Genomic DNA, 72,089 nt, shown 5'->3' with positions numbered 1-72,089 from the left:
CCATGAGAGCCTGGAGCTCTTGCCGCACCTTGCCAACCTCGGCCTCATACTTCTCCCGCTTGGTGCGCTCCATGGCCGCCCTCTTCTCGGCCTCGACCAGCGCTTGCTTAAGGGTCGCCACCTCAGACATGGCCCTACAATAGCCACGATGATCCTGTCATTTTTTGCAATTGCACTTATATATATATATATATATTTAAAACAAGGTATTTATTACCTTCCTTCTCCTCGAGCTGCTTCTTGGCACGTCCGAGCTCTTGCTCGGACTGCTCGAGGTTCTGCTTTAGCGTGTCCACTTCTGCAGTCAGTACGGCGGACGCCAGCAGAGAAGCCTGCATACGCATATTGACTCCTTTTTGTTAGACTCCTGCGAATTTCATTTTGATCCTCTGTTCGACTTTTCTTCCCGAACGCCAAACAGAGCATCAGGGGCTATTGTCTATGCAATAATATTATTTACACATTTTTTACTTACCTCAAAGCCTGTTAAAAGGCTAGTACAAGCTTCATTCAGTCCGCTCTTGGCGGACTGAACCCTCTGGACCACCGCACTCATAATGGTGCGGTGCTCCTTGTCGATGGAGGCGCCTTGGAGCGCCTCCAATAGATTGTCCGGCGCCTCCGGTTGGACGGGGGTCACCGGCACGGTGGGCTTGCTCCTCTTGGAAGGAGGTCCCCCGCCGGACTCTGGAACCTTTGAAGGTTCCGGAGCGGTGTCTGGCCTAGGTCCGGACTTGGAACCCTAGGGGGTTTCATCCCCTTTACTCCTGGATCCGGGAGGTCGCCTTGCGGCGCCTCCAGGACCACCTCCTCCCGGCTTGGAACCTATTGGGACAACACTTCGGTGTCGTCCGTAGGGCGGGGGGAGGAAGCCGTCGGAAGCGAGTTCACATCCGACGAGTCTAGTGAGCCGCTCGACGACGCGTCGAGCCGGTCTCCGGGTGGGCTGCATAAACATATTCGACATAAGGGAAAGTTGTGCAATAAACGAATACTATGAATTACTCTGGCATCCGGATACTTACGATTTAGCCAGGGGCTTGGCCCTGGGCGGCCACTCCTCTCCGCCGTCGTCGGCGTCGGTGGAGTAGTCCGGAGGAAGGGTTTTCCCCTTCTTGGACCCTTCGGCCTCCCCAGCTGGGGCGGCCTTCCTTTTCTTCTCTCCTCCTGCTGGAGGGGGAGAGGTCTCTTCTTCTTCCTCCTCGTCTTCACGGGAGGAATGCGCCTCGGAACCATCGGATGATGGATCCGACACCTCCTGGCGCCGGGCACTCTTTCGAGTCCCCGTGGCCTTTTTCGCGGCCTTCTTCTCCGGCACCACATAGGGTGCCGGAACCAGCAGCTTCGCCAAGCGGGCATCGGCTGGGTCTTCGGGCAAGGGAGCCGGACAGTCGATATGTCCGGACTTCGCCTTCCAACTCTGTCAAAGGTAAGGGAGCTTACATCCCACATTAAGTTAAACTATGGAAAACTAATACCCTGTAAAAGGTACAAACAACTTACCGCGCTAGTGTGACGCTGCGCGCTGAATCCGCGATCCTCGGTGGCGGATGCGGGAGCCTCGGCGCCCTTGAAAAGCACCTTCCAGGCATCTTCGTACGTCGTGTCGAAGAGCCTGCTCAGAGTTCGGTGCTGCGCTGGGTTGAACTCCCACGGATTGAAGGCCCGTTGTTGACATGGGAGGATCAGGCGGATGAGCATAACCTGGACTACATTGACAAGCTTGAGTTGCTTGTCCACCAGGGTTTGGATGCATGTTTGCAGTCCAGTCACCTCTCCTTTGTTGCCCCACGACAGGCCCGTCTCTTTCCAGGACGTGAGCCGCGTTGGGGGTCCGGACCGGAACTCGGGGGCTGCGACCCACTCAGGGTCGCATGGCTCGGTGATGTAAAACCACCCCGATTGCCACCCCTTCAGGGTCTCCACAAAGGAGCCCTCGAGCCATAAGACGTTGGGCATCTTGCCCACCATGGCGCCTCCGCACTCTGCCTGGTTGCCGCGCACCACTTTCGGCTTGACATTGAAAGTCTTGAGCCAAAGGCCGAAATGGGGGCGGATGCAGAGGAAAGCCTCGCACACGACGATAAACACCGAGATGTTGAGGATGAAGTTTGGGGCCAGATCATGGAAATCCAGGCCGTAGTAGAACATGAGTCCCCGGACGAATGGGTGGGTCAGAAAGCCCAGTCCGCGGAGGAAGTGGGGAAGGAACACTACCCTATCATGGGGCCTTGGGGTGGGGAGGAGCTGCCCCTTTTCGGGAAGCCGGTACGCGATGTCGTTAGACAAGTATCCGGCCTTCCTCAATTTTTTGATGTGTCCCTCCGTGACGGAGGAGACCATCCACTTGCCTCCCGCTCCGGACATGACTGGAGAAGGTTGAGGAGGGGAGTGTGGACTTGGGCGCTGGAGCTCGAGTGTGCGATAATGGATAAGCAAGGGAGGAAGAAGGCGTAGGTGAAAAGGTGGGTCCTTATCCCCTTATATGGGTGGACGCAACTACGTGTCCCCACCAGCCTGGTAAAACTCGCTTATCTCCAAGCGCCATAATCAATGGCGCGATTGGGTTACCCACGCCCGTATTGATGAGAATCCCGGAATAAGGGGACACGATCTCTGCTTTAACAAGACGTGCCAAGGAAACCGCCTCGCATGACGCGCTGAGGTGGGATAATAAAACAACTCGGATAAAGGCTTGGCCATGGTGTGTCGCACTATAGAATACGTCAGCAGATTAGATTTGTGTAAATATTATTCTCTCTATGGCAATATGTGGAAATTTGTTTTGCAGAGCCGGACACTATCTTTGTGTTCAAAATCTTCTATGAAGTACTTGGAGGAGGAACCCGCCTTGCAATGCCGAAGAAAATCTGCGCGCCGGACTCGTCATCATTGAAGCCTGGTTCAGGGGCTACTGAGGGAGTCCTGGATTAGGGGGTGTTCGGATAGCCGAACTATACCTTCAGCCGGACTCCTGGGCTATGAAGATACAAGATTGAAGACTTCGTCCCGTGTCCGGAAGGGACTTTCCTTGGCGTGGAAGGCAAGCTTGGCGATACGGATATGTAGATCTCCTACCATTGTAACCGACTTTGTGTAACCCTAACCCTCTCCGGTGTCTATATAAACCGGAGGGTTTTAGTCCGTAGGACGACATACACAACAACAATCATACCATAGGCTAGCTTCTAGGGTTTAGCCTCCCCGATCTCGTGGTAGATCTACTCTTGTACTACCCATATCATCAATATTAATCAAGCAGGACGTAGGGTTTTACCTCCATCGAGAGGGCCCGAACCTGGGTAAAACTTCGTGTCCCTTGCCTCCTATTACCATCCGGCCTAGACGCACAGTTCGGGACCCCCTACCCGAGATCCGCCGGTTTTGACACCAACAATAGTGAACCCCTTGAACTTGTCGATAACCCTTAGCGACAAGCCGAGCCTTATAGATGGTCACATTACCATCCGCGTCTGTCTTCTTCTTAAAGATCCATTTATTTTCTATGGCTCGCCGATCATCGGGCAAGTCAGTCAAAAGTCCATACTTCATTTTCATACATGGATCCTATCTCGGATTTCGTGGCTTCCAGCCATTTGTCGGTATCCGGGCCCGCCATCGCTTCTTCATAGTTCGAAAGTTCACCATTGTCTAACAACATGATTTCCAGGACAGGGTTGCCGTACCACTCTGGTGCGGAATGTGTCCTTGTGGACCTACGAAGTTCAGTAGCAACTTGATCTAAAGTTTCATGATCATCATCATTAACTTCCTCTCTAGTCGGTGCAGGCACCACAGAAACATTTTCTTGAGCTGCACCACTCTCCGGTTCAAGAGGCAATACTTCATCAAATTCTACTTTCCTCCCACTTACTTCTTTCGAGAGAAACTCTTTCTCTAGAAAGGATCCATTCTTGGCAACAAAGATCTTGCCTTCGGATCTGAGGTAGAAGGTATACCCAATAGTTTCCTTAGGGTATCCTATGAAGACGCATTTTTCCGATTTTGGTTCGAGCTTTTCAGGTTGAAGTTTCTTGACATAAGCATCACATCCCCAAACTTTCAGAAACGATAGCTTGGGTTTCTTACCAAACCACAATTCATACGGTGTCGTCTCAACGGATTTCGACGGAGCCCTATTTAAAGTGAATGCGGCAGTCTCTATAGCATAACCCCAAAATGATAGCGGTAGATCAGTAAGAGACATCATAGGTCGTACCATATCCAATAGAGTGCGATTACAACGTTCGGACACACCATTACGCTGAGGTGTTCCAGGCGGCGTGAGTTGTGAAACAATTCCACATTTCCTTAAGTGCGTGCCAAACTCGTGACTCAAATATTCTCCCCCACGATCTGATCGTAAGAACTTGATTTTCATGTCACATTGATTCTCAACCTCACTCTGAAATTCCTTGAACTTTTCAAAGGTCTCAGACTTGTGTTTCATTAAGTAGACATACCCATATCTACTCAAGTCATCAGTGAGGGTGAGAACATAACGATAGCCACCGCGAGCCTCAACGCTCATTGGACTGCACACATCAGTATGTATGATTTCCAATAAGTTGGTTGCTCGCTCCATTATTCCGGAGAACAGAGTCTTGGTCATTTTGCCCATGAGGCATGGTTCGCACGTGTCAAATGGTTCATAATCAAGAGACTCCAAAAGTCCATCTGCATGGAGTTTCTTCATGCGTTTGACACCAATGTGACCAAGGCGGCAGTGCCACAAGTATGTGGGACTATCATTATAAATCTTACATCTTTTGGCATTCACACTATGAATATGTGTAACATCACGTTCGAGATTAAATAAGAATAAACCATTGACCAGCGGGGCAAGACCATAAAACATGTCTCTCATATAAATAGAACAACCATTATTCTCAGATTTAAATGAGTAGCCATCTCGCATTAAACGAGATCCAGATACAATGTTCATGCTCAAAGCTGGTACTAAATAACAATTATTGAGGTTTAAAACTAATCCCGTAGGTAAATGTAGAGGTAGCTGTTACCTCTTTAGCACTGCGTTGGTTTTCTCCGAAGAGGGAGGGATGATGCAGCAAAGTAGCGTAAGTATTTCCCTCAGTTTTTGAGAGCCAAGGTATCAATCCAGTAGGAGGCTACACGCGAGTCCCTCGTACCTGCACAAAACAAATAAATCCTCGCAACCAACGCAAAATAGGGGTTGTCAATCCCTATAAGGCCACTTACGAGAGTGAGATCTGATAGATATGATAAGATAATATTTTTGGTATTTTTGTGATAAAGATGCAAAGTAAAATAAAGGCAAAGTAAATAGCAAAGGAAATAACTAAGTAGTAGGAGATTAATATGGTGAAGATAGACCCGGGGACCATAGGTTTCACTAGTGGCTTCTCTCGAGAGCATAAGTATTCTACGGTGGGTGAACAAATTACTGTTGAGCAATTGACAAAATTGAGCATAGTTATGAGAATATCTAGGCATGATCATGTATATAGGCATCATGTCCGAGACAAGTAGACCGACTCCTGCCTGCATCTACTACTATTACTCCACTCATCGACCGCTATCCAGCATGCATCTAGAGTATTAAGTTAAAAACAGAGTAACGCCTTAAGCAAGATGACATGATGTAGAGGGATAGACTCATGCAATATGAAGAAAACCCCATCTTGTTATCCTCGATGGCAACAATACAATACGTGCCTTGCTGCCCCTACTGTCACTGGGAAAGGACACCACAAGATTGAACCCAAAGCTAAGCACTTCTCCCATTGCAAGAAAGATCAATCTAGTAGGCCAAACCAAACTGATAATTCGAAGAGACTTGCAAATATAACCAATCATACATAAAAGAATTCAGAGAAGATTCAAATATTGTTCATAGATAGACTTTATCATAAACCCACAATTCATCGGTCTCAACAAACACACCGCAAAAAGAAGATTACATCGAATAGTTCTCCACAAGAGAGGGGGAGAACATTGTATTGAGATCAAAAAAGAGAGAAGAAGCCATCTAGCTACTAACTATGGACCCGTAGGTCTGAGGTAAACTACTCACACTTCATCGGAGGGGCTATGGTGTTGATGTAGAAGCCCTCCGTGATCGATGCCCCCTCCGGTGGAGCTCCGGAACAAGCCCCAAGATGGGATCTCGTGGATACAGAAAGTTGCGGCGGTGGAATTAGGTTTTTTGGCTCCGCCTCTGATCGTTTGGGGGTACGTAGGTATATATAGGAGGAAGGAGTACGTCAGTGGAGCAACATGGGCCCCGCGAGGGTGGAGGGTGCGCCTGGGGTAGTCAGGCGCGCGCCCTACCTCGTGGCCTCCTCTTTTCTTTCTTGACGTAGGGTCCAAGTCTCCCGGGTCTTGTTCGTTGAGAAAATCACGTTCCCGAAGGTTTCATTCCGTTTGGATTCCGTTTGATATTCCTTTTCTTCGAAACCCTAAAACATGCAAAAAAACAGCAATTCTGGGCTGGGCCTCCGGTTAATAGGTTAGTCCCAAAAATAATATAAAAGTGGACAATAAAGCCCAATAATGTCCAAAACAGTAGATAATATAGCATGGAGCAATCAAAAATTATAGATACGCTGGAGACGTATCAGTAGCGTGCCGACGGCGATCACATCGACCTTGGAACCATTCCAGACGCGCATCGTCACCTCGTCCTTCGCCAGTCTCCGTTTATTCCGCAGCTCCTGTTTTGAGTTACAAATATGAGCAACCGCACCGGTATCAAATACCCAGGAGCTAGTATGAGCGCTGGTTAGGTACACATCAATAACATGTATATCACATATACCTTTGACATTGTCGGCCTTCTTATCCGCTAAGTACTTGGGGCAGTTCCGCTTCCAATGACCGTTTCCCTTGCAATAAAAGCACTCAGTCTCAGGCTTGGGTACATTCTTTGGCTTCTTCCCGGCAGCTTGCTTACCGGGCGCGGCAACTCCCTTGCCGTCCTTCTTGAAGTTCTTTTTACCCTTGCCTTTCTTGAACTTCGTGGTTTTATTCACCATCAACACTTGATGTTCCTTTTTGATTTCCACCTCCGCTGATTTCAGCATTGAATATACCTCAGGAATGGTCTTTTCCATCCACTGCATATTGAAGTTCATCACAAAGCTTTTGTAGCTAGGTGGGAGCGACTGAAGGATTCTGTCAATGACCGCATCATCCGGGAGATTAACTCCCAGCTGAGACAAGCGGTTGTGCAACCCAGACATTTTGAGTATGTGCTCGCTGACGGAACTATTCTCCTCCATCTTACAACTATAGAACTTGTCGGAGACTTCATATCTCTCGACCCAGGCATGAGCTTGGAAAACCATTTTCAGCTCTTGGAACATCTCATATGCTCCGTGCTGCTCAAAACGCTTTTGGAGCCCCGGTTCTAATCTGTAAAGCATGCCGCACTGAACCAGGGAGTAATCATCACTACGCGTTTGCTAGGCGTTCATAACGTCTTGATCTGCTGGGAAAACAGGTGCTTCACCTAGCGGTGCATCAAGGACATATGCTTTCTTGGCAGCTATGAGGATAATCCTCAGGTTACGGACCCAGTCCGTGTAGTTGCTGCCATCGTCTTTCAGCTTGGTTTTCTCTAGAAACGCGTTGAAGTTGAAGGCAACATTAGCGTGGGCCATTTGATCTACAAGACATATTGCAAAGATTTTAGACTATGTTCATGATAATTAAGTTCATCTAATCAAATTATTTAATGAACTCCCACTCAGATAGACATCCCTCTAGTCATCTAAGCGATACATGATCCGAGTCAACTAGGTCGTGTCCGATCATCACGTGAGACGGACTAGTCATCATCGGTGAACATCTTCATGTTGATCGTATCTTCTATACGACTCATGTTCGACCTTTCGGTCTTCCGTGTTCCGAGGCCATGTCTGTACATGCTAGGCTCGTCAAGTCAACCTAAGTGTATTGTCTGTGTAAATCTGGCTTACACCCGTTGTATGCGAACGTTAGAACCTATCACACCCGATCATCACGTGGTGCTTCAGAACAACAGACCTTAGAAACGGTGCACAGTTAGGGGGAACACAATTCTTGATATTTTAATGAGGGATCATCTTATTTATGCTACCGTTGTTCTAAGCAAATAAGATGTAAAAACATGATAAACATCACATGCAATCAAATAGTGGCATGATATGGCCAATATCATTTTGCTCCTTTTGATCTCCATCTTCGGGGCGCCATGATCATCATCGTCACCGGCATGACACCATGACCTCCATCATCGTGTCTTCATGAAGTTGTCTCGCCAACCATTACTTCTACTACTATAGCTAACAGTTAGCGATAAAGTAAAGTAATTACATGACGTTTATGTTGACACGCAGGTCATAAATAAATTAAGACAACTCCTATGGCTCCTGCCGGTTGTCATACTCATCGACATGCAAGTCGTGATTCCTATTACAAGAACATGATCAATCTCATACATCACATATATCATTCATCACATCCTTTTGGCCATATCACATCACACGGCATATGCTGCAAGAACAAGTTAGACGTCCTCCAATTGTTATTGCAAGTTTTTACGTGCTGCTATAGGTTTCTAGCAAGAATGTTTCTTACCTATGCCAAAACCACAACATGATATGCCAATTTCTATTTACCCTTCATAAGGACCCTTTTCATCGAATCCGGTCTGACTAAAGTGGGAGAGACAGACACCCGCTAGCCACCTTATGCAACTAGTGCATGTCAGTCGGTGGAACCAGTCTCACGTAAGCATACGTGTAAGGTCGGTCCAGGCCGCTTCATCCCACGATGCCGCCGAATCAAGATAAGACTAGTAACGTCAAGTAAATTGACAAAATCGACGCCCACAACAACTTGTGTTCTACTCGTTCATAGAAACTACGCATAGACCTAGCTCATGATGCCACTGTTGGGGATCGTAGCAGAAATTTAAAATTTTCTACGCATCACCAAGATCAATCTATGGAGTCATCTAGCAACGAGAGAGAGAATAATACATCTACATACCCTTGTAGATCGCGAGCGGAAGCGTTCAAGAGAACGGGGTTGATGGAGTCGTACTCGTCGTGATCCAAATCACCGATGATCCTAGCGCCGAACGGACGGCACCTCCGCGTTCAACACACGTACGGAGCGGAGACGTCTCCTCCTTCTTGATCCAGCAAGGGGGGAAGGAGAAGTTGAAGGAGATCTAGCAGCACGACGGCGTGGTGGTGGAAGCAGCGGGATTCCAGCAGGGCTTCGCCAAGCGCTACTGGAGGAGGAAGAGGTGTCACGGGAGGGAGAGGGAGGCGCCAGGGCTTAGGGTGCGGCTGCCCTCCCTCGCCTCCACTATATGTAGGGGCTAGGGGGGCGCATGCACCTTGGAGATCCTATCTAGAGGGGGGCGGCGGCCCCTCGGGGGGCAACGATCCCCTTAGGGTTTCCAACCAGGGGGGCGCATGCCCCCTCGGGGGGGGGGCAACGGCCCCCTAGGGTTTCCAACCCTAGGCGCCTTGGGCCCTTGGGTGGGGTGCACCAGCCCACCAGGTCTGGTTCCGATGCCACTTCAGCCCATGGGCCCCTCCGGGATAGGTGGCCCCACCCGGTGGACCCCCGGAACCCTTCCGGTGGTCCCGGTACAATACCGGTGACCCCCGAAACTCTCCCGGTGGCCGAAACTGGACTTCATATATATAAATATTTACCTCCGGACCATTCCGGAACTCCTCGTGACGTCCGGGATCTCATCCAGGACTCCGAACAACTTTCGGTTAACCGCATACTAATATCTCTACAACTTAGCGTCACCGAACCTTAAGTGTGTAGACCCTACGGGTTCGGGAGACACGTAGACATGACCGAGACAAGTCTCCGGTCAATAACCAACAGCGGGATCTGGATACCCATGTTGGCTCCCACATGCTCCACGATAATCTCATCGGATGAACCACGATGTCGAGGATTCAATCAATCCCGTATACAATTCCCTTTGTCTATCGGTACGATACTTGCCCGAGATTCGATCGTCGGTATACCGATACCTTGTTCAATCTCGTTATGGCAAGTCTCTTTACTCGTTCCCGTAACACATCATCCCGTGAACAACTCCTTGGTCACATTGAGCTCATTATGATGATGTCCTATCGAGTGGGCCTAGAGATACCTCTCCGTCATACGGAGTGACAAATCCCAATCTCGATTCGTGCCAACCCAACAAATATTTTCAGGGATACCCGTGGTGTACCTTTATAGCCACCCAGTTACGTTGTGATGTTTGGCACACCCAAAGCACTCCTACAGTATCCGGGAGTTGCACAATCTCATGGTCTAAGGAAAAGATACTTGACATTAGAAAAGATTTAGCAGACGAACTACACGATCTTGTGCTATGCTTAGGATTGGGTCTTGTCCATCACATCATTCTCCTAATGATGTGATCCCGTTATCAATGACATCCAATGTCCATGGTCAGGAAACCGTAACCATCTATTGATCAACGAGCTAATCAACTAGAGGCTCACTAGGGACATGTTGTGGTCTATGTATTCACACATGTATTACGATTTTCGGATAACTCAATTATAGCATAAACAATAGACAATTATCATTAACAATGAAATATAATAATAACCATTTTATTATTGCCTCTAGGGTATATTTCCAACAGCTGTCATGTCTACGGACACATGCATTGCATAACAATCACTGGAAGGAGTAGTAGAGAAAGCTAAGGGGATAAATTTAAAACTATAATGAAGCTAGCCAACTCACCTCCACAAGGCTCCTCGATTGGAGCTTCGTCGGCCGTCCGATCTATCTTTCTGGCACGCCTGAGCCGTTGGATCTTTACTTGCGGTTAAATTATTTTCACCCCACGGTTCATTTTTCTTCCCAATGACTGGTGGCCTTGTCTCGTGTCTGTATTGGCTGGCTAAGCAGCGCCCGGGTGAAAGAGAATTTGGGGCTGTTTGGATTGCCACCAACGCCGACCCTACCAAAAAGTTGGCTCGCCCGTGAGAATTGGAAGCTGTTTGGACTATCATCGAAACATTGGCTCGCCCACGCTGCCCGGAACGACTCCATGTTATTTTTGCCAACGCATGGGCGCGCGGAGGACGCCGAAATCGGTCGCCAAAAAATTGGCGAGCGCACCTCTCGCTCGCTTAGTACGTGGATCCCGTGCTTTGTTTGTTAAGTGAATAGTCAACGGATTAATCAGATGCGGAAATGAATGATACGTACGCGTATTTTCTTTTGACGTGAAATTAGGAAGTGATTGTTTGAATCGGTTACTCCCGTCAATCTTTTACTGCTACCGGTTGTCTTCTAAGCAAAATTAATGGTTTCAGTTTCCGTAAAAGCAGCCGTGAGCTTCGTCTAGTTCAAAAGTTATACTACATGTTTTTTTTGTGTATATACGGGACGCCCGTATGTATTTACTCTTACATGAGAATTTTGGTCTTTTCTTGATAATTGCTAATTTCGTTTTTTCGCATGTTATAGTTAGTTATATTTTCATATTAAAAATATAATGTTTTATTTTTATTTTTTATTGCCTCAACATTACTACTAAATTAAAATCAAACCAAGCATCAATCAATCCAAATTGCCAAACCAAATGGAGAACTTGATAAATTTTTGAGAGGTACAATGGCTACAATCCAAACAATAACAACTTGTCAATTTTTTGGTCATGCCCTCACTTTGGTCATGCCAAAATTTTGGTTGGGCAAGTTGGGGCACAAACCAAACAGCCCCTTTGTCCCATCCGCGCGCCGCGCCCGCACCCAACGCAACCCAATCCCCTCGTCCTGCCTGCACGCCGTGCACACTCCGGTCACCTCATCCCGCACGAACTCTAGGAGAGAGAGAGATATGAAGATGAGAGGGAGAGAAAGGGGAGAGGAGAGGAGAGGGAGGTCCGGCAGCGGACGGGAGAGGGTGACCGGCCGGCGTCGGCCTACACCGGCGAGGCGTCGGCCTGCGCCCCGCCTCCTCGCTGCTCCATTTACTCCACCTATTTCTCTTCGGCTGCCGGCCTCCCAGCCGCCCCCACCCCCGCACCTCACAACGGCATTTCCTGAGGAGCAGCCCGAGCGAGGCCAACAGGCGGAAGGAGCGGATCATGGCCTCGCACGCTGGCTCGTCATCTGCTTTGGCACCTTTCGGATCCGCGCTGCTGCGTGCGATGGTTCTAAATCAGTGCAGGTCGTCGCCGCGGGATAGTAGGGCCGGCGGATTCTTCGCATCGGGGGCTGGCTGGCAAGGGAGGGTCAGGAGGCCGGCATGACTTGCTAACGAGTAGAGGTCGGCCGCGCTCTCGCTTTGACCACTTTGCTCTCTTTCTTCTCTTTGTGTTGCGCTCTCTCTCTCTCTCTCTCTCTCTCTCTCTCTCTCTCTCTCTCTCTCTCTTCGATTGGATTGCCTCTCCTTCACCGGTGGTGTGCTCTTGTCGGCTACAATGCCGTCCATACTCTGGACGGGACTGTTGGTTGAGATTCGTTCTCCTTTCCTGATCTTGCCGTGTACCCTTATTTTTGCTATGCCCTGCTGATTTCGTGTTCTTCCTTCTGTCCGCGTCGTGCGCAGGTTGATTATCTTGCCATCCTCTCCTGCGTCCACTGTCGCGCCGTTCTGCCTTCGGCGATTAATTGAGGTGACACCACGCTCCATTTTCTTTTCTGCAAGATGTTTGATGAAATGCATATTTGTTAACCTTGTTTTGCGTTCAGTTCATTTTGCTTGTTGTTCATCCTTGCCTTATCGTCCGTCTTTCCTCCTTTTCTAGCCTACTTCTCCTTTCCAGGTCGGGTAAATGGACTGTTCTTTTGCTTGTATGTGGATGACTATTCTTTTACCTCTGTGCACCGATCCACGTCATGCGTGTGCTTTGACTACTTCATCTCCGTTTATTTAGCTGGTTCTAGGATCTCCTTTGTTGCTGCATCTTGATCTCCTGCTTTGCTGTAACTATGTTCTGCTGCTTGATGTTTGCTTCCTTTCTTTCTAGCTACATGCTTATTCTTTCTAGCCACATGCATGTTTTCCTTTTGCTGTGGGAAATAGTTCAGTTATATTTATCAGTAGCATCTCTATGTTTATAGATACATACTAGGAACGTGCTTCTTTAGTGTGGCCTTCTCTTTTTTATGCAAGAAGTGTGCCTTCTCTAATCTGACAATCATCTTATTTGTTGTTCTAAATAATTACTGCAGGATGGAGCAGCAGGCATAGATGAAATCTACTGCCAATTTCTATTGGTTGCGGCATCTTCCGCTGAGTAACTCTACAAAACAGCCTGCTAGCATTGATTCTTGCAATAAAAAAATAAGTCTGGCATCATTCATGAAAAGCTTATAGACTTAGATAATTTCTTAATCCTGCACTGGTTCTCACCAGTGAGATTGTAGATGTGGTATTTTGAGAATACTAGTGTAATTCACTGGTCCAAAAGCTCCATTTCTTAATGTGTTTTTGCAGAATGCTACCAGTAATGTTTTTCTTTTCCTTAATGTACAAACATATCTATTAGATATGATTTTGGATCTGAACTTTTCCCTGTCTGCAGCTCACATTGTGGTATGGTCATGGTACAGCAAAAGGAAAAGATGTTTAAACTTTTTTTGGGCGTCATACATGAAAAGTACCTTTATTTCCATCGAGCTTAATTACTAAGAAAATGTTACCACTATGTCCTTACTAATAAACCTAAATGTTCTGAAAGTTCGGTCTCTTGCTCTCTTTGCTTATGAATCGGACACTTTCCCTTTCTTTAGTCCTTACACGGTTCCACCTCGCTTTGACTTCATACTTTGATGGTGTTTGTAGGTATGAAGAGTGGTCATAATGTTACTTAAAGGAGGCCTCAACTTGCACCAAATACATGGGCATGTGCAACAGCAACTTATGTAGGTGAGTAGGTATTTATGCTTAGTTTTGACTTGAGTACAAAAAAGAGCTTGCTGACATATACAAGAGAATAGGCTACCCATTCTTGAATTGAATCAGATTGGTAGACTAAACCACGGCGGTGTACTCTTTGCTGCTGAGTTATTACAATCCAACTGAAAATAAGGGGAAAACAAACATGATCTTGCCATTTAAATTATCTCATATTTGTGGAGAAAAGTTGCATAGTTAGCTATTGCAAAATACTGTCGACCCAGTTTTTGTTCAATAGACGTCCCTTCTTTGAATGTAGCTTGAACCTGCGCAAGGGCATGGTAGCATGCTCATTCTATTTTTTTTTACTAAGGTGGTTACACTTTCCTACTTTTTTCTGAAAGAGAGTCAATTTAGTCATGAGCTATAGCGGCGTTTCTGTTTACTGAATTTCGTTTTGCAGTTCCCTTCTCTTGAATGTTTATTCAAATGTGCCTAATGTTTTTTTTAGGTTTCTAAAATCTAATAAATGCTGCTCTCAAATCAGTTAGGAGGCTGAAGGTAGTAGCTTACTGAACTCTCATTTCCGGAAAAATCTGGAGATGTCTTGGTACGGAGTTTCATGATCAACTTGCTCCGGCATAGTTAGTCTTTCTAGACTAATTGTTTGTCAGTATCTATTCTATACATGTGTTTGATTGGTTGTGCAAACATGCATGCATTGTTCTGTGTGGAAATTGCTTTATCCGGTCTGTTCTATAGCAATGTTTCCAGTGGCTGTTTAACACATATATTTAGATAGTTGCATACGCATGCTTGGTTCTGCCAGAAAATTATCTTCCCTGATATGTTTTCAGATGCTATTTGGTATACATGTTTGTCTTTGTCATCTTTATGTTGAGTTGTGGGTTCCAAAGATATTTATGATGATTGTTTGCATGGTGGGTCATGTCAGCGATGTGCGTTGCATATTCATGATTCAAACTCTTTGTTGGGTATATATCTATATGAAGTTGTTTTTGAATGGCCCATGATTCGTTTTTTATTAGTATTTTAGTTTAAGCATTTCTCCAGAGAATCTTGATATCCAGCTGTATATATATCCAGTCATGTTTTTTTACTCTGACCGATTTCTTTTTTTGTTTTGTTTTACAGTTTGTACAATCTCTAAAGATGGTGCTCCATTGTTCTGTTAATCAAGATTTGTTCCCTCCTTTCTTACTAGCTGATACATGATGACCGTTTGCATGGGGGGTTATGTTAACTATATTCTATTCATGATTCAAACTGTCTGTTGGGTAATTTAGTTTAGACATCGTGTCCTGAGAATCTTGATATCTAGCTGTATCGGTATAGTATAGTTTGTGATTTTTCCCTCTGAATTTATATATCCACTCAGGTTGGGATAGGTTATGAGTATTCTTAGTGTGGAAACAGCGGCAGTGCTGCACTTTCATCAGATGATGATATGCCAACCTTGCGCCATTTGGCTCTATGTTACCCGAATAAGATAACAAAATACACATGCTCAAGTATATATTTTTAATACCCCCTGATGATGCCTCATTTCTTCAGAATTTGAGGCTGTTCTTGATATGCCAGGTAGGTCCGGCTATCGAGTCAACAATTATATTTTGTAGTGTGTGATGATACATTAATAGTCACACTTGAATGTGTTACCTAAACCTGTCTTGCTTTTGTATTTCATCCTCCTTTGAACCATCCAATGACTTGTTCACTACAAATGATAAGTGTGAGGTGTACAGAAACCTGCACCTTATATTCTTGTCTTGCTTTTGTATTATATCCCCCTTTGAACCATCCGATGACTTGTGCACTACAAACGAGAAGTGTGAGGTGTACAGAAACCTGCACTTCATATTTCTTACATTCCTGTTTTATTTAATGTCTGAGCCTCTTTATATTGCTTACATATGTGATTTATCTAATCTCTGAGCAAGTGTGACTGTTTATAATTGGGTTAATAAGCCCAGTTGTTTGAAGAAGCAATTTGCATTCCATATTTTAGGATTGTACTAATTCTTCTATCCGTTTTTGATTTGCCCCTGCCATTGTAGAATTATGAGTGGGTTGACTTTTCTTGACGTGTATTTTATACAACGAGCAACTACCTTGTGCCGTCTTCCAGCCACCAACAACCCCATGACCCTGCATCAGGTCAGAAAAATATTCAATAATTATTTCTTATGCACGGTCATTGGATTGTTGGCTTCAGACATACTGTACTGTTGGGCTTCAAGCGTACTTCAGTTCTAAACTTATCCCTTTTCCCTTCATTTTTCTAAGACTGTACTGTTGGGCATTAAGTAGGAGTAGTTACTTATACTAAGGAGCAGATATGTATGACATGTTAATTTCACTTATTTTTGGAACGAAGATCTCACTTCATTTATATTAGTCCTTGACGTCTGTGTTCTTTATTGTGCAAAATTGTTCCTTTCTGGGTAGATGAAAGCCCAGATTCCACCAAAGGAAGATTTAGTAGGCTTTCTGTTACATGTTGTTAAAAGTAAATGAATCGAATTCTTTCTGTTTTGGTTCAGGACAAATTTGATTTTGGGAAGACAAAGGTCTGACAAGGATGATAATGGGATACCAGATTACAACGACGGAGGCTCGGACATGGATCTGCTCATGCTCTCAGCGGGAATACTGGATGTTCTCGAAGCTTTTCCATACACACGTGCTACTTTTGGCACTTGCGTGGGCTCCAGTTTGTGTCAATGCAATTTGCATCTGTCAGCGGATTATGGCGAGCTTGGTTATTGGCCTACAGGAATGTTTGTGTATGGATGTCACAAAATTGTTATGCAGAAAATAAGAGTGTAGTACATTTCAGAGATACAAGTATCTTGTTCAGTTTAGTCAGAGCACATGCAAACAAGTAGTTCCCTAGGGTGGAGGCCTTCCACTTGCTTTTGCTAGCTATATGAAATAGACTGAACCTGAACCTAACTACGATTGGATGTCTAAGCTGAATTGTTGCATCCTTAGACATGGAATTATGGATCAATTTTAGCTCTCAAGAACTGCATACTTATGGTCCTATGTAATCCCAATTTATTCAGGCAAGCATCCCAAAAGTTCACTAATGAACAAAGCAACGTCACACAGAATCTAAGTTTTAGGCCAGGTTACTGTAATGTATTTTTAAGAGAAAATTCCTTATATAACACTATCTTAAATTTCGTTTCCTTATTTGACACTGAATTTTTTTTCTTCCTTATCTAACAACGAATCTAAATTTTATGCCTTTTATGGCACTTTTGTCCATTTTAAGTTGTAATGACACCTGAAAAGACCATTTTACCCCTCATGTGCTATGTGTGTGTGGGACACAAACACACGCACGTACGTGCACACATAGTCAGCAGCACACACACCTTGCAACACAAACGTACGCAACAGCACGCCCACAGCACCACACACAGCGTACACACGCAGTCACAGGAACGCACTAGCTAGCTACATACTCGGCCAGCACCAACGCATGACCCGACCACCACGTCCAGCAACTTAACTCACGCATGCACTAACTAACTTGCAGTCTATCCGTGCACTAACTCACACATGCACCAGCTAATTTCCTAGCCTGCTGCATGCATGTCCAGTTCGCTCCGGCCTCGCGCACAAATACAACCGACTTTCCACGAATCAAGTCAATGATTATCCTAACACAGCAGTAGCACACACGACGCACACAGGAAACATTCCACATGAGGATAAAATAGTCTTTTCAGATGTCATTTAAACTCAAAATAGGCAAAAGTGTTATAAAAGACATAAAATTTAGGCGCATTGTTAGATAGGGAAAAAATTATTTGTCGATGTTAAATAGGGCATAAAATTTAGATACGGTGTTAAATAAGGAATTCTCTCTATTTTTAAAGATGTACATTAGAGAAATTGTTCAGCCAACAATCCAATTAAATTTACATGTCATTAGGCTTCCCCGTAAATTCTAAAATGTCTTAGGCTTCCCTGTAAATTCTGCAAATTTATGGCATGGCATTAAAACCTACAGGGTGCTCCACCGATGATGAAAATACCTCACAGGATGATGTTGGATATTATTCTACAAACTTTGGGCCTACCGGTGGCTGAGTATCGAAGCAAAATGTGACAGTGGCATGATGTGGATGACTATAATTTCCATACACCAACATTATCTTTTGGAGATAAAATAGCCGTATGGCTATTACCTGAGACCATGTCAGAAGATCCTGCTGCTATGGAAGCAAAATGATTCATGAAATCTGCGGTGAAAACAGAGATAAGATACTACAATTACAGCAGCATTGAGAAATCAAGGACGCGAAATGAGTCTGAAAAATGCTATGGGCTAATTCGTTCTAGCTAGGTACATGCATGACTTCTCTTATGTATATGCAATGTAACAATGTGGATAACTAGAACTGTTGTGATGCTGCTCTATTATAAGTAGAAATAACTCGTGGTTATCTTTTCTTTTGTTTACACGCGATGTGTGGTAGAAGCTGTACTCACAGGAAGACTATCGTGTTGTGTATAAACCACGTTCTACGATTCACTTTTGTTATGCATATTTACTTTCCAGTTTTAGGACTGAAATCCATCCATTGTAATGAATTTGGTTGTATGGGCATTACCTATTTGACTTAGGCTTGCTTCATCACATATAGACTGCTTTTCTTTTCCCCACTGCTTGTATGACCTAAAACTATCATGTATATGAGGCAAGTTATTAGCAATGTTTCACATTTTCTTACTTGCAATACCGTGTTTGCCTATTCAGGTGTTCCAAGACCCAAATCATCAGAAAAACAACACATACACCATTTTTTTTCTTTTGAACTTTGGTCACCCTTATACAAGCCCCCGTCCATTTTGCTTATATAGTGGTTAGAATAGTAAACATATGTGCTTGCTCAATACTAATAAATGGAATATTTTCAAAGCACGTATGGTGTGGGTCTGTTCGCAATTTGGCGCAACGGGAGATTACTGAAAAATACACATTTTTTCAACATGACATGGTCTTGAAATGGGACTCTACTACCAAATTAAAATGTGTAGGTATATCTCATTGTAGATGACAAGTCTCTATTTTTTATTAAAGGGGGTTAAATTTGTTATCATATATATTTGCCCGCTAATAAAACAACTAAAACATGGAATTTCTTTTCATGCTGAACATGAATTCAATGGGTCTCTGTGCCATTTGTTACCCAGCCGACGAACCGAGAAAGAAAGGAGAGGGATAGACAGTCTTTGCTCGCTCCTCCCCCTGCCGCTTCTTATTCAGCTCCTCATGGGCCACAGGCATAGCTCTACGTGGGTTGGGCTAAATAACATATGGGCAATCCTAATACCTCCTGATCCCTATATCTCCGTATATGCACAAGAAAGGCATGTTTTTTTTCTTAGGTTTCTTATATTTTCCCCCTCTTTTTTGCAGGAAAACTATGCATGGCCAGGTTTCTCATCATGATAACCATGTTTCCGAACTTGCTAAAAAAATACAACCATGCCAACTTTACTCTCTCATCATAGTGCCCATATTTTCAAACTGAGTATATTCATATTATGCAAAGTTTCCCTTTTCCCAGACTATTATTTAACAACGTAATAAACATGTTTAAAAAATAGCATGCTTTAGTTGAAGGTTCTTGCAGCATGCAACTATTTTCATCGACACCATGTCTTCAGCAGGTCTTTGCGCCATTTGGCGCAACGGGTCAACTAGTAGTTCCTTATAGTCAAGCGGACCCACGCTACTACTTGTTCCAAAGACATGCACACCATCGAAATAGTCCATCTATGGCCCTGTTTGATTCAGCTGTGGATTTCTAAAAGTAGCTGTGAAAAATCTGCTGTGGAAAAACAGTTGTGGAAATCTGATGTGAAAAAGATGTAAGTCATTTGGCAAACCAGTTGATACAACTTTTTCAGATTTTGGTCCGCAGCGGAATCAGATTTTGGAAAGCACGTCCTGGGCTACTTCCGCTTTTAGTTCAGATTTTGGCAGCGGATTTCTGGAATCGGATTCTGCTGGGTTCGCTCTTTGATTCAGATTCTGCTGCGCAGCAGCGGAATCCGTCGATAAAAGCTGAACCAAACAGGGCATATATCAATATACACAGAGAGGGAATAATTTTTTTTACAACAGAGGAAATAGTTTTTTTTTTTGAACAGAGCAGGGTCCCGAAGGACCCAGACTTTCATTAGATAAGCTTCAAAGCATACTTTACATCAGGACCCAAAGAAAAAGAAAGATTACTACGAAGTCCCAGACGTTTACAAGGAGAAACCCTAACTGAAAGATTAAAACACAATCGGGTCCTTGGCAGCCTTCGCTCAGATTGAACCTCGCCGTCGCCGGGGACGAACCACTTGGGGCAACGAGATCGCCATGGGCGTAGCAAGTGCATCCCATAGCCTCTGAACGAAAACTAGAACTGCCTCCCATAAGGCATGCAAGCCAGGAGGAAAGGGGTTGGCCGCCCTTCGACCAGAAGAAGCAGAGGCTCGATGAAGACCGGCAACCGATTGCAGGCGCCGTAGCTCCACCATAGAATCCTCTGCTGATGAGCTCGAACCCGACCATCAATCTTCAGCTCAGTGCTTCCCCACCCCTCTTCATCCACCACCTTGGCGGCATCAAGAGAAGGAAGGTAGCAACGAGGCCTCATGCAAGTGGCAGGCATGTACATCTCCTGCTGCTCTATCTCTCTTCCCACAACCATGATGGCAAGAACAGATCGAGGAAGAAGAGCATCTGGCGCACCATATGATTGAGATTTATTACAGCAAGAAAAGGGGGGATAAGTGGGGACGAAACCAGACGGGCCTAAGCTTCGCCATGGATCTGGCTGAGGGATGCCGCCGAAGGATCCACTGCCAGGGATCATCCTTGCCTTCGCCTTTTCGCCACCAGCGTGGCCCCAAGGGAGAGTTGAACAACCACCTAGACAAGATCCAAAACGCAGCTCCACTTTATTTGTCGGAGAGAGAGACACTCACACACTACTAGACCTAGGATCCAGACCTCCATCCCACCCAGCGCCGGCCACCATGGCCGCCGTCGGCGAGGGGGAGGGAGGCCGGATGGGGAAGCTGGAGGTGGAGCTCTCAAGAGGAAATAGTTTATCCGTCCATAATGCCCTGCTGCTGGTGCAATATCTTCTTCTTTGAAGGAAATATGCCCTAGAGGCAATAATGAAGTTATTATTTATTTCCTTATATCATCATAAAAGTTTATTATTCATGCTAGAATTGTATTAACCGGAAACATAATACATGTGTGAATACATAGACAAACAGAGTGTCACTAGTATGCCTCTACTTGACTAGCTCGTTAATCAAAGATGGTTATGTTTCCTAACCATGGACAAAGAGTTGTTATTTGATTAACGGGATCACATCATTAGGTGAATGATCTGATTGGCATGACCCATTCCATTAGCTTAGCACCCCATCGTTTAGTATGTTGCTATTGCTTTCTTCATGACTTATACATGTTCCTATGACTATGAGATTATGCAACTCCCGTTTACCGGAGGAACACTTTGTGTGCTACCAAATGTCACAACGTAACTGGGTGATTATAAAGGAGCTCTACAGGTGTCTCCAAAGGTACATGTTGGGTTGGCGTATTTCGAGATTAGGATTTGTCACTCCGATTGTCGGAGAGGTATCTCTGGGCCCTCTCGGTAATGCACATCACTTAAGCCTTGCAAGCATTGCAACTAATGAGTTAGTTGCGGGATGATGTATTACGGAACGAGTAAAGAGACTTGCCGGTAACGAGATTGAACTAGGTATTGGATACCGACGATCGAATCTCGGGCAAGTAACATACCAATGACAAAGGGAACAACGTATGTTGTTATGCGGTCTGACCGATAAAGATCTTCGTAGAATATGTAGGAGCCAATATGGGCATCCAGGTCCCGCTATTGGTTATTGACCGGAAACATGTCTCGGTCATGTCTGCATTGTTCTCGAACCCGTAGGGTCCGCACGCTTAAGGTTTCGATGATAGTTATATTATGAGTTTATACGTTTTGATGTACCGAAGGATGTTCGGAGTCCCGGATGAGATCACGGACGTGACGAGGAGTCTCGAAATGGTCGAGACATAAAGATTGATATATTGGAAGCCTATGTGTGGATATTGGAAGTGTTCCGGGTGAAATCGGGATTTTACCGGAGTACCGGGAGGTTACCGGAACCCCCCGGGAGCTATATGGGCCTTAGTGGGCCTTAGTGGAAGAAGAGGAGAGGCGGCCAGGGCTGGGCCGCGCGCCCCTCCCCCCTAGTCCGAATAGGACAAGGAGAGAGGGGGGCGGCGCCCCCTCCTTCTCTCTCTCTCTTTTCCACCTCACGAATCCTATTCCAACTAGGATTGGGGGGGGCCTACTCCCGGAGGGAGTAGGACTCCTCCTGGCGCGCCTCTCCTAGCCGGCCGCACCCCCCCCCCTTTGAGCCTTTATATACGGAGGCAGGGGCACCCCAGAGAAACACAAGTTGATCCACGTGATCATATTCTTAGCCGTGTGCGGCGCCCCCTGCCACCATAGTCCTCGATAATATTGTAGCGGTGCTTAGGCGAAGCCCTGCGACAGTAGTACATCAAGATCGTCACCACGCCGTCATGCCGACGGAACTCTTCCCCAACACTTTGCTGGATCGGAGTCCAGGGATCGTCATCGAGCTGAACGTGTGCTAGAACTCGGAGGTGCCGTAGTTTCGGTGCTTGATCGGTCGGGCCGTGGAGACGTACGACTACATCAACCAAACGCTTCCGTTGTCGATCTACAAGGGTACGTAGATCACACTCTCCCCTCTCGTTGCTATGCATCACCATGATCTTGCGTGTGCATAGGAATTTTTTTGAAATTACTACGTTCCCCAACAGTGGCATCCGAGCCTAGGTTTTATGTGTTGATGTTATATGCACGAGTAGAACACAAGTGAGTTGTGGGAGATATAAGTCATACTGCTTACCAGCATGTCATACTTTGGTTCGGCGGTATTGTTGGACGAAGCGGCCCGGACCGACATTACGCGTACGCTTGCGCGAGACCGGTTCTCCTGACGTGCTTTGCACATAGGTGGCTTGCGGGTGACAGTTTCTCCAACTTTAGTTGAACCAAGTGTGGCTACGCCCGGTCCTTGCGAAGGTTAAAACAGCACCGACTTGACAAACTATCATTGTGATTTTGATGCGTAGGGTAAGATTGGTTCTTGCTTAAGCCCGTAGCAGCCACGTAAAACTTGCAACAACAAAGTAGAGGACGTCTAACTTGTTTTTGCAGGGCATGTTGTGATGTGATATGGTCAAGACATGATGCTGAATTTTATTGTATGAGATGATCATGTTTTGTAACCGAGTTATCGGCAACTGGCAAGAGCCATATGGTTGTCGCTTTATTGTATGCAATGCAATCGCGCTGTAATGCTTTACTTTATCACTAAGCGGTAGCGATAGTCGTGGAAGCATAAGATTGGCGAGACGACAACGATGCTATGATGGAGATCAAGGTGTCGCGCAGGTGACGATGGTGATCATGATGGTGCTTCGGAGATGGAGATCACAGGCACAAGATGATGATGGCCATATCATATCACTTATATTGATTGCATGTGATGTTTATCTTTTATGTATCTTATCTTGCTTTGATTGACGGTAGCATTATAAGATGATCTCTCACTAAAATTATCAAGAAGTGTTCTCCCTGAGTATGCACCATTGCGAAAGTTCTTCGTGCTGAGACACCACGTGATGATCGGGTGTGATAGGCTCTACGTTCAAATACAACGGGTGCAAAACAGTTGCACAGGCGAAATACTCAGGTTATACTTGACGAGCCAAGCATATGCAGATATGGCCTCGGAATACAGAGACCGAAAGGTCGAGCGTGAATCATATAGTAGATATGATCAACATAGTGATGTTCACCAATGAAACTACTCCATCTCACGTGATGATCGGACATGGTTTAGTTGATTTGGATCACGTGATCACTTAGAGGATTAGATGGATGTCTATCTAAGTGGGAGTTCTTAAGTAATTTGATTAATTGAACTTAAACTTATCATGAACTTAGTACCTGATAGTATCTTGCTTGTTTATGTTTGATTGTAGATAGATGGCTCGTGCTGTTGTTCCATTGAATTTTAATGCGTTCCTTGAGAAAGCAAAGTTGAAAGATGATGGTAGCAATTACACGGACTGGGTCCGTAACTTGAGGATTATCCTCATTGCTGCACAGAAGAATTACGTCCTGGAAGCACCGCTGGGTGCCAGGCCTGCTGTTGGAGCAACACCAGATGTTATGAACGTCTGGCAGAGCAAAGCTGATGACTACTCGATAGTTCAGTGTGCCATGCTTTACGGCTTAGAATTGGGACTTCAACGACATTTTGAACGTCATGGAGCATATGAGATGTTCCAGGAGTTGAACTTAATATTTCAAGCAAATGCCCGAATTGAGAGATACGAAGTCTCCAATAAGTTCTATAGCTGCAAGATGGAGGAGAACAGTTCTGTTAGTGAGCATATACTTAGTACCTGATAGTGTTGGGGAACGCAGTAATTTCAAAAAAATTCCTACGCACACGCAAGATCATGGTGATGCATAGCAACGAGAGGGGAGAGTGTAATCTACGTACCCTCGTAGATCGCAACGGAAGCGTTGACACAACGTAGAGGAAGTAGTCGTACGTCTTCTTCCTGATCCGACCGATCCAAGCACCGTTACTCCGGCACCTCCGAGTTCTTAGCACACGTACAGCTCGATCATGCTCCCCGGGCTCCGATCCAGCAAAGCTTCGGGGATGAGTTCCGTCAGCACAACAACGTGGTGACGATGATGATGTTCTACCGACGCAGGGCTTCGCCTAAGCACTACAACGATATGATCGAGGTGGAATATGGTGGCAGGGGGCACCGCACATGGCTAAGGAACGATCACGGGGATCAACTTGTGTGTCTAGAGGTGCCCCCCTGCCCCCGTATATAAAGGATCCAAGGGGGGGGGTGCGGCCGGCCATAGGAGGCGCGCAGGAGGAGTCCTACTCCTACCGGGAGTAGGACTCCCCCCAATCCTTGTCCTACTAGGAGAGGTGGAGGGAGAATAGGAAAGGGGGGGCGCCGCCCCTCCCTCCTTGTCCAATTCGGACTAGGGGGAGAGGGGGCGCGCGGCCTGCCCTGGCAGCCCCTTCCTCTTCTCCACATTAGGCCCATAAGGCCCATTAACCCCCCGGGGGGTTCCGGTAACCCCCCGGTGCTCTGGTTTTATCCGATACTCTTCCAGAACCCTTCCGGTGTCCGAATATAGTCATCCAATATATCAATCTTTATTTCTCGACCATTTCGAGACTCCTCGTCATGTCCGTGATCACATCCAGGACTCCGAACTAACTTCGGTACATCAAAATGCATAAACTCATAATAACTGTCATCGTAACGTTAAGCGTGCGGACCCTATGGTTCGAGAACAATGTAGACATGACCGAGACACGTCTCCGGTCAATAACCAACAGCGGGACCTGGATGCCCATATTGGCTCCTACATATTCTATGAAGATCTTTATCGGTCAGACCGCATAACAACATACGTTGTTCCCTTTGTCATCGGTATGTTACTTGCCCGAGATTCGATCGTCTGTATCCAATACCTAGTTCAATCTCGTTACCGGCAAGTTTCTTTACTCGTTCCGTAATACATCATCTCGCAACTAACTCATTAGTTGCAATGCTTGCAAGGCTTATGTGATGTGCATTACCGAGAGGGCCCAGAGATACCTCTCCGAGAATCGGAGTGACAAATCCTATTCTCGAAATACGCCAACCCAACATCTACCATTGGAGACACCTGTAGAGCTCCTTTATAATCACCCAGTTACGTTGTGACGTTTGGTAGCACACAAAGTGTTCCTCCGGTAAACGGGAGTTGCATAATCTCATAGTCATAGGAACATGTATAAGTCATGAAGAAAGCAATAGCAACATACTAAACGATCGGGTGCTAAGCTAATGGAATGGGTCATGTCAATCAGATCATTTAACTAATGATGTGACCTCGTTAATCAAATAACAACACTTTGTTCATGGTTAGGAAACATAACCATCTTTGATTAATGAGCTAGTCAATTAGAGGCATACTAGTGACACTTAGTTTGTCTATGTATTCACACATGTATTATGTTTCCAGTTAATACAATTCTAGCATGAATAATAAACATTTACCATGATATAAGGAAATAAATAATAACTTTATTATTGCCTCTAGGGCATATTTCCTTCAGATAGTATCTTGCTTATGTATGTTTGATTGTAGATAGATGGCCCGTGCTGTTGTTCCGTTGAATTTTAATGCGTTCCTTGAGAAAGCAAAGTTGAAAGATGATGGTAGCAATTACACGGACTGAGTCCGTAACTTGAGGATTATCCTCATTGCTACACAGAAGAATTACGTCCTGGAAGCACCGCTAGGTGCCAGGCCTGCTGCTGGAGCAACACCAGATGTTATGAACGTCTGGCAGAGCAAAGCTGATGACTACTCGATGGTTCAGTGTGCCATGCTTTACGGCTTAGAATCGGGACTTCAATGACGTTTTGAACGTGATGGAGCATATGAGATGTTCCAGGAGTTGAAGTTAATATTTCAAGCAAATGCCCGGATTGAGAGATATGAAGTCTCCAATAAGTTCTATAGCTGCAAGATGGAGGAGAACAGTTCTGTCAGTGAGCATATACTCAAAATGTCTGGGTATAATAATCACTTGATTCAGATGGGAGTTAATCTTCCAGATGATTGCGTCATTGACAGAATTCTCCAATCACTGCCACCAAGCTACAAGAGCTTCGTGATGAACTATAATATGCCAGGGATGAATAAGACTATTCCCGAGCTCTTCGCAATGCTGAAAGCTGCGGAGGTAGAAATCAAAAAGGAGCATCAAGTGTTGATGGTCAACAAGACCACTAGTTTCAAGAAAAAGAAAAGAAGAAGGGGAACTTCAAGAAGAACAGCAAGCAAGTTGCTGCTCAAGAGAAGAAACCCAAGTCTGGACCTAAGCCTGAAACTGAGTGCTTCTACTGCAAGCAGACTGGTCACTGGAAGCGGAACTGCCCCAAGTATTTGGCGGATAAGAAGGATGGCAAGGTGAACAAAGGTATATGTGATATACATGTTATTGATGTGTACCTTACTAATGCTCGCAGTAGCACCTGGGTATTTGATACTGGTTCTGTTGCTAATATTTGCAACTCGAAACATGGACTACGGATTAAGCGAAGATTGGCTAAGGACGAGGTGACAATGTGCGTGGGAAACGGTTCCAAAGTCGATGTGATCGCGGTCGGCACGCTACCTCTACATCTACCTTCGGGATTAGTATTAGACCTAAATAATTGTTATTTGGTGCCAGCGTTGAGCATGAACATTATATCTGGATCTTGTTTAATGCGAGACGGTTATTCATTTAAATCAGAGAATAATGGTTGTTCTATTTATATGAGTAATATCTTTTATGGTCATGCACCCTTGAAGAGTGGTCTATTCTTATTGAATCTCGATAGTAGTGACACACATATTCATAATGTTGAAGCCAAAAGATGCAGAGTTGATAATGATGGTGCAACTTATTTGTGGCACTGCCGTTTAGGTCATATCGGTATAAAGCGCATGAAGAAACTCCATACTGATGGACTTTTGGAACCACTTGATTATGAATCACTTGGTACTTGCGAACCGTGCCTCATGGGCAAGATGACTAAAACACCGTTCTCCGGCACTATGGAGAGAGCAACAGATTTGTTGGAAATCATACATACAGATGTATGTGGTCCGATGAATATTGAGACTCGTGGCGGATATCGTTATTTTCTCACATTCACAGATGACTTAAGCAGATATGGGTACATCTACTTAATGAAACATAAGTCTGAAACATTTGAAAAGTTCAAAGAATTTCAGAGTGAAGTTGAAAATCATCGTAACAAGAAAATAAAGTTTCTACGATCTGATCATGGAGGAGAATATTTGAGTTACGAGTTTGGTGTACATTTGAAAAATTGTGGAATAGTTTCGCAACTCATGCCACCCGGAACACCACAGCATAATGGTGTGTCCGAACGTCGTAATCGTACTTTACTAGATATGGTGCGATCTATGATGTCTCTTACTGATTTACCGCTATCGTTTTGGGGTTATGCTTTAGAGACGGCCGCATTCACGTTAAATAGGGCACCATCAAAATCCATTGAGATGACGCCTTATGAACTATGGTTTGGCAAGAAACCAAAGTTGTCGTTTCTGAAAGTTTGGGGCTGCGATGCTTATGTGAAAAAGCTTCAACCTGATAAGTTCGAACCCAAATCGGAGAAATGTGTCTTCATAGGATATCGAAAGGAAACTATTGGATACACCTTCTATCACAGATCCGAAGGCAAGACTTTTGTTGCTAAGTTCGGAAACTTTCTGGAGAAGGAGTTTCTCTCGAAAGATGTGAGTGGGAGGAAAGTAGAACTTGACGAGGTAACTGTACCTGCTCCCTTATTGGAAAGTAGTACATCACAGAAACCTGTTTCTGCAACACCTACACCAATTAGTGAGGAAGCTAATGATAATGATCATGAAACTTCAGGACAAGATACTACTGAACCTCGTAGATCAACCAGAGTGAGATCCGCGCCAGAGTGGTACGGTAATCCTGTTCTGGAAGTCATGCTGCTAGATCATGATGAACCTACGAACTATGAAGAAGCAATGGTGAGCCCAGATTCCGCAAAATGGCTTGAAGCCATGAAATCTGAGATGGGATCCATGTATGAGAACAAAGTATGGACTTTGGTTGACTTGCCCGATGATCGGCAAGCAATTGAGAATAAATGGATCTTCAAGAAGAAGACTGACGCTGACGGTAATATTACTGTCTACAAAGCTCAACTTGTCGCAAAAGGGTTTCGACAAGTTCAAGGGGTTGACTACGATGAGACCTTCTCACCCGTAGCGATGCTTAAGTCTGTCCGAATCATGTTAGCAATTGCTGCATTTTATGATTATGAAGTTTGGCAGATGGATGTCAAAACTGCATTCCTGAATGGATTTCTGGAAGAAGAGTTGTATATGATGCATCCGGAAGGTTTTGTCGATCCAAAGGGAGCTAACAAAGTGTGCAAGCTCCAGCGATCCATTTATGGACTGGTGCAAGCCTCTCGGAGTTGGAATAAACATTTTGATAGTGTGATCAAAGCATTTGGTTTTATACAGACTTTCGGAGAAGCTTGTATTTACAAGAAAGTGAGTGGGAGCTCTGTAGCATTTCTGATATTATATGTGGATGACATATTACTGATTGGAAATAATATAGAATTTCTGGATAGCATAAAGGGATACTTGAATAAGAGTTTTTCAATGAAAGACCTCGGTGAAGCTGCTTACATATTAGGCATAAAGATCTATAGAGATAGATCAAGACGCTTAATAGGACTTTCACAAAGCACATACCTTGACAAGATTTTGAAGAAGTTCAAAATGGATCAAGCAAAGAAAGGGTTCTTGCCTGTATTACAAGGTGTGAAGTTGAGTCAGACTCAATGCCCGACCACTGCAGAAGATAGAGAGAAAATGAAAGATGTTCCCTATGCTTCAGCCATAGGCTCTATCATGTATGCAATGCTGTGTACCAGACCTGATGTGTGCCTTGCTATAAGTTTAGCAGGGAGGTACCAAAGTAATCCAGGAGTGGATCACTGGACAGCGGTCAAGAACATCCTGAAGTACCTGAAAAGGACCAAGGATCTCATATATGGAGGTGACAAAGAGCTCATCGTAAATGGTTACGTTGATGCAAGCTTTGACACTGATCCGGACGATTCTAAATCGCAAACCAGATACGTGTTTACATTAAACGGTGGAGCTGCCGGTTGGTGCAGTTCTAAACAAAGCGTCGTGGCGGGATCTACATGTGAAGCAGAGTACATAGCCGCTTTGGAAGCAGCAAATGAAGGAGTCTAGATGAAGGAGTTCATATCCGATCTAGGTGTCATACCTAGTGCATCAGGTCCAATGAAAAATCTTTTGTGACAATACTGGTGCTATTGCCTTGGCGAAGGAATCCAGGTTTCACAAAAGAACCAAGCACATCAAAAGACGCTTCAATTCCATCCGGGATCTAGTCCAGGTGGGAGACATAGAGATTTGCAAGATACATACGGAGCTGAATGTAGCAGACCCGTTGACTAAGCCTCTTCCATGGGCAAAACATGATCAGCACCAAAGCTCCATGGGTGTTAGAATCATTATTGTGTAATCTAGATTATTGACCCTAGTGCAAGTGGGAGACTGAAGGAAATATGCCCTAGAGGCAATAATAAAGTTATTATTTATTTCCTTATATCATGATAAAAGTTTATTATTCATGCTAGAATTGTATTAACTGGAAACATAATACATGTGTGAATACATAGACAAACAGAGTGTCACTAGTATGCCTCTACTTGACTAGCTCGTTAATCAAAGATGGTTATGTTTCCTAACCATGGACAAAGAGTTGTTATTTGATTAACGGGATCACATCATTAGGTGAATGATCTGATTGACACGACCCATTCCATTAGCTTAGCACCCGATTGTTTAGTATGTTGCTATTGCTTTCTTCATGACTTATACATGTTCCTATGACTATGAGATTATGCAACTCCCGTTTACCGGAGGAACACTTTGTGTGCTACCAAACATCACAACGTAACTGGGTGATTATAAAGGAGCTCTACAGGTGTCTCCAAAGGTACATGTTGGGTTGGCGTATTTCAAGATTAGGATTTGTCACTCCGATTGTCGGAGAGGTATCTGTGGGCCCTCTCGGTAATGCACATCACTTAAGCCTTGCAAGCATTGCAACTAATGAGTTAGTTGCGGGATGATGTATTACGGAACGAGTAAAGAGACTTGCCAGTAACGAGATTGAACTAGGTATTGGATACCGACGATCGAATCTCGGGTAAGTAACATACCGATGACAAAGGGAACAACGTATGTTGTTATGCGGTCTGACCGATAAAGATCTTCGTAGAATATGTAGGAGCCAATATGGGCATCCAGGTCCCGCTATTGGTTATTGACCGGAGACATGTCTCGGTCATGTCTGCATTGTTCTCAAACCCGTAGGGTCCACACGCTTAAGGTTTCGATGACAGTTATATTATGAGTTTATACGTTTTGATGTACCGAAGGATGTTCGGAGTCCCGGATGAGATCACGGACGTGACGAGGAGTCTCGAAATGATCGAGACATAAAGATTGATATATTGTAAGCCTATGTTTGGATATCGAAAGTGTTCCGGGTGAAATCGGGATTTTATCGGAGTACCGGGAGGTTATCGGAACCCCCCGGGAGCTATATGGGCCTTAGTGGGCCTTAGTGAAAGAAGAGGAGAGGCGGCCAGGGCTGGGCCGCGCGCCCCTCCCCCTAGTCTGAATAGGACAAGGAGAGAGGGGGCCGGCGCCCCCTCCTTCTCTCTCTCTCTTTTCCACCTCGCGAATCCTATTCCAACTAGGATTGGGGGGAAGTCCTACTCCCGGAGGGAGTAGGACTCCTCCTGGCGCGCCTCTCCTGGCCGGCCGCACCCCCCCTTTGAGCCTTTATATACGGAGGCAGGGGCACCCCAGAGAAACACAAGTTGATCCACGTGATCATATTCTTAGCCGTGTGTGGCGCCCCCTGCCACCATAGTCCTCGATAATATTGTAGCGGTGCTTAGGCGAAGCCCTGCGATAGTAGTACATCAAGATCGTCACCACGCCATCGTGCTGACGGAACTCTCCCCCGACACTTTGCTGGATCGGAGTCCAGGGATCGTCATCGAGCTGAACGTGTGCTAGAACTCGGAGGTGCCGTAGTTTCGGTGCTTGATCGGTCGGGCCGTGGAGACGTACGACTACATCAACCAAACGCTTCCGTTGTCGATCTACAAGGGTACGTAGATCACACTCTCCCCTCTCGTTGCTATGCATCACCTGATCTTGCGTGTGCGTAGGAAATTTTTTGAAATTACTACGTTCCCCAACATTCTTCTCCTTCTCATTTTTTGTGGGAGACGGCTTTGTAACAAGCTCTCTGGACCTTGCAGCTATCTCGAAACTCACACGGGCATCGAGGGCAGCATACTTTTGTGCATAAATTCCACTCGGTACAATATCTACCATGCATGGTCCATCCGATGGTCCAGAATCTTTTTTTCTATTTTGTGCACCTAAACTTCTTCATCTATTCTAGTCGTTCCCCCTTCAGTCTTCAATCTCTCTTTTTTGCTGTGTTTAGTCTTCAGTCAATCATCTACGAAGTAATTGACACAATAAAGAACTAGATCAAAAAGTGGGTACTACCTTCATCTCGGTGAATAAGTCATTCACGTAGTTCTAGATTGACGATTTAACTATCTAAATATGTATTATATGTCACAAATATATATATATATATATATATATATTGTTGGAAATATGCCCTAGAGGCAATAATAAATTGGTTATTATTATATTTCCTTGTTCATGATAATCGTTTATTATCCATGCTAGAATTGTATTGATAGGAAACTCAGATACATGTGTGGATACATAGACAACACCATGTCCCTAGTAAGCCTCTAGTTGACTAGCTCGTTGATCAATAGATGGTTATGGTTTCCTGACCATGGACATTGGATGTCATTGATAACGGGATCACATCATTAGGAGAATGATGTGATGGACAAGACCCAATCCTAAGCCTAGCACAAGATCATGTAGTTCGTATGCTAAAGCTTTTCTAATGTCAAGTATAATTTCCTTAGACCATGAGATTGTGCAACTCCCGGATACCGTAGGAATACTTTGGGTGTGCCAAACGTCACAACGTAACTGGGTGGCTATAAAGGTACACTACAGGTATCTCCGAAAGTGTCTGTTGGGTTGGCACGAATCGAGACTGGGATTTGTCACTCCGTGTAAGTTGGAAATATGCCCTAGAGGCAATAATAAATTGGTTATTATTATATTTCCTTGTTCATGATAATCGTTTATTATCCATGCTAGAATTGTATTGATAGGAAACTCAGATACATGTGTGGATACATAGACAACACCATGTCCCTAGTAAGCCTCTAGTTGACTAGCTCGTTGATCAATAGATGGTTATGGTTTCCTGACCATGGACATTGGATGTCATTGATAATGGGATCACATCATTAGGAGAATTATGTGATGGACAAGACCCAATCCTAAGCCTAGCACAAGATCATGTAGTTCGTATGCTAAAGCTTTTCTAATGTCAAGTATCATTTCCTTAGACCATGAGATTGTGCAACTCCCGGATACCGTAGGAATACTTTGGGTGTGCCAAACGTCACAACGTAACTGGGTGGCTATAAAGGTACACTACAGGTATCTCCGAAAGTGTCTGTTGGGTTGGCACGAATCGAGACTGGGATTTGTCACTCCGTGTAAACAGAGAGGTATCTCTGGGCCCACTCGGTAGGACATCATCATAATGTGCACAATGTGACCAAGGAGTTGATCACGGGATGATGTGTTACGGAACGAGTAAAGAGACTTGCCGGTAACGAGATTGAACAAGGTATCGGGATACCGACGATCGAATCTCGGGCAAGTCGTACCGATAGACAAAGGGAATTGTATACGGGATTGATCGAATCCTCGACATCGTGGTTCATCCGATGAGATCATCGTGGAACATGTGGGAACCAACATGGGTATCCAGATCCCGCTGTTGGTTATTGACCGGAGAACGTCTCGGTCATGTCTGCATGGTTCCCGAACCCGTAGGGTCTACACACTTAAGGTTCGGTGACGCTAGGGTTATAAGAGATATTAGTATGTGGTAACCCGAATGTTGTTTGGAGTCCCGGATGAGATCCCGGACGATCACGAGGAGTTCCGAAATGGTCCAGAGGTAAAGAATTATATATAGGAAGTGCTATTTCGGCCATCGGGACAAGTTTCGGGGTCACCGGTATTGTACCGGGACCACCGAAGGGTCCCGGGGGTCCACCGGGTGGGGCCACCTGCCCCGGGGGGCACATGGGCTGTAGGGGGTGCGCCTTGGCCTATATGGGCCAAGGGCACCAGCCCCAAGAGGCCCATGCGCCAAGAGATAAGGAAAGGAAGAGTCCTAAAGGGGGAAGGCACCTCCTAGGTGCCTTGGGGAGGAGGGACTCCTCCCTAGCCGCACCCTTCCTTGGAGGAAGGGCCAAGGCTGCGCCCCCCTCTCCCTTGGCCCTATATATAGTGGGGGGAAGGGAGGGCAGCCCCACTAAGCCCTGGCGCCTCCCTCTCCCTCCCATGACACATCTCCCTCCTCCCGCAGCGCTTGGCGAAGCCCTGTTGGAATCCCGCTACTTCCACCACCACGCCGTCGTGCTGCTGGATCTCCATCAACCTCTCCTTCCCCCTTGCTGGATCAAGAAGGAGGAGACGTCGCTGCTCCGTACGTGTGTTGAACGCGGAGGTGCCGTCCGTTCGGCGCTAGGATCATCGGTGATTTGGATCACGACGAGTACGACTCCATCAACCCCGTTCTCTTGAACGCTTCCGCGCGCGATCTACAAGGGTATGTAGATCCACTCCTCCCTCGTTGCTAGATGACTCCATAGATTGATCTTGGTGACACGTAGGAAAATTTGAATTATTGCTACGTTCCCCAACAGTGGCATCATGAGCTAGGTCTATGCGTAGTTTCTATGCACGAGTAGAACACAAAGTAGTTGTGGGCGTTGATTTTGTTCAATATGCTTACCGTTACTAGTCCAATCTTGATTCGGGCATTGTGGGATGAAGCGGCCCGGACCGACCTTACACGTACTCTTACGTGAGACTGGTTCCACCGACTGACATGCACTAGTTGCATAAGGTGGCTGGCCGGGTGTCTGTCTCTCCCACTTTAGTCGGATCGGATTCGATGAAAAGGGTCCTTATGAAGGGTAAATAGCAATTGGCATATCACGTTGTGGTTTTGCGTAGGTAAGAAACGTTCTTGCTAGAAACCCATAGCAGCCACGTAAAACATGCAAACAACAATTAGAGGACGTCTAACTTGTTTTTGCAGGGTATGCTATGTGATGTGATATGGCCAAAAGATGTGATGAATGATATATGTGATGTATGAGATTGATCATGTTCTTGTAATAGGAATCACGACTTGCATGTCGATGAGTATGACAACCGGCAGGAGCCATAGGAGTTGTCTTTATATTATATGACCTGCGTGTCATAAACACGCCATGTAATTACTTTACTTTATTGCTAACCGTTAGCTGTAGTAGTAGAAGTAATAGTTGGCGAGACAACTTCATGAAGACACGATGATGGAGATCATGATGATGGAGATCATGGTGTCATGCCGGTGACGATGATGATCATGGAGCCCCGAAGATGGAGATCAAAAGGAGCAATATGATATTGGCCATATCATGTCACTATTTGATTGCATGTGATGTTTATCATGTTTATACATCTTATTTGCTTAGAACGACGGTAGTAAATAAGATGATCCCTCATTAAAAATTTCAAGAAGTGTTCCCCTAACTGTGCACCGTTGCGAAAGTTTCGGTCGTTTCGAAGCCACCACGTGATGATCGGGTGTGATAGATTCTTACGTTCGAATACAACAGGGTTGTTGACGAGCCTAGCATGTACAACATGGCCTCGGAACACATGCAAACACTTAGTTGACTTGACGAGCCTAGCATGTACAGACATGGCCTCGGAACACAAGAGACCGAAAGGTCGAAGCATGAGTCGTATAGAAGATACGATCAACATGAAGATGTTCACCGATGTTGACTAGTCCGTCTCACGTGATGATCGGACACGGCCTAGTTGACTCGGATCATGTAATCACTTAGATGACTAGAGGGATGTCTATCTGAGTGGGAGTTCATAAGATGAACTTAATTATCCTGAACATAGTCAAAAGGTCTTCGCAAATTATGTCGTAGCTCGCGCTTCAGTTCTACTGTTTAGATATGTTCCTAGAGAAAATTTAGTTGAAAGTTGATAGTAGCAATTATGCGGACTAGGTCCGTAAACTGAGGATTGTCCTCATTGCTTCATAGAAGGCTTATGTCCTTAATGCACCGCTCAGTGTGCTGAACCTCGAACGTTGTCTGTGGATGTTGCGAACATCTGACATACACGTTTTGATAACTACGTGATAGTTCAGTTAAACGGTTTAGAGTTGAGGCACAAACGTTTTAAACGTGCAACATATGAGATGTTTTTGTTGGAAATATGCCCTAGAGGCAATAATAAAAGCTTATTATTATATTTCCTTGTTCATGATAATTGTCTTTATTCATGCTATAATTGTGTTATCCGGAAACGTAATACATGTGTGAATAACAGACACCAACATGTCCCTAGTAAGCCTCTAGTTGACTAGCTCGTTGATCAACAGATAGTCATGGTTTCCTGACTATGGACATTGGATGTCATTGATAACGAGATCACATCATTAGGAGAATGATGTGATGGACAAGACCCAATCCTAAACATAGCATAAAGATCGTATAGTTCGTTTGCTAGAGTTTTTCCAATGTCAAGTATCTTTCCTTAGACCATGAGATCGTGTAACTCCCGGATACCGTAGGAGTGCTTTGGGTGTACCAAACGTCACAACGTAACTGGGTGACTATAAAGGTATACTACGGGTATCTCCGAAAGTGTCTGTTGGGTTGACACGGATCAAGACTGGATTTGTCACTCCGTATGACGGAGAGGTATCACTGGGCCCACTCGGTAATGCATCATCATAATGAGCTCAAAGTGACCAAGTGTCTGGTCACGGGATCATGCATTACGGTACGAGTAAAGTGACTTGCCGGTAACGAGATTGAACGAGGTATTGGGATACCGACGATCGAATCTCGGGCAAGTAACATACCGATTGACAAAGGGAATTGTATACGGGGTTGCTTGAATCCTCGACATCGTGGTTCATCCGATGAGATCATCGAGGAGCATGTGGGAGCCAACATGGGTATCCAGATCCCGCTGTTGGTTATTGACCGGAGAGTCGTCTCGGTCATGTCTACATGTCTCCCGAACCCGTAGGGTCTACACACTTAAGGTTCGGTGACGCTAGGGTTGTAAGGGATATGTATATGCAGTAACCCGAATGTTGTTCGGAGTCCCGGATGAGATCTCGGACGTCACGAGGAGTTCCGGAATGGTCTGGAGGTAAAGAATTATATATAGGAAGTGTTGTTTCGGCCATCGGGACAAGTTTCGGGGTCACCGGTATTGTACCGGGACCACCGGAAGGGTCCCGGGGGTCCACCGGGTGGGGCCACCTGCCCCGGGGGGCCACATGGGCTGTAGGGGGTGCGCCTTGGCCTACATGGGCCAAGGGCACCAGCCCCAAGAGGCCCATGCGCCTAGGGTTTCAAAGGGGAAGAGTCCCACAAGGGGAAGGCACCCCCTAGGTGCCTTGGGGGGGAGGGAATCCTCCCTTGGCCGCCGCCCCCCTAGGAGATTGGATCTCCTAGGGCCGGCACCCCCCTAGGCCCCCTATATATAGTGAGGGAAGGAGGGCCTCTTGATCCACGCCTTTGGTGCCTCCCTCTCCCTCTCCAACACCTCCTCCTCCTCCATAGAGCTTAGCGAAGCCCTGCCGGAGTACTGCAGCTCCATCACCACCACGCCGTCGTGCTGCTGCTGGAGCCATCTTCCTCAACCTCTCCTTCCCCCTTGCTGGATCAAGAAGAAGGAGACGTTACGCTGACCGTACGTGTGTTGAACACGGAGGTGCCGTCCGTTCGGCGCTAGGATCTCCGGTGATTTGGATCACGTCGTGTACGACTACCTCATCCCCGTTCTTTGAACGCTTCCGCTCGCGATCTACAAAGGTATGTAGATGCATCCGATCACTCGTTGCTAGATGAACTCATAGATGGATCTTGGTGAAACCGTAGGAAAATTTTTGTTTTCTGCAACGTTCCGCAACAGTGGCATCATGAGCTAGGTCTATGCGTAGTTCTTCTTGCGCGAGTAGAACACAATTGGTTGTGGGCGTAGATGTTGTCAACTTTCTTGCCGCTACTAGTCTTATCTTGCTTCAGCGGTATTGTGGGATGAAGCGGCCCGGACCAACCTTACACGTACGCTTACGTGAGACCGGTTCCACCGACTAACATGCACTAGTTGCATAAGGTGGCTGGCGGGTGTCTGTCTCTCCCACTTTAGTTGGAGCGGATTCGATGAAAAGGGTCCTTATGAAGGGTAAATAGAAGTTGACAAATCACGTTGTGGCTTTCACGTAGGTAAGAAAACGTTCTTGCTAGAACGCTAATTCAGCCACGTAAAACTTGCAACAACTATCAGAGGATGTCTAACTTGTTTTTGCAGCAAGTGCTTTGTGATATGATATGGCCAAAGTTGTGATGAATGATGAATGATATATATGTGATGTATGAGATGTTCATGCTATTGTAATAGGAATCACGACTTGCATGTCGATGAGTATGACAACCGGCAGGAGCCATAGGAGTTGTCTTTATTTTTTGTATGACCTGCATGTCATTGAGAAACACCATGTAAATTACTTTACTTTATTGCTAAACGCGTTAGCCATAGTAGTAGAAGTAATAGTTGGCGAGCAACTTCATGGAGACACGATGATGGAGATCATGGTGTCAAGCCGGTGACAAGATGATCATGGAGCCCCAAGATAGAGATCAAAGGAGCTATGTGATATTGGTCATATCATGTCACTATTATTATTTGATTGCATGTGATGTTTATCATGTTTTTGCATCTTGTTTACTTAGAACGACGGTAGTAAATAAGATGATCCCTCATAATAATTTCAAGAAAGTGTTCCCCCTAACTATGCACCGTTGCGACAGTTCGTTGTTTCGAAGCACCACGTGATGATCGGGTGTGATAGATTCTAACATTCACATACAACGGGTGTAAGACAGATTTACACATGCAAACACTTAGGTTGACTTGACGAGCCTAACATGTGTATAGACATGGCCTCGGAACACAGAAGACCGAAAGGTCGAGCATGAGTCGTATAGAAGATACGATCAACATGAAGATGTTCACCGACGTTGACTAGTCCATCTCACGTGATGATCGGACACGGCCTAGTTAACTCGGATCATGTTATACTTAGATGACTAGAAGAGGGATGTCTATCTAAGTGGGAGTTCATTGAATAATTAGATTAGATGAACTTAATTATCATGAACTTAGTCTAAAATATTTACAATATGTCTTGTAGATCAAATGGCCAACGTAGTCCTCAACTTCAACGCGTTCCTAGAGAAAACCAAGCTGAAAGACGATGGCAGCAACTATACGGACTGGGTCCGAAACCTGAGGATCATCCTCATAGCTGCCAAGAAAAATTATGTCCTACAAGCACCGCTGGGTGACGCACCTATTCTCCCTGCAGAACAAGACGTTATGAACGCTTGGCAGGCACGTACTGATGACTACTCCCTCGTTCAGTGCGGCATGCTTTACAGCTTAGAGCCGGGGCTCCAAAAGCGTTTTGAGAGACATGGAGCATATGAGATGTTCGAAGAGCTGAAAATGGTTTTTCAAGCTCATGCCCGGGTCGAGAGGTATGAAGTCTCCGACAAATTCTTCAGCTGTAAGATGGAGGAAAATAGTTCTGTCAGTGAGCACATACTCACTATGTCTGGGTTACATAACCGCTTGACTCAGCTGGGAGTTAATCTCCCGGATGACGCGGTCATTGACAGAATCCTTCAGTCGCTTCCACCAAGCTACAAGAGCTTTGTGATGAACTTCAATATGCAGGGGATGGAAAAGACCATTCCTGAAGTATTTGCTATGCTGAAATCAGCAGAGGTAGAAGTCAAGAAGGAACATCAAGTGTTGATGGTCAATAAAACCACTAAGTTCAAGAAGGGCAAGGGTAAAAAGAACTTCAAGAAGGATGGCAAGGGAGTTGCTGCGCCCGGCAAGCAAGCTGCCGGGAAGAAGCCAAAGAATGGACCCAAGCCCGAGACTGAGTGCTTTTATTGCAAGGAAAGTGGTCACTGGAAGCGGAACTGCCCCAAATACTTAGCGGACAAGAAGGCCGGCAAAACGAAAGGTATATGTGATATACATGTAATTGATGTGTACCTTACCAGTACTCGTAGTAGCTCCTGGGTATTTGATACCGGTGCAGTTGCTCACATTTGTAACTCAAAGCAGGAGCTTCGGAATAAACGGAGACCGGTGAAGGACGAGGTGACGATGCGCGTCGGGAATGGTTCCAAGGTCGATGTGATCGCCGTCGGCACGCTGCCTCTACATTTACCTACGGGATTAGTTTTGAACCTCAATAATTGTTATTTAGTGCCAAGTTTGAGCATGAACATTGTATCGGGATCTCGTTTAATTCGAGATGGCTACTCATTTAAATCCGAGAATAATGGTTGTTCTATTTATATGAGAGATATGTTTTATGGTCATGCTCCGATGGTGAATGGTTTATTCTTAATGAATCTCGAGCGTAATGCTACACATATTCATAGTGTGAGTACCAAAAGATGTAAGGTTGATAATGATAGTCCCACATACTTGTGGCACTGCAGCCTTGGTCACATAGGTGTCAAACGCATGAAGAAGCTCCATGCAGATGGACTTTTAGAGTCTCTTGATTATGAATCATTTGACACGTGTGAACCATGCCTCATGGTTAAAATGACAAAGACTCCGTTCTCAGGAACAATGGAGCGAGCAACCAACTTATTGGAAATCATACATACTGATGTGTGCGGTCCAATGAGTGTTGAGGCTCGCGGTGGCTATCGTTATGTTCTCACCCTCACTGATGACTTGAGTAGATATGGGTATATCTATTTGATGAAACACAAGTCTGAAACCTTTGAAAAGTTCAAGGAATTTCAGAGTGAGGTTGAGAATCAACGTGACAGGAAAATCAAGTTTCTACGATCAGATCGTGGAGGAGAATACTTGAGTCACGAATTTGGCACACACTTAAGAAAATGTGGAATAGTTTCACAACTCACGCCGCCTGGAACACCTCAGCGTAATGGTGTGTCCGAATGTCGTAATCGCACTCTATTAGATATGGTGCGATCTATGATGTCTCTTACCGATTTACCGCTATCATTTTGGGGCTATGCTTTAGAGACTGCCGCATTCACTTTAAATAGGGCTCCGTCGAAATCCGTTGAGACGACACCGTTTGAATTATGGTTTGGGAAGAAACCTAAGCTGTCGTTTCTAAAAGTTTGGGGATGCGATGCTTATGTCAAGAAACTTCAACCTGAAAAGCTCGAACCCAAGTCGGAAAAATGTGTCTTCATAGGATACCCTAAAGAAACTATTGGGTATACCTTCTACCTTAGATCCGAAGGCAAGATCTTTGTTGCCAAGAATGGATCCTTTCTAGAGAAGGAGTTTCTCTCGAAAGAAGTGAGTGGGAGGAAAGTAGAACTTGATGAAGTATTACCTCTTGAACCGGAAAAGGGCGCAACTCAAGAAAATGTTCCTGAGGTGCCTACACCGACTAGAGAGGAAGTTGTTGATGATGATCAAGATACTTCTGATCAAGCTCCTACTAAAATTCAAAGGTCCACAAGGACACGTTCCGCACCAGAGTGGTACGACAACCCTGTCTTGGAAATCATGTTGTTGGACAACGGTGAACCTTCGAACTATGAAGAAATGATGGTGGGCCCGGATTCTGACAAATGGCTAGAAGCCATGAAATCCGAGATAGGATCCATGTATGAAAACGAAGTACGGACTTTGACTGACTTGCCCGTTGAGCGGCGAGCCATAGAAAATAAATGGATCTTTAAGAAGAAGATAGACGCGGATGGTAATGTGACCATCTATAAAGCTCGGCTTGTAGCTAAGGGTTATCGACAAGTTCAAGGGGTTGACTACAATGAGACTTTCTCACCGGTAGCGAAGCTAAAGTCCGTCCGAATCATGTTAGCAATTGCCGCATTCTACGATTATGAGATATGGCAAATGGACGTCAAAACGGCATTCCTTAATGGTTTCCTTAAGGAAGAATTGTATATGATGCAGCCGGAAGGTTTTGCCGATCCTAAGAATGCTGACAAGGTGTGCAAGCTCCAACGCTCAATTTATGGGCTGGTGCAAGCATCTCGGAGTTGGAACATTCGCTTTGATGAGATGATCAAAGCGTTTGGGTTTACGCAGACTTATGGAGAAGCCTGCGTTTACAAGAAAGTGAGTGGGAGCTCTGTAGCATTTCTCATATTATATGTAGATGACATACTTTTGATGGGAAATGATATAGAACTCTTGGACAGCATTAAGGCCTACTTGAATAAGAGTTTTTCAATGAAGGACCTTGGAGAAGCTGCTTATATATTAGGCATCAACATCCATAGAGATAGATCAAGACGCCTCATAGGTCTTTCACAAAGCACATACCTTGAGAAGATATTGAAGAAGTTCAATATGGATCAGGCTAAGAAGGGGTTCTTACCTGTGTTACAAGGTATGAAATTGAGCTCAGCTCAATGTCCGACCACGGCAGAAGAGATAGAAGAGATGAGTGTCATCCCCTATGCCTCAGCCATAGGTTCTATTATGTATGCCATGTTGTGTACCAGACCTGATGTAAACCTTGCCGTAAGTTTGGTAGGAAGGTACCAAAGTAATCCCGGCAAGGAACACTGGACAGCGGTCAAGAATATCCTGAAGTACCTGAAAAGGACTAAGGAAATGTTTCTCGTTTATGGAGGTGACGAAGAGCTCGTCGTAAAGGGTTACGTCGACGCTAGCTTTGACACAGATCTGGATGACTCAAAGTCACAGACCGGATACGTGTATATTTTGAATGGTGGGGCAGTAAGCTGGTGCAGTTGCAAGCAGAGCGTCGTGGCGGGATCTACATTTGAAGCGGAGAAATGGCAGCCTCGGAAGCAGCACATGAAGCAATATGGGTGAAGGAGTTCATCACCGACCTAGGAGTCATACCCAATGCGTCGGGGCCAATCAAACTCTTCTGTGACAACACTGGAGCTATTGCACTTGCCAAGGAGCCCAGGTTTCACAAGAAGACAAGGCACATCAATCGTCGCTTCAACTCCATTCGTGAAAATGTTCAAGATGGAGACATAGATATTTGTAAAGTACATACGGACCTGAATGTAGCAGATCCGTTGACTAAACCTCTCCCTAGAGAAAAACATGATCAACACCAGAATTCCATGGATGTTTGATTCATCACAATGTAACTAGATTATTGACTCTAGTGCAAGTGGGAGACTGTTGGAAATATGCCCTAGAGGCAATAATAAAAGCATTATTATTATATTTCCTTGTTCATGATAATTGTCTTTATTCATGCTATAATTGTGTTATCCGGAAATCGTAATACATGTGTGAATAACAGACACCAACATGTCCCTAGTAAGCCTCTAGTTGACTAGCTCGTTGATCAACAGATAGTCATGGTTTCCTGACTATGGACATTGGATGTCATTGATAACGAGATCACATCATTAGGAGAATGATGTGATGGACAAGACCCAATCCTAAACATAGCATAAAGATCGTATAGTTCGTTTGCTAGAGTTTTTCCAATGTCAAGTGTCTTTTCCTTAGACCATGAGATCGTGTAACTCCCGGATACCATAGGAGTGCTTTGGGTATACCAAACGTCACAACGTAACTGGGTGACTATAAAGGTATACTACGGGTATCTCCGAAAGTGTCTGTTGGGTTGACACGGATCAGGACTGGGATTTGTCACTCCGTATGGCGGAGAGGTATCACTGGGCCCACTCGGTAATGCATCATCATAATGAGCTCAAAGTGACCAAGTGTCTGGTCACGGGATCATGCATTACGGTACGAGTAAAGTGACTTGCCAGTAACGAGATTGAACGAGGTATTGGGATACCGACGATCGAATCTCGGGCAAGTAACATACCGATTGACAAAGGGAATTGTATACAGGGTTGATTGAATGCTCGACATCGTGGTTCATCCGATGAGATCATCGTGGAGTATGTGGGAGCCAAAATGGGTATCCAGATCCCGCTGTTGGTTATTGACCGGAGAGTCGTCTCGGTCATGTCTACATGTCTCCCGAACCCGTAGGGTCTACACACTTAAGGTTCGGTAACGCTAGGGTTGTAGGGATATGTATATGCAGTAACCCGAATGTTGTTCGGAGTCCCAGATGAGATCCCGGACGTCACGAGGAGTTCTGGAATGGTCCGTAGGTAAAGAATTATATATAGGAAGTGCTGTTTCGGCCATCGGGACAAGTTTCGGGGTCACCGGTATTGTACCGGGACCACCGGAAGGGTCCCGGGGGTCCACCGGGTGGGGCCACCTGCCCCGGGGGGCCACATGGGCTGTAGGGGGTGCGCCTTGGCCTACATGGGCCAAGGGCACCAGTCCCAAGAGGCCCATGCGCCTAGGGTTTCAAAGGGGAAGAGTCCCACAAGGGGAAGGCACCCCCTAGGTGCCTTGGGGGGGAGGGAATCCTCCCTTGGCCGCCGCCCCCCTAGGAGATTGGATCTCCTAGGGCCGGTGCCCCCCCCTAGGCCCCCTATATATAGTGAGGGAAGGAGGGCCTCTTGATCCACGCCTTTGGTGCCTCCCTCTCCCTCTCCAACACCTCCTCCTCCTCCTCCATAGAGCTTAGCGAAGCCCTGCCGGAGTACTGCAGCTCCATCACCACCACGCCGTCGTGCTGCTGCTGGAGCCATCTTCCTCAACCTCTCCTTCCCCCTTGCTGGATCAAGAAGAAGAAGACGTTACGCTGACCGTACGTGTGTTGAACGCGGAGGTGCCGTCCGTTCGGCGCTAGGATCTCCGGTGATTTGGATCACGTCGTGTACGACTACCTCATCCCCGTTCTTTGAACGCTTCCGCTCACGATCTACAAAGGTATGTAGATGCATCCGATCACTCGTTGCTAGATGAACTCATAGATGGATCGTGGTGAAACCGTAGGAAATTTTTTGTTTTCTGCAACGTTCCCCAACAGTTTTGAGGGCTGAAATTGGGATTTCAGGCTCGTGCCCACGTCAAGAGGTATAAGGCCTCCGACGATTTTCTTAGCCTGCAAACTAAGGGAGAAAAGCTCAATTGTTGAGCTTGTGCTCAGATTGTCTGAGTACAACAATCATTTGAATCGAGTGGGAGTTGATCTTCCAGATGAGATAGTGATGTTTCTCCGAAGTCATTACCACCAAGCTGCTAGAGCTTCGTGATGAACTATGATATATCAGGGACATATATGATGATCCTTGAGATATTCGCGATGTTTGACTCTGCGAAAGTAGAAATCAAAAGGGAGCATCAATCGTTGATGGTTAGTAAAACCACTAGTTTCAAGAAGGGAAAGGGCAAGAAGGGATACTTCATGAAACGGCAAATCAGCTGCTGCTCTAGTGAAGAAACCCAAGGTTGAACCCAAATCCGAGACTAAGTGCTTCTGTAATAAGAGAAACAGCCACTGGAGCAGAATTACCCTAGATACTTGGTAGATGAGAAGGCTGGCAAGTCAATAGAAGTATATTGGATATACATTGTGTTAATGTGTACTTTACTAGTACTCCTAGTAGCACCATGGTATTAGATACTGGTTCGGTTGCTAAATGTTAGTAAACTCGAAATAAAAGGCTGCGGAGTAAACGGAGACTAGCTAAAGGTGAGCTGGCGATATGTGTTGGAAGTTTTTCCCAAGCTTGATGTGATCAAGCATCGCACGCTCCCTCTACCATCGAGACTGGTGTTTGCGTTGAGCATAGACATGATTGGATTATGTCTATCACAATACGGTTATTCATTTAAGGAGAATAATGGTTACTCTGTTTATTTGAATAATACCTTCAATGGTCTTGCACCTAAAATGAATGGTTTATTGAATCTCGATCGTAGTGATACACATGTTCATGCCAAAAGATATAAGATAGTAATGATAGTACCACCTACTTGTGGCGCTGCCACTTAAGTCATATCGGTATAAAACGCATGAAGAAGCTCCATGTTGATGGATCTTTGGGCTCACTCGTTTTTGAAAAGTTTGAGACATGCGAACCATGTCTATTGGTGTATATGCATGAAGAAACTCCATGCAAATGGACCATTTGGACTCACTTGATTTTGAATCACTTGAGACATGCAAATCATACCACAAGGGCAAGATGACTAAAAGCCCCGTTTTCAGTAAAATGGAACTAGAAAGCAACTTGTTGGAAGTAATACATTTTGATGTGTGCAGTCCAATGAGCGCTGAGGCGTATAGTGGATATCGTTATGTTCTTACTTCACAGATGATTTGAGTAGATGTTGAGTATATTTACTTGATGAATCACGAGTCTGAATTATTGAAAGGTTCAAGTAATTTCAGGGTGAAGTTGAAAGATCGTCGTGACAAGAGGATAAAATATCCATGATATGATCATAGAGATGAATATCTGAATTACGAGTTTGGCACAGAATTAAGACATTGTGGAAATTGTTTCACAACTAATACGGCCTGGAACACCATAGTGTGATGGTGTGTCCGAACATCATAACTGCACCCTATTGGATATGATGCATATCATGATGTCTCTTATCGAATTACCACGATAGTTTATGGGTTAGGCATTAGAGACAAACACATTCACTTTAAATAGGGCACCACGTAATTCCGATGAGATGACACCGTATAACTCTGGTTTAGAGAAACCTAAGCTGTCATTTCTTAAAAGTTTGGGGCTGCGACGCTTATGTGAAAAAGTTTCAGGCTGATAAGCTCGAACCCAAAGCGGATAAATGCATCTTCATAGGACACCCAAAACAGTTGGGTATACCTCCTGTCTCAGATTCGAAAGCAATAAGGGATTGTTTCTAGAATCGGGTCCTTTCTCGAGGAAAAGTTTTTCTCGAAAGAATTGAGTGGGAGGATGGTGGAGACTTGATAAGGTTATTGAACCGTCACTTCAACTAGTGTATAGCAGGGCACAGGAAGTTGTTCCTATGGCACCTACACTAACTGAAGTGGAAGCTTATGATAGTGATCATGAAACTTCGGATCAAGTCACTACCAAACCTCGTAGGTCGACAAGGATGCGTACTACTTCAAAGTGGTACGTAATCCTGTCTTGGAAGTCATGTTGCTAGACAACAATGCTACGAGCTATGGAGAAGTAGTGGTGGGCCTGGATTCCAAAATGGCTCGAGGCCATATAATCCGAGACAGGATCCATTTTTAAAAAACAAAGTGTAGACTTTGGAAGTACTACTTGATGGTCGTAAGGCTGTTAGGCACATATGGATTTTAAAAGGAAGACGAACAATGATGGTAAGTATCACCATTAAGAAAGCTCGATTTGTCGTTAAGATGTTTTCCGACAAGTTCAAGGAGTTGACTACGATGAGACTTCCTCACTCGTAGCGATGTTAAGAGTCTATTGGAATTATATTAGCGATTACTGCATCATTTATGAAATCTTGCAGATAGGATGTCAAAACATTGTTTCCTCGACGATTTTTTTGAGGAAAGGTTGTATGTGATACAACCGGAAGGTTTTGTCAATCCTGCAAGATGCTAATAAGTATGCAAAGCTCTAGAAATCCCTCTAGGGACTGGAGTAAGCATCTCGGAGTTGGAATGTATGCTTTGATGATGATCAAAGATTTTGGGTTTATACAAAGGTTATGAGAAACTTGTATTTCCAAAGAAGTGAGTGGGAACACTATAGAATTTCTGATGAATATATGTTGTTGACATATTGTTGATCAGAAATGACGTAGAATTTCTGGAAAGCATATAGGGTTATTTGGAAAGTGTTTTTCAATGGAAAGCCTGGATTAAGCTACTTGAACATTGAGCATCAAGATCTATAAGGATAGATCAAAACGCTTAATGGTACTTTCAAATGAGCACATACCTTGACATGATCTTGAAGGTGTTCAAGATGGATCAGTCAAAGAAGGAGTTCTTGCCTGAGTTGTAAGGTATGAAGTTAAGACTTAAAGCTCGACCACGGCAGAATAGAGAGAAAGGACGAAGGTCGTCCCCTATGCTTAAGACATAGGCCCTACAGTATGCTATGCTGTGTACCGCACCTGAAATGTGCCTTGCCATGAGTCAGTCAAGGGGTACAAGAGTGATCCAAGAATGGATCACAAGACAGCGGTCAAAGTTATCCTTAGTAACTAGTGGACTAAGGAATTTTCTCAATTATGGAGGTGGCAAAAGAGTTCATCGTAAAGGGTTACGCCGATGCAAACTTTGACACTAATCCAGATTATTCTGGGTAGTAAACTGGATTCGTATAGTAGAACAGTTATTTGGAATAGCTCCAAATAGAACGTGGTAGCTGCATCTAGGAGATGACATAGAGATTTGTAAAGCACACACGGATCTGAAAGATTCAGACCCGTTGACTATAACATCTCTCACAAGCATAACATGATCAAACCCAGAACTCATCGAGTGTTAATCACATGGTAATGTGAACTAGATTATTGACTCTAGTAAACTCTTTGGGTGTTAGTCACATGGGGATGTGACCTTGAGTGTTAATCACATATCGATGTGAACTGGATTATTGACTCTAGTGCAAGTGGGAGACTGTTGGAAATATGCCCTAGAGGCAATAATAAATTGGTTATTATTATATTTCCTTGTTCATGATAATCGTTTATTATCCATGCTAGAATTGTATTGATAGGAAACTCAGATACATGTGTGGATACATAGACAACACCATGTCCCTAGTAAGCCTCTAGTTGACTAGCTCGTTGATCAATAGATGGTTATGGTTTCCTGACCATGGACATTGGATGTCATTGATAATGGGATCACATCATTAGGAGAATTATGTGATGGACAAGACCCAATCCTAAGCCTAGCACAAGATCATGTAGTTCGTATGCTAAAGCTTTTCTAATGTCAAGTATCATTTCCTTAGACCATGAGATTGTGCAACTCCCGGATACCGTAGGAATACTTTGGGTGTGCCAAACGTCACAACGTAACTGGGTGGCTATAAAGGTACACTACAGGTATCTCCGAAAGTGTCTGTTGGGTTGGCACGAATCGAGACTGGGATTTGTCACTCCGTGTAAACAGAGAGGTATCTCTGGGCCCACTCGGTAGGACATCATCATAATGTGCACAATGTGACCAAGGAGTTGATCACGGGATGATGTGTTACGGAACGAGTAAAGAGACTTGCCGGTAACGAGATTGAACAAGGTATCGGGATACCGACGATCGAATCTCGGGAAAGTATCGTACCGATAGACAAAGGGAATTGTATACGGGATTGATCGAATCCTCGACATCGTGGTTCATCCAATGAGATCATCGTGGAACATGTGGGAACCAACATGGGTATCCAGATCCCGCTGTTGGTTATTGACCGGAGAACGTCTCGGTCATGTCTGCATGGTTCCCGAACCCGTAGGGTCTACACACTTAAGGTTCGGTGACGCTAGGGTTATAGAGATATTAGTATGCGGTAACCCGAATGTTGTTTGGAGTCCCGGATGAGATCCCGGACATCACGAGGAGTTCCGTAATGGTCCGGAGGTAAAGAATTATATATAGGAAGTGCTATTTCGGCCATCGGGACAAGTTTCGGGGTCACCGGTATTGTACCGGGACCACCGAAGGGTCCCGGGGGTCCCGGGTGGGGCCACATGGGCTGTAGGGGTGTGCGCCTTGGCCTATATGGGCCAAGGGCACCAGCCCCAAGAGGCCCATGCGCCAAGAGATAAGGAAAGGAAGAGTCCTAAAGGGGGAAGGCACCTCCTAGGTGCCTTGGGGAGGAGGGACTCCTCCCTAGCCGCACCCTTCCTTGGAGGAAGGGCCAAGGCTGCGCCCCCCCTCCCTTGGCCCTATATATAGTGGGGGGAAGGGAGGGCAGCCGCACCTAAGCCCTGGCGCTTCCCTCTCCCTCCCGTGACACATCTCCCTCCTCCCGCAGCGCTTGGCGAAGCCCTGTTGGAATCCCGCTACTTCCACCACCACGCTGTCGTGCTGCTGGATCTCCATCAACCTCTCCTTCCCCCTTGCTGGATCAAGAAGGAGGAGACGTCGCTGCTCCGTACGTGTGTTGAACGCGGAGGTGCCGTCTGTTCGGTGCTAGGATCATCGGTGATTTGGATCACGACGAGTACGACTCCATCAACCCCGTTCCCTTGAACGCTTCCGCGCGCAATCTACAAGGGTATGTAGATCCACTCCTCCCTCGTTGCTAGATGACTTCATAGATTGATCTTGGTGACACGTAGGAAAATTTTGAATTATTGCTACGTTCCCCAACATATACTCTTATTCCTCACCCCAGTCCATCTGTGCGCTCCGCCAGAAGCGTTGTAAGAAGCCATGCATGCCTGTAAAAAAAGTATGCATGCAACGTAAGATTACCAGTCACTCTGCGTGTCCCAGCCCACTGCCGACGATTGTTTTTTCCTGTAAAAAAAGTTTGCATGCAACGTAAGATTACCAGGCCCTCTGCGTCTCCAAGGCCACGTCCACGATGCTTTTTTGGGAACCACCGGTGTAAGGAAAGTACATGCAAACGTAACAAGGTTGCCCCTAAAAAAGCGTAAACAGATTATGTTCCACTAAATGAGCTACGATAATCAAGTTTACATTCCACTAATTCAGCTCCAAATAGTCACTCACGCAGAAACTGGCTACCGATGAAAGAAAAATTTAAGTCAAGAAAGTTTTAATACATTTGACTTGTTAACCCTTTTGTATACCACTGGCTTAAGAAATTTGGAAGTTGACTTGTTAACCCTTTTGTATCTCACGCAGAAACTGGCTACCGATGAAAGAAATTTTTAAGCCGAGATGAAGTAGAAACACATTTGACTTAATCACCCTTTTGTATACCACCATTGGATTAAGAAATTTGGTTCTGACATGAAATAGGAATGCCAATGTGAAACAAGAATATCTTACTTCAGTGCTGCTGCTTGCCATTGACTTGAACAAAACTAGAACATGATGTTTAGTCAAAATGCTGATGTATACAATAATAATATCAACACACGGTCTAACAATTTGAATGTAAAATAATCCAACTCAAAAAAATGAACTGAATGTGAAATACATTATGCCAGATAAGAATTCTAGGTGCCAAATACATTATGTCACAGAAGAATTCTAGGCGCCATCATAAAATAGGAATCCTAACATAAAAGGCACGTCCCGGTGATTCCAAAGCTAGGGACTCGAGGGCATCTAAAATAGATGCTGCCATGCACACTTCTCATAAGATGGAGTCAATCTGTAGTACCAGCGTGTCCTCATTTGCCAAAAAGCTGGAGTCAATCTGTGCAAGAAACTACACAAGGCAGACTGAACTATTTCAGTTGCACAATGCTTCGGTGATAGACATGTTGATTCCTTTCAAAATGCCATAATCTAGGCTTAATTACTTGAGATAGAACTTCAGAAGTTATGCATTTCTTGTCCCAATGGTGAATAGTTGATATCTGAAACGGTAGCAATATTCTGTAAGAAGCATCCAAATAGGATATGCAAAAATATGGATAAGGAGAAAAGCAAAGCTTTAGTTAGAAGTTCTTATGTGGCATCACTTTGTTCTGCATCTGCCCATGGAAACTTCTTCGGTTTCCTTGTCACTTGCACATCAACAAGTCATTGATGATGATTGTCTGCAGAATAATTCGTTAGGATAGACCCACTCACCACATCTCATAAAACAATACCAGAAAATTAGGAACACGTTATCCATGTAACGTAGAGAGAGGAAGAATTATTACAGCTTCCGCAACGGCAAGACTACAAAAAACCACAGTATGAAGAAATATTCGTCCTTTTTTTATTCCAACCAAAATGATCTAGTCAATTCTTTTGATAATAATTTCAATTCAGAAAAGAATGACCATGCCGCCCACTGAATCAGGCCATGTTCTGCCCAAATAGACACATAATTGTCTATTTTGGAACTATTGAGTCACTTGTAGCTTCTGGCCTAGTGTCGAGATGACAAAATGAAAATGATCAATGGCATACTGGATACGCAATTTATGAACAAGCATGAATAAAATCATGCAGACGAATCAATTTTAAGCAGAACCAAGTAAATGCATGTCTATGGCAGTCGTAAAAAGTCGGGCACTAAAATAATTATACTTAAATGGACAACACTGCAAGATAGGAAAATCAGTTGAAGATGAATAAAATCAATGCCTTACTGCCGAAAGAGCATGTAGATTGGTTTTTAGAGACGCCACCACCTGTTCCCAAATCAACTGTCAGCTCTATATTCCTCTCCTTGCGTCATCCATATCGTTCCGCTCAACTCAATAGTGTCGGAACTCGTGGTGGCAGAAGGTGCACGGTGCACGGGCAGGCGCGTGGCCGCAACGCACGCGATCGCCTACTCCTCCCACAATGTCTCACTATTCTATGCTGCTTCTGTTGCTGATGCCCATGGGATGTTGCAATCCTCTAATATAACATGTATCTGCCTTGGGAAGTTGTGATTGACATTGCAAAGCAGCAAGTTTCAGAAGAAAACGAGAAGGAAAGGTTCATGTAGCCACGAGGCCTTCTAGTGTCAATGAGATTGAATTGTTAGTCATTTAGCCATGTATACTACACAAAACTCTTAGCTTTAGAATATGATAAAGGAGTAACTGAGTGCAACTGATCATCACAACAGGAACCTAAAATTACATTTGGCAAAATAAAAGGCATCATGGCTCAATAAAAAGTTGACTGGTGTCAAACATACATAAAGAGAGATTCTAAAACACCAAGACTTACATCAGTTATATTTGGAAAAAAATGACTTACATCAGTTATGACAGAGTTAATATGAGCACCAGGAAAAACATCACAGGATCAGAATTTAAATCCACAGAGAAACCGAAAGTGAGAGCTATCTATGTAACGGCATTGCAGTCAAATAAAAAAATTAGGAGCAAAAACCTCACGTATTCCCATGATGTTCTTGGTGTTTTTCAATGAGAACTGGGCCTGGAAAAACATTTGAAATTATAAATTAGTTAAGAAAAAATTATGTTGTGGCTAAGCATGTAAAAGGGTGAATTATGTTGTGCAAAGTTCAGTACTTTGAGAACTCCCCTCCTTTCCTACGTTGTGAATCTCCGAACTCTGTTACATGAAAGAAGACAAACGTACATAAACAGGTGGAGTATTTGCTCATTCTTTGCCCTGGTTCTAATTTCCAAATAGGCGTACATTAGTGGAAGCATACAACCATGTGCTAGCCATACTAAATTCTCACGGAATTAACAAGTTCCACAAATTAATGTCAAGATATGTTCCCTGAAAAAGTTGATACGCTCACACATAGCTAAATCACCCCTTTCTAATCGCTCGCAGCTCCAGATCCGGAGAAAAAAAAATGAAGGCGGGAGAAGAGGCTAAAGACTAGAGCATTAACCTTGTTCGGGGAGGAGTTGGAGGTTGGGCCGCCAGCGAGTGGTCCTTGAGGACAACGGCGCCGTGCGGGTGGTCAGGCAGGACGGATACAGACACGTAGTAGTATAGGCCAGAGGCACTAACGCTGAGGAGTCGGAAGCGACTCTGTTCGCATCCATGTCGCCGTCGTCGGAAGCCAAGTCGCCGCTAAAGAAGGGGCCATGGCTGAGCTTGCCTCACAGATCTGAGCGGTGGTGGGGCTCCAAGCACAAAACAAAGGCTACCTGGAGCGTCGCACGCCGCCGAGGCCACCCACGGTGGTTCCCTACACCGAGGCCACATCGTAGGCCGTCGAAACCCATGGCTGCTGGTCTGCTGCCCGCTTGCCGCCGGAAACTCCAGTCGTTCGCCTCCGAAAGTCCGAAACCGCTTGCCCCACGACCTAGCCGAAGGAGGTGCGCAATGGATAGAGCTCTTTTTTTTTTCTTCGACGGAAGTGGATAGAGTAAATGCCAAAACGAGAACAAAAAGAACCGTCACGAGTAACACCGTAAGAAAAACAAATAAAAATACAGTACATCGGCTGAATGGAGCAGCCGTGGTGAGGTTTGTGCGCTGAGCCGCACCGAGCTCTGGTTCGGTCGTTTGACCAGGGTGAAGAATAATAATTCTTCATCCTGGGTTGTTAATAGACTTTCTCTCTCTATATATATTATGATATATAGCATATACTTTCTTCATTCCGAATTACTTGTCGCATGTATGGATGTATCTAGATGTATTTTAGTTCTAGATACATCCATTTCTGCGACGAGTAATTTGAAACGAAGAAAATATTTAAGGCTAGGGAAGCGGGCGGGGCGGGGGGGGGGGGGGGGACAGGGGATTTTTGCCCTTCTGTTTGTGGGGGGTTTTGGGGGGGGGGGGGGGGGGGGGGGGGGGGGGGGGGGGGTGGACAGTGGATTTTTGCACTTCTGTTTGTCGTGTGTTTTGGGGGCTAACGGGTTTGCTAGTCAGCCCGCTAAGTTTAGGCTGGCGCACAACCCAGAAGATATAGGATAGGCGCACGGGGGAAGGAAGCAACATTTGACCTGAAACCATTTTGAAAACAGATGCTTTTTTGGGTGAGTCAGGCCTGAGTAATCAGCAGGACACGTGTCAAACCATGACTGGAAGAAAAAACATCCTAAAGCAAATAGAAAAACAGATGGCTGATGATTATACACTCCTAGATTTATCCCATGTAATACTCTACCGAATTTTACAATTTCCTGTATTTTTTGGCCTTTTTCTCCTTGTTTTCCGAGGTATTTCGCGGAAAATAGGAAATTCCGTGCCTGACGGGTCAGCGTGCCTGGGTGTGCCGCGTGCCGGCCCATCCGTGCCGTGCCTGGGCTGCTACCTGCAGCACGCGGGCCGGCGCGGTACGGCCCGGCTATTAATCATGCCATTGTGGGCCGGGCACGATTGCGGTGGGCCAGGCCGGCCCGTTCGGCCAGCTTTGTACTGAACATGTATGCGCGATAGCTTAGCTAGGGTTTCCGGACACTCAAAAAAAAAAAACCAAAAGAGCTCGGGTTTCCTCCCACCAGCTTGTCGCGCCGTCTCCCGTCCTTGTTCTTGTTGCTTCAACCCCCCACCTACCCGTCCCCAACCTAAGAAGAAGAAATCCAAATCTTGGCCTCTAGGGTTTCCATTCCATGGCGGCCGCCTGCGTCCTCGTCGATTCCGCGGCCTACATCGACGACACCAACGACAGCACCAACGGCAGCACGGCCCAAGAGTTTACCAGTACAGGCAATCGGATCGTGGTTTCCTTGTGGCCTGCTTCCCCGCCGATCCCATCCCGTCTCACCGTGCACGGCAAGGAGATGCATCCCGGCCATGACTTCTTCCAGGAACCCAAGATCCTTTGCGCGGCGGACTGCTTCTTTGTCCTCCGCATCGCCATCGGCCGCAGCCCCCCACCCAGATACATCACACAGAAGATGAGTGACTACTTCATCTACCAGCCGGCTAGATCCACAGGTCCGTCGCTCACGCTCCTCCCTCATCCTCACCCTCACTTGTTCGAAGACGATGAGGTTGGCGTCCTCCGCCGCGGCGACCACTTCACCATCGCCGTGCTGTCTCAAGCCTCGTATTTCAATTTCGTGCTCTACCTGTTCAAGTCCGAGGACTGGTATTGGACCTACAAGGAGGTGCTAGTGGACCCGCCGCAGATACCCTTCCCGATGCCGCTCCCTCCTGACCATGGCCGCGGCCACTTTCAGCATGTTACCAACTCGGTCATCACCATCGGAAGCAGGGGGGCCATTGGCTGGGTTGATCTCTGGCAAGGAATACTGTTCTATGATGTGCTCGGTGACAATGAGGACAAAATCCACCTTGTGACGCTGCCGGTAAGGCCAGGAAGCCACGGCGGCAAGGCGCTTGATTGCTGTCCAAAGCCTTACCGAAGCGTTTCTGTCGTGGGGGATTGCCTCAAGTTTGTTGAGTTGGAACCCTCCGGCCATCGTCTTCCTGGTAAAGACCCTGAAACCAGGGGCCCCAAGCTCAAAATTGATGACTGGACACTCACCACATATACCAACTGCAAAATCACCGGCGATCCCGAGGATTGGAAACCCGACTTCACTGTCAATGCATCTGCCATCCAAATTGACGCAACAATGCGGTCCGTATTGCTTCGCTGTGGAATGCTGCTGCGTAAGACTCACAACAGTAGTGAGGCTGCAGAGAGAAACTTGCAAAATCTCTGGACATGTCAGCCTGTTGTCGGCCTGAATGATGAAGGTACTATTGTTTACCTCATCACCAGGGTCAAATTTCAGCACCCTAAGGCATGGCTTCTTGCTGTTGACATGGCCAACAACCAAGTACGAGCAATGGCTATGATTGAAACTGAAAGGAGCACCGCCTTGTCGCTCAACTATTTTCCTTGTAGGATCTCATCTCCAGCTAGCTGAATGCATGGGACGACTATGCCAGGTAATTATATATATTATAGCGTCAAATTAATGCCATGTCCTGTGATTACTTGTGCAAGCTGCAACCGCTAAGATAAACAATTTCTTGCCAAATCTGCAAGACTTGCAATTGTTAACCACTGAGGCCAATGTGACATGTTTCTTTTCAAGTGGCAATGAATTTCCTTAGAATGTTAGGTAACCGAGGAAAATTAACATTGTAGTGATATACTGATGTAAAATCAACTATGTAGTGTTTTCTGTCGGTCATGTCCTAAGTTCTGTCTCGCTTGAGGATTGTTGTAGTGCCTTAAGTGTGTCATTATTTCCAAGAAACCAATCGAACACTTGAGTTTATTTACCTACTGAATTTCACTCTCAATTAGAAGTGGAGTACATGACAGTTGTCCAGTGCCATGTCAGAACTGGTCAGAACGATACTGCAGTAGAGAACATATGGTTGGGGTCCACCTGAGAACAATCCATTGGAGTGAGATGCCACAAGAAGGTTATTCTCATGAAATTTGTGGCTTTGCGTTGCGATAATTTAGTCAAAATTGGATCTCTTGATTTGACTTGGATGTGAATGGAGCGATCAGATAGTGCTTGGGCAATGGTCTCTTTTCTTCCACAAGAATGACAGAACTGAGTAGGCTCGATATGTTTACTATGAAGGACAAAATGACATGGGATAAATTTCTTGATGACCGCCCACCAAAAATTACGAACCTTAGGTGGAACAAGCATTTTCCATAGTCGTTTCCAGTGACTATTACTAGCTGCAGAAGAACTGGATGCAATTGAGTTTGGTTTCGCTGCCAGGATGTCTCATTCATGCAGATCTGACAGTAAAATTGCCATGTCTTTCCAGTTGCCATGCCCGCATATCCTCCTCTAATCTTCCCAACGGCATAAGCTTGATCATCGCACTGTCAACAGGAAGGAATTTTGATTTGAGGGATTCGGTATTCCAGTCACCTGATATGGGATTAATGAGCTCCTCAACTACCACTGCTGTGGCCGACGGTAATCTGACAATGTGTTTGTAGTTCATGTTTCCAGGAATCCAAGGAACCTCCCAAATTCGAGTATCCACACCGTCCCCAATCCTCTTAATGTGAGCATGGCCGAGGGCCTCCCCCCCATACAGGATAGCACGCCAAGTGTGAGGAATTCCTTTTCTTTGTGGCTTCCGAAAAATGAGTGCCGTGGTAGTACTTAGTTCTAGCACAAAGGGATTCTGGTAGCCACTAGCCGCCAAGCCTGCTTGTCAAGCATTGAACAGTTCCATGTCTTTGAAACCCATACCCCCATCAGATTTTGGGATCGCCAAGTCAGCCCACTTTTTCCAATGCATCTTTCTCTTACAGCCTGTTTGGTAAACACTTGGGCAAGGAATGGGAGTTTGCACAAGGGTATTTATGAAGGGATTAGGCATGGGAAGTAGATTTTTACTCTCATTTCCTTGTTTGGCATATGATGGGAATTGGCACGGGATAGAACTCTTTTTTTTGCGGGTTTAAAAGAAGTTTATTCCAAAGTAACAGGCTTACAGTCCGCTAATACAAGATTATGAATAAAGGGGGGTGGCCGTTGCAACCAACAAGCGGTGCTACGAGCCGTTCGGGCATAATTAGCAAGACAATGTGAGACCATGTTCTGTGATCTCATGATCTTCACTGGTTTAAACTCCCTCTGCAGCGTGTAATTCTTGATCTCCCTGACCAATTGACCATTTGGTGATTTATCAAGTGAGGCATCAGTCATAGAAGAAAGGGCCACCATCGAGTCCGATTGTACTAAGACCGGAAGGTTAGACCATTCGATAGCCATAGACATTCCAATCTTAATAGCTTGAATTTCCGCCTCGAGAACACTGTTACAGTAGAATAATAGTTGACATGATGAAAAAATGACAGAGCCCAAGTTATCCCGTAGGATCATGCCTCCTCCCGCCGAGCCCTCTTCCGCTGAATAAGATCCATCCATAGACAAGGCAAGCCAGCCAGGTGGTGGTGGCTGCCATGGTGTATCCGGCGGCACTGCCTTGATCGGTAATGGCTGCAATGCACCCTCCAAAGGCGATTTCCCTCTGATAATTTGCTCTGTGGTGAGATTGGCTGCATTGCGAATAGAACTAAGATAACTACACAGAAATGTCTTAGACGTTTCAGCTAGAGGGATTTCTTTACCATGCGATAATTCATTCCGCAAGTACCAGATCCTCCACAGTAGCATGATGATCATATCCCATACCTCACTAGTATTTTGATCCAATAGATTCAACAACCACTCATCCCCCGTGTGCACAACTTGCTCCTTTTTAGGTATGGACCAAACCTCTTTCATAGTATCCTAAAAGTGACCGCATTATCACATGTGACAAGTGCATGGAACGAGTCCTCATCATACTTACCACAGATTGTACAAGTCGCCCTGTGAGCCAAGTGCCGCTTATGCTTGCTCACCGCGGTGGCTAGTGCCCCTGAAACGGCCTTCCATGCTACTGTACGCATACGATGCGGCACGGCCGCATGCCAGATCAAGTTCCACACTCGCCGGTTGCCGTCCGAGTTGGAACTAGAGGCTGCCGGCGCAAAGACAATATCATGTTCCTCCATAGCGAGTTTATAGGCGCTACGAACGGAGAAGCACCCTTTCGGGTCGGGATGCCATGCAATAAAATCCTCCTGCTGCCTTGGTGATGTCCGGATATGTCGTATTGCTGCCACATCAATAGGGAAAAAGTGTAGACTCAACAAATCCGCCATCCAAACACCATTGCCATCAAGAAAGTCTGACACTCTGTTTAGTCTACAATTTCGCTTAGGGGTAATGGGAAGGAACGGAGTTCCTTGGGGAATCCACGGGTCCCTCCAAGTACGAATTGACCTTCCATTACCCACCGTCCAAATAAGACATTTCTTCAGCAACACCAGACCGTGCTCAATGCCTTTTCAAACTGCAGAAGAATTCCTTGAAAATACTGTATCAACCAAATTACCATTAGGGAAGTATCTAGCCTTCAAGAAACGAGCACATAGACCATCTGGTTTCACAATCAACCGCCATGCTTGCTTGGCCAAGAGTGCTTGATTAAAGGCCCTCATATCCCTAAAACCAAGGCCTCCTTTCTGCTTTGGAAGAGTAAGCTTGTCCCAATCAACCCATGCCATCTTTCTTCGACCATTCTCAACTCCCCACCAGTATTGACGCATCATTCTTGTAAGATCGTCACAAACTGAATAAGGGAGTTTGAAGACACTCATCACATAAGTGGGAATTGCCCGAGCCACTGATTTAACTAGATGATTCCCCGCGCGTTGCGGCCGGAACATCTGCATATAAACTGATGTGAATATTATTTTTTACTATGGATTATTGAATCTTTGAAGTTTGCAATTTAGTAATTCAAGGAATATTTAATTATTTCACAAAAAAGAGGCAAAAGGAAGATTGATGAGGAGTTGTCAAACAAAAAATATTGGTGCCACTCAACTGGAATCCAACTCGACTCATATCCACAAAGATAAATATTGCAGTCATCAAAACGATACAGTCAATACTAAATTATCCCCCGAAGAGCCATTGTTATGTTCATCACGCCATTAATCATGGACAGAAATTGCAAAATGCAATAACTGAGAAAAACCTAAAGACCTACTATATGGTGAAGTGGTGATTAGATCTGATAAAAAATCAACAGAGTTGTAGCCTCCAAAATATGAATAAACATGTTCAAATTTGATTTGTTGCCTCTAAAATCTGAATAAACATGTTCACAGAGAAGGAAAAATGAGAGGAAGTAGGGGATACAAATAAATACAACATGAAGTTAGTCTTGTGTTTATATGTGGACTTCTCAATGGCTGAAACCTACTGTCCGAGAACAACAACAACAATCATCATTCCTGAACGTCTGCAAGAATGAGCCTAGAATTAAACCAATCAGTCAGGAATTCACAATGCATCCGAAGCAAACAACTGGGCAAGCAAAAAACATCATATGTTCGTGTGCATTACTAAGCAGAACTACCACATCGAAATAATAGCCAAGGAGAATAGCTTACAACCATGTCCGTTGGTGCTAGTGATGTCTGATGGAGATAACTGAATAAAAATGGAAGAGGCAAGCAGAACTGTAAAGACCCTCTCCTCTTCCTCTCCCAGCGTACACTATGTTGTTCGCTCGCTGAGCTCCACACCAAAGCAAAGGGAGGAGGGACCAAGGGGACGGGTAGTGGCACGATCCTTGATGGCACTGAAACGGTGTGGGGTGGGTGCCGAGGGTAGTGCCGGACGGTCAAAGCCGGTGCGGACGATCAGATATGGTTGGCCAGGCAAAGCCAATGAGGAGCACCAGAGGCGCTGCGGGCATGCGGCGGCGCCATCTAGGCGCAACGTCGTGGCAGGCCGAAGTTGTAGCGAGGAGTAGTGAGGCGCAGCGGACGTGCATCGGCGCCGTCCAGGCCTGACATCATGGCCAAGCGAAGCGGACGTGGGGCACCAGGGACGCGCTGTAGGAGTGCGGCGGCGCCTTCCAGGCATGGCGTCGTGACTTGGCGAAGATGAAGCAGGGCAGCAGGGAGGCGCTGTGGGCGTGCGTCAGTACCGTAGCACCGTCGACGTTGAGGCGCGGCATCAATATCCATCTCGGTGTGGTGATGAGGCTAAACACCTCCGAGTTCAATTCTGGTGGAGACGACTCAATTACAAATAGGAGAAGAATGAGATGTGTAGATCAAACACCGTGTTACCCATGCATCGGGCCCTTTGACTACTCATTTACTATAGAAGATGGAAGAACAAACAACCAAGGGACAGCTGATCCTTTCCCCTATCCCATAAATAAAAGTGTTAGTGGAAGAACAAACGATTAATGATTAAGTAAAAGTTGTGTCGCACTATTTTTTTTCTGAGATGGAATGTGTGGGGCATGTGGGGTGACGTGGATAGCTTGCATGTGCAAATAAATTAGATAGTGAGGATGAACTTCTTAAATATATAGGATAAGGACGTGAATTTTTGGGACATGGTGGCACGTGAGGATGTTATCCTGATAGATGATTGCTGCTAGATGATTCGTACTTAATATAGCGAATACACATGGATAAGTGAGCGAATACACAACGTTAATAAAGTAGACGTGGGCTAGCTATAACTGAATTTAATGCAGAAAGACTGGTGTGTTTATGATCAGGGTGCAGGGTGGCAGGCTACCCATCAGTGCAATTAACATTCGTGACCTGGGCGGTAGTAAATGAGGCATGTTCTTAGTTAAAATTACTCACCCAGCCTGCGGTATGGAGTAGTGCAGTTAGTTCTTCTTTTTATTACGCTAGTAGATTGTTTAGTGCACTCATAGTATGGATTAGTGGAGTATTAATGTCACTCATCAAAGAAGCCTAGCTGCAATATTACTGGCACATTGATTAAACATACATTTATCGTCTAGTACAGTACTACTAGTACATAGATCATCGGCCGAGCAAACGAACTTAGCTGCAACCATGATAAACTTGCTCATATATATTTTGGTAATTAAATACAGCTTGTAGATATTTTCATATTGTAAAGTTCAGTTAGAAATTCGTGAGTGTATTTTGATGTCCCTAATTTGTTCACAAATGTGTATTATAATTTTTGGTTAACATCCAAAGTATGATTGTAAAGCTGAGATCAAAACCAAAGTCATATTGGTGATGTCTCAGTATTCTCTATTAAGCCGTGTAAAAGTATATCTTGATTGTCCTATTAAATTTTGCCTGATGTTCTGTTAATTGATGTACTTTCTTTATTAAGGTTGCATTGTATTTTTCATAATTCGAGTTAACTATGAAGAATGAACCAACTGATTTTTTTGGGTAAGAAAGTGATATATCTAAGGAATTCGGTTGTGCGTCATAGTTCAATACAGCTTAGTGCAGATAGCCCTCACACGGCATGGAGCTGCGTCCCCTACCTAAACGCCATGGTATTTGGCTTATCGAAGGGATCAGCTGGTGGATAGAAAAGGGAAGAGAATGTAGTCCGTCATTAGTGCAGGTTAGCATTGGCCAGCTGCTCCACATAAATAGAGAGTAACTCTCCTATTTAAAATTGTGGGTCCGGTGTAGTTATTGATGTCTGGCATACATAAGTTAATACTATCATTATGAAATGCTGAAGCATTTTATACATGATTATTGGTATGTATACTGCACGCATCTTGGAGGAATGAGTGGTTAAGATTACAGCCTCGCGTGACACTATGTCCACTCGTGATTAGGATAAGAATCTCTTTGCTAGAGGACGCCATATATTTCTCGCTCCAGTCAACTAGCCTCTTACTTAGTCTCGCTTGAATAGTTTGAAACCGTCCTTTATGCATTCTGCCCGTAGGCACTGGCAACCCAAGATACTTAGGATCAAATATTTCCTGAGTGATCTCCAAAATACCCATTACCTCTTGTGAAACCGTGCTAGGGCAATTCCCAGAGAAAAAAATGGAACACTTCGACGGATTTATCAATTGCCCAGTAGCCGTCGCATACATGCTCAAAACATCCTTCACAACTGTAGCTTGCTCAGCACTTGCATGAAAAAATAAGAGGGAATAGTCTGCAAATAGTAGGTGGGATATTGCCGGCGCGTTTCGACAAATAACCACCGGCTCCAAAGCATGGTCTGCCATTGACTCGTTCAACAATGCAGAAAGAGCATCAGCAACAAATAAGAACAAGAATGGGGACAATGGATCACCTTGACGTAAACCCCGGGATGGGGAGAATTGCTCCAGAAGTTTGCCATTCAACTTAACAGAATATTTCACTGATGAAACACATTCCATAACAATAGAAACCCATGTCGGTTCAAAGCCCCACTTTAGAAGAGCTTTCTCCAAAAAACTCCAATCAACACGGTCATAGGCCTTCGAAAGGTCGAGCTTGTAAGCACAGTATGGAACATCATCACCCCGGATGGAATCAATATAGCGAACACACTCAAAAGCAATGATCGCATTGTCAGAGATAAGTCTTCCCGGAATAAAAGCACTTTGATTCGGTGAAATAAGATCATCAAGTAGAGGCCGAAGCCTATTAGCCAGGCACTTCGAAACAATTTTATAAATGACATTGCATAAGCTGATAGGGCGAAAATTCTTGAGATCAGAAGGATGGTCTACCTTAGGAATCAACACAATGGAGGTGTCATTAACCCCAGCCGGCATAACACCTGAATCAAAGAAAGATAAAACCGCCGCAATGATCTCTGACTTGAGACAAGTCCAGTTCCTCTGGTAGAATCTTCCAGGAAAACCATCTGGACCGGGAGCCTTAAGAGGCCCAATCTGGAACAATGCATCAGACACTTCCTGTTCAGAAAATTTAGCACATAAAATATTATTCATCGCGTCTGTCACTCTAGGCTCGATGCAATCTAACACCATGTCCGGCAACAAGGTAGGGTCTTTAACGAAGACCTCCTTGTAATATGAGGCTATCATACGCTCCATCTCCGAAGGCACAGAGCACCAGGAACCATCCTGTCTACGTAGTCTCTGAATATGATTTTTTCGTGCCCTCCACACTGCCCGTCTTTGAAAATATTTGGTATTTCGATCCCCTTCTTTCAACCAAGTAATCCGAGATCTTTGGAGCCAAAGCATCTCTTCCCGGTACAACAATTCATCCAGTTCGTAATTTTTTGCACGAATCACCTCCATGCTAGCATGTGAAGCATGCATCTCCTCTAGCTCACGTCGGAGCTTTTCAATATCCTTAAGAACATTGCCAAATTTAACCGCACTCCACCTCTTCAGATCTGACATTACCACCTTAAGGGATGTAGCAACAGTGCCCAGGTCTGCAGCTGGCCTCCTTTTATTCCAAGCCTGTTGCACTATTTCCGCCAACACCGGGTCACATTCCCAAAAAATCTCGTAACATGGGCTTGCAGTACGCCGAGAATTATCCTGTGTCCCACGCGCACGCACCAGCAGTGGACTATGATCAGAACGAGAGGTCGTGAGATGCACGACCTGCGTAAGAGGAAACAAAACCTTCCACGCATCATCGGCACACACTCGATCCAATCTAACCATGACATTGCGGTAACCCTGCTGGCCATTGTTATATGTAAAAGGTGCTCCTGAAAAGCCCAGGTCCAATAGTTCGCAAGTCTCTAACACATCTCTGAACACATTCATTTGAGTCTTAGCTCGAGTAGACCTTGATAAGTGCTCATGTTGCCACATGACCTCATTAAAGTCTCCACATACAAGCCATGGTTCAGCCGAAACGGCTCTCAATCTGGCAAGGTGTTCCCACATCAAATGTCTATTTTCGACTCTTGGTTCACCATACACATAAGTTGACCTCCAACTATTGCCACTGCCATGATCCACCACAAAACGTCAGTGTATCTGTCACATTTATCTAGTACATCCACCTGTAGGGACTCATCCCAGAACAAAGCGAGTCCTCCACTCAATCCATTGCTATCAACACCAGAAAAGCCTCTCAAACCCAGTCTTTCTCTTAATCTTTGCACACGGCAAGCAACTTGTCTAGTCTCACAGAGGAAGACAAGCTTGGGGACGTTGGCTTGAACGAGCGCCAACAACTCACGAACTGTCCGGCAGTTCCCCACCCCCTGGCAGTTCCACACTAAGTGATTCATTGGGCCTGGCGGCGCTCCATGTCAGAGCCCGCCAAATTTGCCAAGTCCATTGTTATTGCTTCATTCATCCTGTGTCTCTTACTATCCTATAAGGTAGAGTCATCCCCATCCTCCTTCTCACTAGAAAACGCGGGATCAACAGGAACAATCACCTTTCCATCAGTAATCATTAGGAACTCTCCTGGCACCTGTACTCCGTCCTGCTTCTCAGATCCCAAACGCCTCTTTGAGGAACTCGAAGAAGGGTCAACACCGCTTGGGGTTCTAACAGGGCTCGACACGGTATCCTTCAGATCATCGTCCTGTGAATCATACTCCTTTGTCATGTGTATACCTCGGCCACCCGCACCATAATCTTTGCCACGAGTAGCACGTCCTCCTCTATTGCCGCCTCCACTTGTAAAGTACTCGTCCCAGCGAAAATCAGTGGCGATCAAAGTAGGTGGGTATATGACGTCGTTCGCTGCATGCACACCGTTTCCATGTTCCTTCGTCACATGACTGACTAAACCACAAACGCCACAAAACATGGGCATCTTCTCATACTCAAAATCAAAAAACACTTTCTTCTTCCTCAAGGTCAGGCTAGCACATCTTGTTAGTGGTTTCCGCACGTCCAAAGTAACACGCACTCGGATTCCACCTCCTTGACCTTTCACAGAACGATCGTCCACGAACTTCGCTACACCAGCCTTCTTGGCTAGCTGCAACACAACACTCCCAATACGCATCTTCTCTTTAAGTCCCATCACACGAACCCAAGCTTGATATGTGAACAACTCCGTTTCCTCTGGATCGGACTGTTAGGAGCAGAGTAGTGGGGGAATCGATCTACTATTCATACGGTGGCAATAAGTCTGATACAAGTTGGATTACAAGAATCAATGGCGAAAGGGAAACTAGGGTTCGTGCCGCCGCCGCCGGTTCGGTGATCCGCTGGATGATGAGGAAAGAGGGGCGCGGTGCCTTAAGTAGCTGGAGTAGTTGGGCCGGGCCGGTTGTGCCACTCCGGGCCGAAGTAGCGCGAGTTGCTGCGTCGGTCGCGGCTGGGCCGTGCCCGCGTCTCGCTGGTCGGTGGGGTCGAGCCGTCAGGGACGTTAACATCCCCTCCTCCTTGAGATGAGGCTTGTCCCCAAGCCTCCGCATGAGGGAAACGTGCTTGAAGTGCTTGTCGATCCTCCCAGGTGGTGTCGAGTGCTGCGCCCGCTGACCATTGGACTTGGACTTGCTCGATCATGATCTCGTTCTTCTTGCGCCATCTTGTTTGGAGAATCTTGATCGGGATCGCCGTGTCGCCTGCGGCTGCTGGTAGCATTGCGGATGCCGTTGTGCCTGGAAGTAGCGCTTGCCAAAGTTGAGACACATGGAAGACCGGGTGCACTGCTGCGTTAGGGGGAAGTTGCAGTTTGTAGGCGACGTCATTGATCTTGTCGATGATCTTGAACGGGCCGTAGTACTTGTAGTTGATCTTGTGGTTTGCTCTTGGGGCCACCGAGGTTTGGATATACGGCTGCAGTTTCAGAAAGACTTGATCACTGACCTGGAATTGACGAAAGGAATGCTTCTTGTTCGCCTGGTCTTGCATGATCTGACGCGCACGATGGAGTTGTTGTTGAATAAGGTCTTGCATCACTGCCCGTTCCTCGAGCCAGGTTTGCAGTGCTGGTATTGATGACGAAGTCGATGCCGTGATCCCCCAGTGCCTTGGTTCCCTTCCAAACATGGCCTTGAACGGTGTCATTCCTATGGCGGAGTGGTGGGATGAGTTGTACCAGAACTGCGCCAAGGGTACCCAAAAACTCCATCGCTTCGGGCACGCTTGAACGAAACAGCGCAGGTAAGTTTCGATGCACTGGTTCACCCGCTCAGTTTGGCCGTCCGTCTGCGGATGATTCGCCGTGCTCATGCGCAGTTCCATTCCTGCATATTTGAACAGTTCTTGCCAAAAATGGCCGGTGAAAACTGGGTCACGGTCAGATACAATAGCCCCTGGAAAACCGTGTAGCTTATACAGTTGTTGCATGTAGAGGACAGCTACTTTGGCTGCTGTATAAGGGTGAGCCAGGGGAAGGAAGTGGGCAAACCGGGTCCTTTTGTCGACCACCACGAGCAAGCAGTTGTATTGCCCTGATTGTGGCAAGACGTCCACAAAGTCCATGGTGATTAGATCCCACGACTCTTTTGGAATTCATAATGGCATCAACAGCCCCGGTGAAGCTGTGCGGTCTGGTTTGGCTTGCTGACAGACCTGACAGCAACGCACACACTGCTGCACATGCGCCTTCATCTTGGGCCAGGCAAACAGCCTGCGGATGCGTCGGTAGGTCACCGGGAAGCCGGAGTGGCCACCCATTGGGCTGTCGTGGAAAGCCGTGATGATGCGCTGCTGCATAGCTGTGGTTCCTCCCAGCCAGATGCGGCCCCGAAAGCGGAGCAGCCCATTCTGTAGTTGGAATCATCCTTTTGGATCCTCGTGAATAGCCAGTTGCTCGAGGAGTTTCTGCGCTTGAGGATTGGTGTTGTAGCTGACGAGAATATCTTCGAGCCATGCTGGTTGGCACACGCTGATAGTGTGCAGCACTTCAGTTGTTGTTGCTCTGGACAAGGCGTCCGCTGCTGTGTTCTCGGTCTCTTTTTTGTACTTGATGATGTATCGGAGTCCCAGCAGTTTAGTGAAGGCTCGCTGTTGCCATGGTGTCGAAAGCCTCTGCTCTGTCAGATGCGTCAAGCTACGTTGATCAGTAAGGATTGTGAACTCAGCATGCTGGAGGTATGGGCGCCACTGGTCGACGGCCACAATGACTGCCAAGTACTCCTTCTCATAGGTCGAGAGGCCTTGGTATCAGGGGCTCAGAGCCTTGCTCATGTAAGCGATCGGGTGACCCTCCTGCTGCAGTATCGCCCCAATCCCTTTGTCACATGCGTCAGTCTCGATCACGAATGGTTTGGCGAAGTTGGGCAGTGCCAGAACGGGTGCCTCGATCAGATGTTGCTTGAGCAGCTGGAATGCTGTCTCGGTGGCCGGCGTCCAGACGAACGGTGCCCCTTTTTTGAGAAGATTGAACAGCGGGTGAGCTATGATTCCAAAGTTCCTGACGAATCTTCGATAGTACCCAGCGAGCCCCAAGAAGCTGCGAACCGCTTTAACATCAGATGGTGTCGTCCAGTTGGACACTGCCTGTATCTTAGTAGGTTCCGTGGATACCCCACGGTCGCTGATGACGTGCCCTAGGTATGACATGCTGTGCTGGCCAAACTCACACTTGGACATCTTCATGCGCCATTGGTCCCGGCGCAAGAGATGCAGAACTTGTTGCAGGTGGTTGATGTGGTCGCGCAGAGTCTTGCTGAACACTAGGGTGTCATCGAAGAAGAGGAGAACACACTTGCGGTCGACTAGTTTGAGTGTGGTTGTCAGAGCTCCGTTGAATGTGGCCGGTCCACCCGCTAACCCGAAGGAAACCACCAAAAATTCGTAGTGGCCTGAGTGCGTCTGAAACGCGGTCTTGTACTCTTCACCTTCTGCCAAGCGAATCTGGTGATAACCCGAGCGCAGATCCAACTTGGAGAACCAGGCTGCACCATGTAACTCGTCCAGTAATTCTTCAATGATAGGTACGGGGTACTTGGCAATGTAGGTGATGGCGTTGAGATGTCTGTAATCGATGCAGAGTCTCCACGTTTCGTCCTTCTTCTTGACGAGGATAGCTGGGGAGCAGAAGGGGCTGCTCCTTTTCTGAATAATCCCTTTGCGAAGCAGTTCTTCTACTTGAGCATCAATTTCCTTTTTATGCTCTGGCTTGTGTCAGTAGGGCCGAATGTTCACAGGCTGGGCTCCTGGGATGAGCGGAATCTTGTGGTCACAGTCGCGACGTGGTGGTAACCCTTCTGGTTCTTTGAACACATCAGAGAATTCTTCCAGAACTGCTTGTATCTCTGGTGAGTTGGTGATGCTGTTGTTGTCCTCACTGGTAGTCGCGTAGATCAGCGCCATGTGAGTGATTGCACCGGAGTTGCAGAGTTGTTGGAGCTGGAGGGCGTTGATGACCGTGCAAGTCGAAGAATTAGACTCGTGCCCGCGGAGACGAATCGGGCCCTCGGGTGACGGAATCTCGATGAGCTTTGCACACCAGTCAACAGTCATGGGACTGTGCTCCTCAAGCCAGTCCATGCCCAAGATTGCGTCGTACGTCCCGAGTGCCAGCACCTTCATATTCGTCGTGAACTGGTGGCGTTGAGTGCACCATTGACATTGTGGCACACTTGCAGAGCAGGCGAGCGCTCCTCCGTCGGCGACGCGTACTTGATACGCGCGGGGAAGAGGATGGACGCCCTGGATGTTTGCCGCCAGCCGCTCATTGATGAACGAAGTGGTGCTGCCGGAGTCGACAAGCATCAACACTTCGCACCCTTGGATCCACGCGCGCAACTGGAATGTTTTGTTCGATACGCCCCCCGTCAGGGCCGGTTTGGAGATAGCCATGACCACTTCTTCTGGAGCGGCCTTTGGCTGTGTTGGTGCTTTCGTTGCATCGATGCCGAAGAGCTCTAGAAGTTCTTCGACGACATGGAGTTGGACCGACGTGGGGCACGTGTGGTCGGGTCCCCAACGCTCGCCGCACTTGAAGCACAGCCCTCGCGCTCGTCGGTAGTCGCGCAGGGCCTTGAGCTTGGTGGAGTCGGCTCATGCGGTGTCCGTGCCGCGGCGATCCGCGGCTGGAGCTGGTGGTGTTGCGCGCGCCGGTGGAGGTGGTAGTGGCAGCGGTATGTTGAGCCGTGGCGACGCGTCGGGAGGGAGCGTTGGCGTAGGGCGCTGCACCTCGGCGCGGGCGTTGTCGGCTACCTCCTCCTGGAGCAGCGCCAACGCACACGCTGTGTCCAAATCAGGCGGTCGTTGAACCATGACCACCGCTCAGATATCCGCCTGTAGCCCTTCCACAAAACGAGTGAGAAAATAAAATGGGTGAATCGAATTGGAGTAAGAGCTCAAATGATTAATGATCAACTCAAAGCGCTCAATAAAATCAGCTACAGTAGATGTCTGTTTAATGGTGTAAAATTGCCGAATGAGCAGTTGATGGTGATCACGACCGAATCGTGTAGTTAACAGAGCCGAGAAGGATTCCCAATCGAAGCTATTGAGCTTCTTTTGGACTGATTGCAACCAGACGGCCGCAGCCCTGGAGAAGTTGAGGGCGGCCATGGGAACCCAGAAGGTTTTGTGAATACCAAACATGGAAAAGTATTGTTCACACATTGCTTTCCACATGTTCGGGTTTTCACCGGAAAATTGAGGAAACGAGATGGAAGGGTGGGCTTGTCCCAACCCCGCAAGCATTTGACTAGCATGTGCAAAAGGGGAAGATAAGATCTCGATCTGACCATTGGCCGGGAGTGGCGGCGGCGTCTGGAACTACACCGCCGACCCCTCTGCTGCAGATGGAAATCGCCGTGGTCCTGAGACCTGTGAGGGGCGTCCTCATCGCCTCCCGGCAGGCCCAACTTGTCGGTGGGCATCGCGGGCGGTGGCGCCGTAGAGCGCAGCGACGGCGCGCCCCCGTTGGTGTCGGTGGTGGGGTTTGGGCGCGCCTGCTGCAGAGCGGTGACCGCGTCGCCCAGATCGGAGACGCGGCGCTCCAGATCTGGCCGCCAAGCGACGAGATCATCGAGACGGGAGGTGACTGCGGTGAGGGCCGCGGTGTTGGCCTCCATCGTCACCGTGAGCTTGTCGAGGTAAGCCTTCGCTGTTGGGTCCATGGCTTCGATGGTGAGGCGGCCGTGGCGAGTCCCTCTTGTCTCGATGAGATGAGCCAGATCGCTAGGAAAGTGGTGGATTTCTGGCGACTGATACCAGATGTTAGGAGCAGAGTAGTGGGGGAATCGATCTACTATTCGTACGGTGGCAATCAGTCTGATACAAGTTGGATTACAAGAATCAATGGCGAAAGGGAAACTAGGGTTCGTGCCGCCGCCGCCGGTTCGGTGATCCGCTGGATGATGAGGAAAGAGGGGCGCGGTGCCTTAAGTAGCTGGAGTATTTGGGCCGGGCCGGTTGTGCCACTCCGGGCCGAAGTAGCGCGAGTTGCTGCGTCGGGCGCGGCTGGGCCGTGCCCGCGTCTCGCTGGTCGGTGGGGTCGAGCCGTCAGGGACGTTAACACGGACCAACCATCATAGCCAGCCATCAAAACTGGGTAGTTACGAAACAACCAAGGGCCATCTCTCATCACCCGTTCCCAATCTGCCAAGCAGTACAGTTGCATAGAAAACAAGTTATCCTTGATAGCCCTAAATTCAACCTCCTGTGCAAGATTCCAGGTAGAACACATAGCACCAAAAAACGCGCCATGGCTGAAAGTACGTGTAGTGTGGATCCTTGCCAAGGCCATGAACTCCGCGTCTTTCTCCAACTCCTCTAAATCCTCCACAAGAACGACATCTTCTTCCTCATCTTCACGCAGGTTCAGAAATTTGAGCTTTTCACCCAGATCCCCGGGCTGGGAAGAGGGATCGACCCCGCCAGAGAAGCTAGCCTCGCTGACCTTCTTCCCTGCCCCCGACACATCCTTTGAACCGCCGCCAAGAACGCCCTTGCCTGAACCGCCGCGAACATGTGATGTGGCAGAAGTTTCGCTCGCCATGATCCACTGTCGAACAAGAACACCTCCCTGAGGCCTGACGATCTCCTTATTAGGTGGTAATCTCTCCCAGAAGGAATCGGGACGAGGATCCGATCCGATCTAAGGTCAATCTCACGAAACCGGGATACCAGGATCAGTGGCGGAGCTAGCGGAGAACCAAAGGGGGGGCCAAAGAGAAAATAAGCACGTTTGGAGGGGCCAAATGACATCAATTAATTAATGTAAGGCTCTTAATTTTTTTTCCTTCAGAAAATATGCTGCAGCTGGGGGGGGGGGCCACGGCCCCCTCAGCATTGCATGTAGCTCCGCCACTGACCAGGATAGAACTCTGCTCACGAATTAACAGGGTAGCTCCTGGGAAGAAATTGGTGGGAATTGGCTTTCTCAGCTCCCAGTCCCCTTCCCACTTAAACTCCCATTCCCTCTAATCAAACAGTGGATTTTTAATCTCCTTACTCCTCAACTCCCATTCCCCGTCTCTAATTCCCCTGAACCAAACACATTGTATCCCCATCTCCTT

General features: G+C 46.1%; 2 long non-coding RNA genes across 10 annotated transcripts; one reads left to right on the top strand and one right to left on the bottom strand.

Annotated features, from left to right (window-relative positions):
- The first annotated feature begins 11,762 nt into the window (after positions 1-11,762).
- Positions 11,763-16,919, top strand: LOC125538550. 8 transcript variants are annotated; one of them, XR_007296410.1, is made up of 6 exons: positions 11,763-12,297; positions 12,580-12,646; positions 13,206-13,902; positions 14,384-15,474; positions 15,951-16,050; positions 16,437-16,919. It is a non-coding gene; the product is annotated as an uncharacterized LOC125538550 (long non-coding RNA). The 8 variants fall into 8 exon arrangements; XR_007296411.1 differs by adding an exon at positions 12,908-12,979 and having other exon boundaries at positions 14,384-16,050; XR_007296408.1 differs by having other exon boundaries at positions 11,765-12,297; positions 14,420-14,482; positions 15,028-16,050.
- Positions 16,920-50,976: 34,057 nt separating this feature from the next.
- LOC125538549 lies at positions 50,977-53,830 on the bottom strand. Of its 2 annotated transcripts, XR_007296403.1 has the most exons (3): positions 53,324-53,822; positions 52,989-53,031; positions 50,977-52,893 (listed from the first exon to the last, which is right to left on the bottom strand). It is a non-coding gene; the product is annotated as an uncharacterized LOC125538549 (long non-coding RNA). The 2 variants fall into 2 exon arrangements; XR_007296402.1 differs by having other exon boundaries at positions 52,989-53,830.
- Positions 53,831-72,089: the final 18,259 nt, after the last annotated feature.

The sequence above is a fragment of the Triticum urartu genome, chromosome 2 (genome assembly GCF_003073215.2).
Source record: "Triticum urartu cultivar G1812 chromosome 2, Tu2.1, whole genome shotgun sequence".
In the NCBI taxonomy this organism is placed as follows: domain Eukaryota; kingdom Viridiplantae; phylum Streptophyta; class Magnoliopsida; order Poales; family Poaceae; genus Triticum; species Triticum urartu.
This window is presented reverse-complemented; position numbering and strand designations above follow the sequence as displayed.